Below are 72089 nucleotides of genomic sequence, written 5' to 3' on the forward strand. Positions count from 1 at the left end.
TAGGACACCCCCCCCTGCCAAGCCCCCTTACCCGCTTGCCGACCAGCCGCAGTCATTTTATCGCGGCAGGCTGGCACGATCCAGCGAGCCGTTGTAGCTATACGTTGGCTCCTTTAAGCGAGATAGCAGGCGCGCACCTGCTGCACTGCTGGGGTGCCGATGCTCGTGCCTGGCGGTCGCGATGACCGTCGGCCACGAGCGATCACGAGCACGAGAGGCAGAACAGGGACGCGTGTGGGTAAACACACAAATCCCTGTTCTGTTCTGTGAGGAGAGACAGATTGTGAGTTCCTAATAGCTAGGAATCATGATCTGTCACTTCCTCTAGTCAGTCCCCTCCCCCTACAGTTAGAACCAGGGCTGGTGCAAGGATTTTTTACACTCTAGGCAAAACCTCATTTTGCCGCCCCCCTTGGCTCCAACCCCTTAGCCCTGCCCATGTATACCCCACCTTTTAAATGAAGTGCCCATCAAATGCAGCCCACCAGCGCCCATCAAATGCAGCCTCACCAGCGCCCATCAAATGCAGCCTCACCAGCGCCCATCAAATGCAGCCTCACCAGCGCCCATCAAATGCAGCCCACCAGCGCCCATCAAATGCAGCCTCACCAGCGCCCATCAAATGCAGCCTCACCAGCGCCCATCAAATGCAGCCTTGCCAGCGCCCATTAAATGCAGCCTCACCAGCGCCCATCAAATGCAGCCTTACCAGCGCCCATCAATGCAGCCTTGCCAGCGCCCATTAAATGCAGCCTCACCAGCGCCCATCAATGCAGCCTACCAGCGCCCATCAATGCAGCCTTGCCAGCGCCCATTAAATGCAGCCTACCATCAACCATCAATGCAGCCTACCAGCACCCATCAATGAATGTTTGCTTGCTTCCATTCATTCGGGAGTCGGGACACAGACACAGCCCCCTGCTGCCGCTGTGCCTCTGCCACTATGTGCAAATGGAGGGGCGGTTGCCCGCTGATGCTGAGACTTAGTTGCTTGCTGCAGAGAGAAGAGAGTAGGAACACCAGTGGCCGGGCGCCCTAGGCAGCAGTGCGCCCTAGGCAGCTGCCTAGTTTGCCTAGTGGTAGCACCGGCCCTGGTTAGAACACACACAGGGAACACAGTTAACACAGTTGATCGCCCCCTAGTGTTAACCCCTTCCCTGCCAGTGCCTTTTTTACAGTAATCAGTGCATTTTTGTAGCACTGATCGCTGTATAAATGTCAATGGTCCCAAAAATGTGTCAAAAGTGTCTGATGTGTCCGCCGTAATGTCGCAGTCCCGATAAAAATCGCAGATTGCTGCCATTACTAGTAAAAAAAATTAATAAATAAATAAAAATGCTATAAATCTATCTCCTATATCAGTGATGGCGAACCTTGGCAGTGGCACCCCATATGTTTTGGATCTACATTTCCCAATCATGCTCATGCACTTTGCAGTGTAATTGAGCATCATGGGAAATGTAGTTCCAAAACATCTGGGGTGCCAAGGTTCGCCATCACTGCCCTATATTGTAGACGCTATAACTTTTGTGCAAACCAATCGATATACGCTTATTGCGATTTTTTTTTTTTAACCAAAAATATGTAGAAGAATACATATCGGCCTAAACTGAGAAAAAAATGCTTTTTTTAAAAAAATGGGGATATTTATTATAGCAAAAAAGTGCACAATATTGTGTTTTTTTTTCAAAATTGTCGGTCTTTTTTTGTTTATAGCGCAAAAAATAAAAACTGCAGAGATGATCAAATACCACCAAAAGAAAACTCTATTTATTTGTGGGAAATATAATGATGTGACGCAGTGAAAAAATCGCAAAAAATGGCCCAGTCATTCAGCAGTCAAATCTTCTGGGGCTGAAGTGGTTAAAGGAGAAATATACAAAAAATAAAAGATCAGTTAAACCCACAAGGGCTTTTTTTACCACTACTATTTTTCCTTTATATTGGCTTCTGAAATTTACAAATGCGGCAATTCAGAAATTGGATAAAAGATTTAGCGCTGGGAAACAGTTTTTGAAAGATAAAACGTTCATATTATATACAAATATATAGATCAGACCAAAATGAGGGACAAATGAGGAGGAAAGAGGGACAGAGGGACATTGCTCCAAATCAGGGACAGTCCCTCGAAATCAGAGACAGTTGGGAGCTATGCTGTTTACTCTGCTTAGGCTGCACTTTTTGGGCCCCGTTCACACCTATGTGCTGCAGTGCATGAGAACAAGCTATTTTCTGGCACCCCAAACGCATCAAACAAATAACACCACAATGTATGGAAACTTATTGGCATGCGATGTAATGCAACACAATAAAAAAAAAAATTGGCTGCACTGTTTTTGTGCGAGTCTCGTTCATAGGACAGCTCATTGAAATGAATGGGCTGCCCTAAGCGCCACACAATTAAACGTGCAAAAAGACGAGGGCACTGTTGCACCTGCATAGGTGGGATCGGAGCCTTAAGGCCCCTACACACGATACGAAAATGGGATGGAAAAATTCCTAGGACGAGCTGTCTGCTGATTATCGGATCGTTAGTACAACAGCCGATTTCGCTTTTTCGGCAGACAAAAGCTGGTATCGCAGACTATAAATTTTTTGTCAGATGTGAACTCAACGTCCAATTTTGCATTTGGTTACTACGGTTTTCGCATGCATAAAATCGTAAGAGCAAGTCTACGCATGCTCAGAAACAAAAGAATACATACAAAACTATTCAACACATTACGTCCCTTCTGACGTTGTATTCTTGTATTCATCGTGCGAAAATTTTCGTATTGTGAGTAACCTCTTCACTTTCGACATGAGACTAGCATGCCACAAAAAACGGACGTTCGGTCGTCCGAAAAATCTATGCGTGTGAGGCTTAAGTGTGAGTTTGGAACAGTTTATGAGTACGCTCACATACTTGAGGCATATGGAAAGGTTCATTTTAACTAAGCTTGCAGGTGTAGAAACTGTCCAGCAGAGGGCAACAAAGTCTTCAAATGTTTTCTCCAGCAAACCCATATTTGAAGGAAAATCAGCGATTTAAAGCGGGGGTTCACCCACACCGCCAAAAAAAAAAAAAAATTAAAAGCCAGCAGCTACAAATACTGTAGCTGCTGACTTTTAATACATACCCACACACCTGTCCCAGGGTCCAGCGATGTCGGCAGGCGACGCCGAGAACCCGCTCGGTTCTCGGCAGCTGCCGCCGCCATCCTAGGTGAGGGAATCAGGAAGTGAAGCGTTGGGGCTTCACTTCCCGGTTCCCTACTGCGCATGCGCGAGTCGCGCTGCGCGTCCCTAGTGGTCCCCGCTCTCTCCTGGGAGCTGTGTGTTCCCAGCAGACAGCGCGGTCGGGACGGGAAGAGGCATAGACTCCTATGGGAGTCTATGCCGGAAGTGGGTGCAAATACCTGTCTTAGACAAGTATCTGCACCCCCCTCCCCCCTGAAAGGTGCCAAATGTGACACCGGAGGGGGGGAGGGTTCCGAAAAGCGGAAGTTCCATTTTTGTGTGAAACTCCGCTTTAAACACAATTTCTTCTGACTTTACTAAATGATCAAAATCCTGAGCCTTGTTATTTAGTTTAAAGTAAACTAGAACTATTTGCAAGCCAATCCAGAGATGTAGGCAGTTGAATTTGTATTCCAATCTTGCCCTTTCCTATAAATATTCAGTCTGGCACTGCTTCCACCCACCTACTGTCAGGATCAGCGGCGGCCAGTCCATAAGGGACGCAGGGGCGCCCCCCCTAATTTCTATGCGTCAGCCCCTAATCTCAATGGCCGGTGCCGGACGCATGGATTTCTATGCTTTTTTTTTTTTTTTTAAGCACATGATTAGAGCCTGAGCCCTAATTGGCTTCAAAAAAGGGTGGGCTCGGGGTACAGAGCCCACCCACTTGTGACATTAGCGAATCAAAATTCGCTATTGTCTTCCTGCTTCTCCTCCCGGCCAATCAGGACAGGAAGCGGCTCCTCAGACCGGATTGGCCGGAAAAAAAAGTGACCGGATTGGACGGGAGGAGAAGCTGGGGAAGCCGCCTGCGAACTGGATGGGGTAAGTGCGGGGCTGGCAGACAGGCGGGCAGGTGGTTTGATTGCCGTCCACCCCCCAAAAAATGGAGCACCAGAAACTACCCAAATGACCCTGATCAAAAGTTTACATACCCTGATAAAATGCACACAAGTTGACACAAAGGGGTTTGAATGGCTAATAAGGGTAACCATCCTCACCTGTGATCTGTTTGCTTCTAATTAGTGTGGGTGTATAAAAGGTCAATGAGTTTCTGGAATCCTGACAGACCCTTGCATCTTTCATCCAGTGCTGCACTGACGTCTCTGGATTCTGAGTCATGGGGAAAGCAAAAGAATTGTCAAAGGATCTGCGGGAAAAGTTAGTTGAACTGTATAAAACAGGAAAGGGATATAAAAAGATATCCAAGGAATTGAGAATGCCAATCAGCAGTGTTCAAACTCTAATCAAGAAGTAGAAAATTAGGGATTCTGTTGAAACCAAACCACGGTCAGGTAGACCAACTAAAATTTTAGCCACAACTGCCAGCAAAATTGTTCGGGATGCAAAGAAAAACCCACAAATAACTTCAGGTGAAATACAGGACTCTCTGAAAACATGTGGTGTGGCTGTTTCAAAATGCACAATAAGGAGGCACTTGAAAAAAGATGGGCTGCATGGTCAAGTCGCCAGAAGAAAGCCATTACTACGCAAATGCCACATAGTATCCCGCTTACAATATGCCAAACAGCATAGAGACAAGCCTCAAACCTGGCACAAAGACATTTGAAGTGATGAGACCAAAATTGAGCTTTTTGGCCACAATCATAAACACTACATTTGGAGAGGAGTCAACAAGGCCTATGATGAAAGGTACAACATTCCTACTGTGAAACATGGAGATGGATCGCTGATGTTTTGGGATATGTGAGCTACAAAAGCACAGGAAATTTGGTCAAAATTGATGGCAAGATGAATGCAGTATGTTATCAAAAAATACTGGAGGAACATTTGAATTCATCAGCCAGGAAGCTGCGCATGGGACATACTTGGACATTCCAACATGACAATGTTCCAAAACACAAGGCCAATCATTGGCTACAGCAGAATAAAGTGAAAATTCTGGAGTGGCCATCTCAGTCTCCTAACCTCAATATCATTGAGCCACTCTGGGGAGATCTCAAACGTGCAGTTCATGCAAGACAGCCCAAGAATTTACAGGAACTGGAGGCTTTTTGCCAAGAGGAATGGGCAGCTTTACCATCTGAGAAGATAAAGAGCCTCATCCACAAATACCACAAAAGACTTCAAGCTTTCATTGATGTCAAAGGGGGCAATACACGGTATTAAGAACTGGAGTATGTAAACTTTTGATCAGGGTCATTTGGGTAGTTTCTGTTGCGATGATGATTTAAAAAGAGTAAACACAGTTGATTGATAATAAATGGCTTCAGGCAAATAATAACCATGAGTGAAAGAAATGTTTTTGTGTTATCATTCATAACACATTCATTCAATGTAAGCCCATACAGGGGCGTGCATGTAGCTGCATAAGTGTTTTGTGCATCCAATCCCATTGATGTCAATTGAAACTGTTTAGAGTTTGCATGCTCTCTGTCTCTTCTTGTGTGTGTTTCCTCCAGGTACTTCCATTTTCTTCCTACATAGTAAAGTCATGATGGTAGATTATTTCGCTTCTGTCTAAATTGGCGCTAGTATGATGGCCTCACATGGCCTGACAGAGGGTCAGGGGTCCTGCAGCCTCACAGGACAGTCAGAGGGTAATGAAAACTCCTCCTTCAAGCTTTAACCAGACACTGATAGAAGTCACAAGACTGCTATATACTGCTGATGAGAAAAGGTATTTAGCAGTTTATATTTACTAAACTATTGCATTTCCATGTTCTGTATACTGTGGGAGACCAGATATAGTGAATGCAGGCTTCTGGGTTTAGTAACACTGTAACCACCCTGGCGGTATGATTATGTCAGATTTTTGCGTCTCAAAGAGCTACAATTGTTTTGCAGAGAAATTTGGCGTTTTATATTGTAGGCCTGTAATTCTTAGTAATTACACACTTAAATCTGTCCAAACAAGAGTCTAGTAGACATCTTGGGTATGATTAATTTTGAAACACGAAATCATAAATTATAATATAATAAATAAATATAATTATAAAAAATAATAATATAATAATAAAATGAATTTCCCCATGATTCACTATCGCTCAATTCTGCAAGTGTTCTAATTTACTATCGCTGTTTTCTAGCTGGTCTAAAAACGCTTTTGACGTAAAGGGACACTTTTTAGTTGCTATGGACAATCTCCAGTTTCCAGGCAGAAAGAACAGTATATATAATATAAAACTGCATGCAGGGCATTGGACAAACCACTAGGAACAAAAGGGATGTGAAATGATTTCATACAGTAATGTAATCTGTAAGATTACAGTGTACTGTATGTGTTATGAACTTTTTACTTTTTGAGTTTGCCGCTGGGCTCCGCCCCCGTGCATCACGACACTCGCAGGGAACGGAGCCCGGCACACACAGGCATCGGGCGGAGGACACTGCCCACGGACACTGCGGGGGGACATCGCAGGATCCAGGGGACAAGGTAAATAACCTGGACCAGGATCCTGAGATGCGATCCCGAGTGTGGCTCGGGGTTACCGCTAATGGTACTGAAATTTAACCCCGAGCCACACTCGGGAAAACCGCCAGGCAGGTTAAGTGTCATAACGACTTCAGTATTTTATTAATATAAAAATAAAAAAGTGATCCTTTAAAAGATTTAATTATTTAATTTAATAAATCAGATATCTACAAATTATAAACTTGTGTGAACAACAGAAAAAATATTTTGAACGGAAAAGTCCTAAAAAGTTCTGAATTTCCTGATCAGAAGGTGGTGGCCCGGAGGGCGGGGTTAGTCTGCTGGCGGGAGAGATCGCACGGAGAGAGAATCTATTCTGACACTGACACACAGGCGGGGGTGGTGATCTGGAGCTTGGGACTCGTCTACAGCGGAGCCTATGCATTGCTGCTGTGTCCGGGTGTCGGGAGAACAAACCCGGGCACAGCTGTCAAAGTTCGGGCTGTCCGGGTCATTCCTGTACAGGTGGCAACCCTATTGGTGGCTTCTCATGCGTGAGTTGAGGTGTAAAATCCAACGAAGTGTTGTCTTCATCCCAACTGTAATCTTCCATCGGGTGCACTCCGAGACCGTATGTTTCTGGAAAAGAATCAGAAAATAGGGTTAACTGAAATCAGAAAATACGAGGGCGGGTATGTGTCTGAATGAAACGTATACCGGGGGATGTCTTTAAAAATGCTTCTAGGTAATAATGTCATGGGGCCTTAAAGGTGAGGGCAGATAAAAAAGATGTACATGGACACAGGGTTACTTGAATAGGATGAGATGGGAACAAATATATCAGAAAGTCAAACAACTACTTAAAGTGGAACTTTACCCATAACAACTTGATAAAAAAAGAATGTTCTTTAGCAAGGAACATGCATTCTACATTAATAATTATGCTACCAAAATAAGTGTGTGCTGCAAATTGCCTCCAACATCTTTCTGGAGGCTGCCATTTTTCTGAAGTCCAGAGCATCCGAGCAGCAGTGAAGCATAAAGCGAATCTAAACCCACGGATTTAACGGTTTCAAAAAACAGTTACATTCCTGGAATGCCGGGATTGCTAACTGTCACATTTGCTTGTGTTCTCAACCAAACTGTCAAACCATTAAATGGCTGGTGTCATAACTGATTACATGTGCAGTACCATGACAGTTGCAGAACAAACACTCCTTGGCTGTAAAGGATAGGAGGGTTTAATTCCACTTTAAGGCTGTCAGCAGATCGAACTCTACAAACTCAGCAGCGCCTACAAATTCTGAGCATGTGCAGAGCAGAGGGAGACAGTGTATTACTGGATTTTCAACAGTATAGACACTTATTTGTAATGTTTTACATAGCTATACCTGCAAAAGGAGCCAGCCTCAAGTGCTCTAGAGAGACTTAATTTTCTGACTAAAGTTCCACCCACCCCAACAGCTCAATCAAGTCCCATCAGAACATTGGAATTTGCCTCTAATCCTGTAATACAGACGCCTTGAGTAGCCTCTTAGAATCAGTTCTATGCTCCAGCTCTCTCTGCAAAGCACATTTCATTTCTGTCTCTAGATCACCCCTAGGCTTTCTTGGAGCCCAGCTCCAAACTCTGAGTTCCGTCTCCCCACTTCCCCAGGAGACCCCCCCTAAAATGAGTATTTTATGCTTTTTTTAGTTAGTTTTTGCTGATGTCCCTAGGCAGGTTCAATAACTTGAAGGGTTCTCTTCCTCTTCAGATCTCTCAACAGTTGGTGGTCCCCAAAGTTGCAGAGTGTGGTGTAAACTGATGGCACCCTGCACTCACTGTATGTTCTCAGTCTTTCAAGTTAAATGATGCTGCCCACCACTTTACCCGGAAGACTGAGTACACATTGTGGCAGAAAAAAGTACTGTGGGGGGAGGGATGGCAATTCTACATGAACGTGAATTCTACGTGAATATTGCAGCATCAGAAAATTAAGGCCAAAGTTGGGTTTTAAGAGGACCTGCCACCTAATCGCTCAGCATTTAACATGTCTAGCTTCATGTCTTTAGCTTTGCTCAAATCCGACTTCCATCTGTAGCAGCTTTTCTCAACCAGGATTCTGTGTAAACCTAAGGTTCCTCTGGAGGTTGCTGGGGGTTCCTTGAGCAATGAGCAACTTCTGCCTCTTAGATGAGTAACCACTGACAGCAATTACCGTATTTATCGGCGTATAACACGCACTTTTTTCCCCTTAAAATCAGGGGAAAGTCGCAGGTGCGTGTTATACGCCGATACCCTGCGATCCTGAGCTGTCAAAATTTTCGGGACTACGAGTGGAGCCGAAAGTAAACGAGAGCCGCCGGAAAGAGCCGAGGACCGGCTCTGTGTATTTCGGCGCCGGCGGCGCCATTTTCAAATCGTGGTCGGTGATTTTGAAGCACAGGGAGCAGGGACCGTTGATCGAAGGCTGCACTGGGGCAAGGCTGCACTGGGGAAGGCTGCACTGACAAGGCTGCACTGGGGAAGGCTGCACTGGGGAAGGCTGCACTGACAAGGCTGCACTGGGGAAGGCTGCACTGGGGAAGGCTGCACTGACAAGGCTGCACTGGGGAAGGCTGCACTGACAAGGCTGCACTGGGGAAGGTTGCACTGGGGAAGGCTGCACTGACAAGGCTGCACTGACATGGCTGCACTGGGGCAAGGCTGCACTGAGAAGGCTGCAATGATGGGCATTTAAATGTAAGTTTTTTTCCCTTCAACTTCCCTCCTAAAAGTTTTTTTTTCCTTAAAATTCCCTCCTAAATTGGGGTGCGTGTTATACGCCGATAAATACGGTATCTTTGTAGCTATCTGTTAGGTGTAATTCTTCCTAATGACCACAGAGGGAAGGAGCATTCTTCACAGTGACCTTCACACTAATGTTCTGTAGGCTACCGATATAAAATTATTAGCAGGGCTTCCTGAACTCAGAAAGGTTTTTCAAGGATTCCTCTATGTTAAAGAGGTTGAGAAAGGCTGATCTTTAGCAGTGAAAAAAAATCTCCCTCTCCTGCCCTTTGTGATGCCTGCTGGAGTTTTTTCTAATATTTTTTACTTTTCCACTCCAGGGACATGGAGTAAACAACTAAATAATAACAACTTCAACCTAACATTTACAATGACATGGAATAGGTCTTCCCTAACCTTTTTGGATGTCACCGTCCATAAGGATGAAATAGGTCGTATCAGCAATAGTGTCTATAGAAAACCAACATCTGGCAACACTATTTTACATGGCAGTAGCTTTCATCCCAAAGCACTTACAGCATGTATCCCTTATAGTCAGTACTTAAGGATACGCAGAAATTGTACCGACAATGCTATATTCAAAAATGAGGCTCATCTGCTGAGAGAGAGACTGCTTCGACGTGGGTACTCTAAAACCTGTTTTAAAAGGGCCTATAACAGAGCTTTATTAAGAATGAGGAACGACCTATTATATAATCCATCTCAATAATAACTAGGTTTTCTAACCAACATGAAACTTTCAAAAAGATTACCAGCAAGTACTGGCATGTCCTCACCATGGACCCAACTATAGGTCCATTTGTCAGCAAAAATCCTTAATTTACTTATAAACGGGCCAGATCCTTGAAAAACCATTTGGTCTCTAGCGAATTCAACAACCTAGGACGGTGAGACCCATGCAAATACCCAGGTACCTTTACCTGTGGTGGCTGCAACTACTGTCGCTATAACACCTCCCGAAATGTGATACTCCCCAATGGAGAATGTCACTTACCCAAACTCCACGCCAACTGCCAGACAACTGGCGTGGTCTTCCTCCTCCTGTGTGACTGTTCTTGTTTTTATGTTGGCAAGACGATCCAGCAGTTCTGGCGTCGCGCCTACCGACATATTGTGTCAATGAAAACGTGCAATCCCAGTCTTCCACTGGGCAGGCACGTTACAGAATTACATGATGGGGTCACCCCGAAAATATCCTTCCTTATTTTGGATAGGATGCATCCTGGAATTTGAGGTCGTGATACAAATAAACTACTTTTACAGTCAGAACAGAGGTGGATATTTCGCTTAAATGCGACTAAACCACCCGGCCTGAATGGAACTATGTCTTTTAGGCCCTTTTTTTTTCCTCAGGAGGTTCGGAATGGGAACCCCTTGAATAACATGGCCTCCATCTGACCAAATGTAACTTTTTTGTTGGGCCCCTTGCCTTTCGCTAAACTGTGCAGTATACATATTTTCCTATTCTTTTCTAATGTCTTCTCAGCTATTTTGTTCTTGATCATATGCTATGCATGTAATACTATGTATGCAATTTCAGACCCCTTTTTTGTTTTATTGTACTGTCAGTATATAATTTTATATGACTGTTATGATCCTGTGTTGTTCTTCCATCCAGGTATCCGGGTGATCGATCCGTTGCACCTGCTGAGAGGCCAGGAATTCCCCAGGTGGGTGGGATTGCTTCCTATCACATCCTCTCTCCCCGCCGTCATCGCAGCTTCCACTTGGCGCAGGGGGGGCCGCGGCATGCCTTGTTTGACATGCCCGGCCTCCTCTACTTCCGGCAGTCTGTTGGCATGGTTCCCATGGCGGCGGACACGCCGGGTCTGCGCCGCAAGACCTTGATGCGGGGTGACAACGCCGTGACGTCATGTTGGCCCCGCCTCCCACGGAGCAGCGTGACGCATTCACGCCATGTGACACCCCTCTCAGGACGCCACTCTTCCTCAATCAATCAGGTGGCGTGTCAGAGTTGGCGCCGCTGCACTCGGGGGGGCACCGCTCCATTGGGAACACACTTGTATTTGACACCTCCCCCCTAGTCCAATTGGCCTATCATTGGGCCACTTCAGACATGCCTCATGTACTTAAAAACAGCCGCCACCCAGCATCCTTCTGCTTGCAGCCTACCACAGACACTCTGAGGCACTAGATGCATCCAAGTAAGTTATTCCCTGACCAGCTGCTGTTACTATTAGGTCCACCTGTATGGGCTTACTATGAGAACTGGAACCAACACTTGATACCTTCTTGTGTCTCACTTTTTCAGACCCTTAAGTCCTCTCTGATACACCGGAAGGAGGTCTTTGATCTAATCTGCCCTATATTTCATAATGACCAATTAAATCGCCCCTGTTTTTGGTTCTGTGGATATACAACTGAGAGCTGGCATTCTGGGTAGGTACTACTTTACCTGCAGATACCACCTCTCACATTTGTGCATGCCTCTTAATGTACACAGTAGAGTTTACTAGCTAATTCGACCACTATAGACTTTTTTATATTTTTTATATAGTCTAATTTTTCCTTATATATATTTTTTTCAGTGACTGAGAAGGCTCGTCGACCATTTCTTTTGAATTGGCCCTGTCTTACCCCCGTTGGAGGTGCCTTTTGTGGAACTGCTTTGACGGTTGGGGACTCTGTTCGCTCTTTGGGGCCTCCTTCTGCTGCTCTGGTCCCTTTCTGTTTTTCTCCGTTTCCCCGCCTTTTCCTTGTCCCAGCTTTCTTCGTTGCCCCTCTCTTGGCCTCTTTGGGGCTGCAGCTGATTTATCCCCCTTTGGATGCCTTGGATGTTCTTGGAAATCTCCTTATCAACACACATAATGTGTAATTTGATTACCATATATCTGATCCTTTAGGGTTGATATTGGAAGTACAGTAAATTGTCCAATGCATTGTATATGTTTACAAATGTTGTCCTTTTTCTTTCCCGACCACAGATGTAAACTTTTGTAGTGACCAAATTTATTACCCCTGAATAAGAGGTTGACCCCCAAATACCTCGAAACGTTGGGTTTTGTCTATTGTTTGTTATTATACAATAGAGTTGGTCTATGTTACATATTTTCATATCCATGAATGTGCATCTATTTTAGATGCTTATTGGGTTATGTCATAGGTATCATGTTTTATCCTTTTTCTACAATAAATACATTTTTTTAACTATAATTTTACTACTTTATATATTAGTACCCATTTGTCAGTGACCCAATTTAAAGTCCCTCTAGAGGACACACTCTTTTCTGAGTTCTTTTCTCCTGTTAAATCCATGGGTTTAGTTCTGCTTAAAGCTCAGTATTGAGTGTGATGCATAATTCAGGTAGTATAACAATTTATAATTATTGAAACAACACTGTAACTGTTTTTAAAACCTGCACACACTTCACATTTCCTACAGTTATAAGTAAACAAAATTACCTCGTTCTCCATCATGGTAGATAACTTGCTGAAGTATTCCACTACCGGTTGTCTTTGATCGTTGGAACTGTTTTCAGGAACCTACCAACATATAATTATAAGATAATAAATTAACAATAACTAAAAGGTATGCAGTTACAAGAGATATCACATGATATAGGGCAGGAGTCTTTTGTATTGTAATCAAAGTCATTTCACTTACAGGTTTTTATGTTACTAATGCAAGAACCTGATATAATTCTCCAGAGCTCCTCCCATCCTCTGGAACTCTCTACCTCAAGCTGCTCGGCTATCTACTACTCTTGCTACCTTTTGGTGATCCCTGAAAACGCATCTCTTCAGGGAAGTCTATCCCACCCCCACCTAACAACTGAACTTTTATCTTTTCCATCATTTCATCCCTCACAGTTATAACCTTTTGTGCCACTTTCCCCACCCTATTAGATTATAAAGAAAAGAGGAATTAGGAGCAAGGATCCCTGAAAGCCATCTCCAGTTTTCCTGGAGCCATCCCCAGTTTGATAAAGGAAGAAACACAGAGGTATCCTCCTTGTTTTTACTTCCCACCGGCTGCCCACCATTGGAACCTATTGACAGTACTGACGTCTATTAACTACATTGAGACAACAGATATTCACCTATTCAAGCACAAATTTTGGCACAAGTTGGCCTATGATGTTCTATGGAACAAAGCCTATGTGGCCCAAATCCATCTATCAAGGGAGTGGTAACAGCTGGTCGTAAGATGATCAATATGATTGAACCTGTTTATGTTTCTGCTTTTATATTTTGAGAGCTTGGCTGTAGTTCTCTTCTTGAAGAAGCGGGCAACAACCTGTGAAATGCATCTGGGTTGAAGTCACAGCAAGCTACCCATCACCTGGCTATAGTCGAGTTGATCAGGAAATTTATATAGATTACTACAATAATTTTTTTATAAGTCTGTGTCTATAATAATTATGTGTCTTAGCGAACTCATCCAGGGCTGACATCCCTGTCTGCCCCTGGTCCGACCACCACATAGTAGCCACCACTCTTTCTAGAATAGGCCTTAAGCCTACAACATATACCTAGAGGCTTAACGACTCCTTATTGACAAACCCCTCCACCGTTGACACTCTTATCTCACAACTCAATGACTATTTCACGGAAAACCAGCTCCCAGACACCTCACCATGTACACTCTGGATGGCCGATAAAGCTGTCATGTGGGGTCACCTTATCAACATAGCCTCCAAAATTAGTAGGGCCAAAATTATGGAGCTTTGCTCTCTCACAAAAACACTAGACAAGCTATATAACCGGTATAACCAATCCCCCTCCCCGGATCTCCTACAGCAAATAACTGACAAGAAACAGGCCCTGGATCTCCTGCTTTCAGATAGGACAGAGAAAGCCCTGAGATGGTCTAAAGCCAAATTCATGCTATACAGTAACTCTGCATCAACAATGTTTGCACAGAAACTTAACCAGGCCATGAAACCATCCCACTTTTATAAGCTACCCAACCAAACCGGGGTCTTAGGCCCCTTTCACACGATCAGACCATTCAGGTCCGCCTGTCAGTTTTGACGGCGGACCTGAACGGGCGATCCATGTTAGCCTATGGAGAAACGGAGTCCGCCTCGTGTGAAAGGGGCCTAAGTTTCACATCCAAATGATGTAATGAAAATATTTGTTGATTACTATAAAAATTTATTTGCAGTGTCACAACCCACTAGTGACCCATCAACTAACTTGTGGTTTTCAAACCTAACATTACCCACTCTATCCTCCCAGCAGCTAGAGGTTTTAAATGCTTCTTGCACTGAGACAGAAATTATAGCCATAATTAAGTCACTCAAAACTTCTACCGCACCAGGCCCACATGGTTACTCCACTTCATATTACAAAAAATTCTCACATATCCTATCTCCCAAATTAGCGACCCTTTATAACCATATTCTGAAAGGCAACAACTTCCCTGCTGAGTGGCATCCTTGGCCGGTTTGTCTTGTGCGGCGATGATCTCTCCCATGCGCGGTCACGCTCATGTAAGTTTGTGGGACAAATGTATGGATATGTGTGGGGGTTTTCACATTTTCTGCAAGTTTCGCACGCATTTTTTCAGATAACCACCCATGTTCCTATTTTTCATCTTTTTAGATAACCAATACGGTTTTGCTCCTGACGAGTGACTTTAAGGTCCCGAAACGCGTAGAGCTAACAACTACCGTTACAACAGTGCATTCATGAATCTACCACGGCCGTGTCTCTTTACCAAGTATATTTCCTCCTTTTTCCCAAAGTGATGCTTTAATGCATCCATTTCTGTTTTCCAGTATCATTTACACTGCAATTAATCACGCTCTGAAGTGACCCGTGCAACTGTAAAATACTGACATATATTTCCTAACAGAGTCATTATGTATGTTTTTAGATTATTTTTCCTACTTATCTTATCTTTACTATTATTTCTAATGGCGCTTAAATGCGCAAGCTACTTTTATGAGTATTCCCTGCAATGCAATTAATCATGTTATTACGTGACCCGTGTACTTGTAAAATACTGTTTTAAACCTTGGTTGGACAATGCATTTATATGTGATATGTAATTTGAGGTATTGATATACAATTTATGTACTGAACTGTATACCCCCAACCTATGTTTTATGAAATGACTCAATTAATAAACCATTTTCTAAATTCATTTCTTTAATGCATCCGTGTGCTTCACTCAAAGTCCCGCCCCTCAACCCCTTTATACATACATATATGGGATGGAGGATGGGATCTGTACGGCCCCCTTCCTCACCCAAAGTCCCACCTTCTGTTATTTTCTTTATTTTTTGTTTTCCCTGCTGAAATGTTATTGGCTAACATGTTCCTCATCCCCAAACCTCACAAGGATCATTCCCTTCCCCAAAACTTCCGTCCAATTTCAGTCATTAACAATGACGTGAAGATCTTTGGCAGACTGCTAGCAGACAGACTGGCCTCAGTCATAACTACCCTGATCTCCCCAGACAAAACTGGGTTTATTCCAGGACGACAGATAACAGACAATATTCGCCTTGTCACTAACATTATACAAGATGCCAATTTGCACTCTAAACAAACACTTCTCCTGAGCCTCGACAGCGTTTGACAGCGTCAGCTGGTCCTACCTTGATCGTTTATTATCTAGATTTGGGATTACGGGCGAATTCTTACAAGGATTTCACGCCTTATACAGAGACCCCCAAACTCGTATAAAATTACCAGGGAATAATTCTCAATTTTTTTCACTACAGAAAGGCACTAGGCAGGGTTGCCCTTTATCCCCCTTGCTATTTGCCCTGGCTATTGAGCCCTTTTCCCGTGCCGTCTCAGAGCGTGAACATCAAAGGTTATCATAAAGGCCCCAGAGAATTTAAACTTAGCCTTTATGCGGACGATGTCCTCTTGTTCCTAACGAACCCACTGATAGCTTTACTCAATCTAATCTCTCTGCTGGACTCATTCTCTGAGATCTCGGAACTGAGTGTTAATTTAGCTAAATGTTCAGCCATGCCAATAAATATACCAAATGATCTTGCAAGCTCCCTACAGAGCCACTTTCTATTCGCTTGGTGCACTCAAACATTTCGCTGCCTTGGCATACAACTCACCCCCACATTTCAGACGCTATTCCATGCAAATTATCTCCCTATAGTTTCCAACGTCAGATCCCTGCTAAAAATTTGGGATAAATACCATATTTCATTCCTCGGCAGGGTCACAGCCAATGGCAATCTTACCAAATTTATTATTTTTTTTAGATCCCTCCCAATTTATGTCTTTAAGTCTTATATCGATTCCATCCAAAGAGATGTTAACAAATTCATATGGCACCATAAAAAACCGAGGTTCCACAAAACATTACTATACAGACCCCAACCTATTGGAGGTCTGGGCCTCCCAGACCTGTGGCGATACTATTTATCGGCCAGATTAGCACAAACCGCACAATGGCATGCCCCAACTGCCGATATACCATGGCTCATCTTCGAAGCTCATGCTATCCTCCCCTTCCACCTTCCACGGTTATTATGGTCTAATTCAATCAAACCTCGTCAACTCGCCCCTCTAAACACAATTGTACATCATTCAGTATACCTCTGGTCACTATATGAAAAAAGTTCCATCTAGCCTCACTCCTCTCTCCCCTATACTCTTATCTAGGAGACCCTGGTTTCCCTCCAGCATTTCATGACAGAAGTAGATTCCTCCAAAGGTGCACGGCTGGAGTAACGATGTTCCAATCCTTCAAGGAAGGTCGGCACTTTAAAACCTTTCTCCAGTTACAAGTAGAACACGATTTGCCCACCTCCGAACATTATAGATACACACAAATTAAGCACTTCTATTATAGGCACCCTGGATTCCCGTACACATTCCACACAGTATGAACACATTTGTGTACACTCCTCCAGGGATAAGGGGGTTATTTCTAAGCTCTACTGCTTACTCAATGAATTTTCCTTGAAGGAGAAAACTAAACCAATGCTTAAATGGGAGAGGGACACCTGTTGTACTTTTGAGCCACATGAATGGGAGGAGATGCTAATCAATATGTACAAAAACAACAGGTCACACTCAACCCGTGAAACAGCTGTCAAACTACATACAAGGTGGTACATGACACCCTTAAAAATCCATTCAATCTACCGTACGGTGTCTCCTCTGTGTTTCCGGGGCTGTGGTGAGCTTGGCTCACTAACCCATATTTTCTGGAGTTGCAAATCCCTCAAGCCCATCTGGCAAAAAGCTGCCTCAAAGGCATCCACTATTGCAGGTCGCTTAATCACTCTCACAATACAGATGTGCCTATGTTTCATTCCTATTCCAGACATACCTACGCCCTGTGAAAAACTAATTCATACACTTTTTATTGCCATATACTGGGTAATAGCACTAAATTGGCGTTCTTCAGCCCTTCCCTGGTCACAAGTGTTAACCAGAATGGAAGCAATCAAATTATCCGAACGCATCCACCACACGCTGTATGATATTATGAATATTCATAATAATAAATGGAAACACTGGGATACTGTATTTTTCTGACCTAGAACTGTTCTTAAATACTATTCTATCAGAGGTTTGATTTGTTGTCATAAAAACAAAAGGGTTAAAGCATATGCAATTGAAGTGGCTCCTTTTTCTATTGCTTGACTTCATCATCTCACTATGTCTAAAACTACTATACCTTATTCTAAATAGTGGACTTTGTCTGACACATTGATTGTATGTTTATGATCTTTCAATAAAAACTTTTGTAATCAAAAAAATAATTGTGTCTTTTTGCACTGCTTACATTATTTTAAATTTTGTAGAAATACATTTTTTTCGGTATTTTACTCAAGTGGTACAGTTAAAGTCCTCTATCTAGTTTCTAGGGATTTTTATTATAAGCTCTTATGTGCAGGGCCCTCTTAAACCTCTTGTATTTTATTGTATTGTAACTGTATTGTCTTCTTTTAGATTGTAAAGCTGTTTGGCAATATATAAATCCTGTATAGTAATAATAATAAGAAAAAATGATTATGTTAAATAATATGTTATTTATTCAATTTCATTACCATATTAATATTAAGGGGTTCATTTATAGATGTTTTTACACAACTTTCACTCGAGTTTCACATATTTTCTAATCATTTGGAAAGGGTTTCTGAATATTTGTGTTTTTTGATCCAGTCGGGTATTCCTTGTATTCCTCATGCTTTGGCTTTAGACCTTTTGAGTTTCCTTTTGATGTCTTTTTTCTGTTGCTTGGAAACGGTGAGTTGGCACACACTGCCATTCTTATCAAAGACCCTTATGAAGGTATGCCCAGAGCTAAGAAGAAAGGAAATAGGCAGAGGGCATACATGACTGGGTGGAAGGGGAACCAGGCAGAAGGGTAATATATTAAGTTTTGTGGTCAGTACTGACACTTACCTGATTGGTCAAGTAGATGAGGTGGTTGGGAGGAGCAAGAGAGTAAAGGGAGTATAGTGCTAGGAACGAGTGGTTTAGGTTCACTTGTGAGAAGAAATCGTCAGAAGAACGTCCCTCCCGCCCTATTTTTTTGGGTAGTACTGTTATACCTCTTTTGTTTTTCTTTGGCTGTTTGGGGTCCTTGACAGGGGTCTAAACCTGGTGTTATTGGTAAAATGGTGGGGATTCATCTTTGGTATGGCGTCCTCTAGTACAGTTCAATTCAAAGTGACCGGGTAGTGGTAAGACTGGTAGGTGTCTGAGGTCAGATGACCTGGTTCTACCATCCCAGGTCATCTCTTCAGACCCAGGGACCAATTGTCCCCATCCACTCACAGCTTTCCAGTAAGTGTGCCAACCAGCACCAACAAGCTGTGCTCAAATGACACTGTGAAGCACTGGAGGCCAACTTCTTAAGTCTGTATCTTGACCCATAGGATTAACACTCAACTTAGTCAAGCTTGGACCAATGTAAGTATATATGTGCCATATCTGGCCAATCCCTGGAAAAAATAGGAAATCGCTGAAGTAGGCACCACTACTACCGTGATGACTGTTGTTAGCTTCTGGGTTCCATGCCAAGCAGCTGCCCTGCTGCTTGGTAAACACAAGAGGCTACTCATTTGGTACAGGCGCCATCCAGAGGACAGTTTGCATTTTCTCAATTAACCTCTTCCCGACCGTCCCATGCAGATATACTGTGGCAGGGCGGCTGCTCTGCCCCAGATCACGTACTAGGTATGTGATCTGCCACTTCCTGGTCTGGGGCGTGTACGTGTGGTGCTGGGGACCCACTCCTTCTCAGAGCTGGGCTCAGCCCTTCCTTCTCTGAGCTGGCCGCTCAGCTGTCGGCTGCTTGCCAGCTCCCATCTCTCTCCAAAGTTACCCAGCTGTTGTTGATTCTGCTCGTCAGTCCTGCCTACTTAAAGTCGTCCAGCTCACTTGATCTCTGCCTTCGCCCTTGTCAACATCACAGACTTTCTCCTGCGTTCCTGTTTAAGACTTGCTGGGCTGACGTTCCTTGTGGCTCCTGATCCTGCTTGCTGTACTACTACGTTTATCTCTGTCTCTCTGACATTTGCTTGGCTGACTACCCGATGCGATTACTTAACTCTGGCTTGTTTTGACTACGCTTACTCTGTATACCTTATTATTTTTATTATTAAACAAGTGTGATTTCATTTTACTTCTGTCTCGGTCTGATTCATGGTTCCTGATACTCCTGTTATGATTGGACACAGCAGGAGCCAATCAGCGGGTCCAGCGGCTGCGATGTTCGCCGGGACACGCCGATTGTTTGGGAGACAGGCAGAACGGTGGTCTGCCTATGTAAACAAGGCTGACCGCTGTTCTATGATAAGGGAAGGCAGTGACCTCTGCCTTTCCACAATATAACCATCCCCACACAGTTGAAAAGCACTCCCAGGAAACACGTTTAACCCTTTGATCGCCCTGATGTTAACCCCTTCTCTGCCAGTGTCATTAGTGCATATTTTATAGCACTGATCACTGTATTAGTGTCACTGGTCCCCAAAAAGTGTCAAAAGTGTCAGTTAGGTGTCTGATATCGCCACCATTACTAGTAAAAACAAAAATGAAACAAAAAAAAATCCAACGATTTGTAGACGCTACAACTTTTGCGCAAACCAATCAATATATGCTTATTGGGATTTTCTTTTACCAAAAATGTGTAGCAGAATATATATTGGCCTAAATTGATGAAGAAAATAGATTTTTTACATTTTTTTTATTGGGTATGTTTCATAGCAGAAAGCAAAAAATATTTTTTTTTCAAAATTGACGGTCTTTTTTTGTTTATAGTGCAAAAAATAAAACCTGCAGAGGTGATCAAATACCACCAAAATAAAGCTCTATTTATGGGAAAAAAGGACACATTTAATGTTGGTGTAGTGTCGCACGACCACGCAATTGTCAGTTAAAATAACGCAGTGGGTTATCGCTAAAAATGGCCTGGTCGTGAAGGGGAGTAAACCTTCCGGAGCTGAAGTAATTAAAACAAAGTGTTCTCTAAATTGGACGAGGCAGAGATCATGATGTCACCACCCTGCCTCCCCACCTAGTCTAATCAAAGAAGACTTTGCATTCAGTGTCTACTACAGTGATTTTCAGAGTCTCTAAGGATCCCATAGGTATGGTACGTGCATACTAATATTGGTCCAATATGGACCAATGTAACTATGCAAAAAAAAAAAAAAAAGCTGTATTAGAACTTCAGTTTTTATGTAAAACCTTTACTATGTGGATTCTCTTCAATATGAATAAGGATATACAACCATATACCCAATGTTAAACAGTTCTCCAACTGGTGCCCTCGCGACCTCTTGCATTTTTAATATACATATTTAATATACACCTATTTACACATATTTAATATACACCTCCTCCTACATATACAAGTCAGTGGCGGCCGGTAATGCAGGGTGCAGGGGCGCTGCCCCCCTCCATGTGTCCAGCCCCCTAATCTACATGCGGAGCACTGGATGCATGGTTTCCAATTGGGTTTTTTTGTTTTTTTTTAGAAGCACGTGATTAGAGCCAGAGGCACTCTGTGCCCCGAGCACACCCAGTTGTGTGACAATAGTGAATTAATATCCGCTATTGCCTTCCTGATTCTCCTCCCAACCAATCAGGAAGTGGGTCCTGAGACCCGTCACCCGATTGGCCGAGAGGAGAAGCGATCCTATTGGCCACCGAGGAGGAGGAGGGAGGAGGCGCAGAAGAAGCCACCATGAAGTAGCAGGAGGTAGAGATGGGGCCAGCCGCCCGGTGAAAGCGCTACCCGCAACCTAGATGGGGTAAGTGTGGGGCTGCTGACCGACCAACTGGGGGGGCTGCCTGTGACCCGAGCGACGGGGGGTGGAATGTTTGCCCCCCCCAAAAAAAAAAAAATATGCCACCAGCCACCACTGTTACAGGGTATATATCCCGAACCTTCTAACCTAGGTCTGCAGAGTGGCAAAAGCACTCCCATGCGAACAATTAGGACGGACCGTCCCTTAAAAAGCCCTACACATTGCAAGTTCAAAATCAATTCACTCTCACACTAGTAATGAATTTGTAAGTTTGCTTTTCTTTTCTTTAGATCAAGGATGGACTAATTATTTAAATATAAATGAAGATGTAGAAAACAATTTCTCCATGTAAGAAGCAGTGTTGGTAGACTTACGCATTTGGCCAGTTTCATGGAGAAAGTTTTTAACATTTCAACCATCACCAGACATTCTTTCACTATATAGCCGAGTTCTTCGTGGTACTTTACAAGAAAGTCTTTCATTTGAGACACAGCTTCGTCATTGACAATAGTCACATTCTCGCCCTGAAAATAGAACATACAACAATAAAATTTAATGTATTCCTTGCTATGTGGTGGAGGGGCAGGGTTTATTGATTTAGTTTTTTTTTTCTTTTTAAGGTAAAAATATAGGGGAACGTTTATTTATTCATTTAATAGTTTTTATGACTTTTATTAAATTGTGTTTACTGAAAACTATTCTTTTTTTACATATTTTCAATTTTCAATCATAAACTAACAATTGGACAAGTCTAGCATGGGAGCATGTCCATACATATGGATTACAGAAAAAAAAAAAATATAACTTCTACAGTTCCATAAAACAAATTGAGGAGCTCAAGCAGAAAATGGGTGCATGTGAATGCTACATATTAAATTTACAGGACATTTCAGTCTCCCAATCCAACAACAAAACACCTCAAGTGAGGAATTATCATGATCTTGTGGGTATGATTATTATATTTAGTTGTATATGGAAACAAGGGGGAAAATGGAAAAAAACTGGAAGGGAAGAAGTACAATAAGGAGAGAGAAAAAAAAAGGGGGGGGCGGTGATTGGAAATTCCAGACACAAGCCAAAGGGGACGTTGCGCCCATCTCTTAACTAGAAGCAAGTCACAGCATCAACAATGTTTGCCAGGACTTTTCCAGTTTTTTTCATTCGCTGTATCACATAACTCACATTGGCTTATTTCCCAAAGGAGTAGAGTATGTTCTCTTTGTAAAATGAATTTTTACGTAGCTTAGTGAATGTAGTAAAAATTCACTTTGCACTTTCACGCAATCGTTTTTAACCACTCGTTTGCTGGGGCAATTTTTTTAATTTTTGCAAACGTGTTAAAATGAGAACCTTTTTCTGGAAATTACTTTACCCCCCCCCCCCACCCCCACCAATTTTTTTTATTTTTTTGAAAGCAGAGACCCTGGGAACTAAAATGGTGGTAGTTACAAATTTTTTTTGTACTCTGAGACCTATGTTATAGAGCATACACAAGGCCACAGAATATGATGTAATGTGTAAGGTGGAGGAACCACCGTATGGTATGGTAGATAAACCACAAATACTAAAGTAAATAAGGTACAGATTACATCAGGAATTGATAAATGGCCTTGAAGATACAAGAGGTGTATTCCTCGTGTATATTGTATGTATGATGGACCACGAATACTGTACAATGTTCAAAGAGATGCCGAGGTCTTTTTTATCTGTACTGTGAAAAACTTTAATAAAAATCATTGAAATAAAAAATATAAAAGATGGTGTGGGGTTGCTTCAAGTAAATAGATACCAAACATGCCAAGCCTTAAAATTGCGCATACCCAATTTGTCCATAGGCAACATTTGGAAAGCTTTTCCAACTTGTCACTTTAGAGTTAGCCATGAATTACGGTCCTAGAATTATTGCTCTCACTTGTTAGAGGCCATACTCACATAGCTTGAAAAAGGGGGTGGTACCCCGAAATGCATTTGTTTTTCCTACTGGGTGACGTCAGGAGGCTTCCCCTGGGTCTCCACATACCAGAGTTTGATCTGTGGAGGTGCCGTTTGACAGCTGCAATTCTCCTGCTTGTTCACAGAGCCAGCTCCGATCTGATTTTTGTAGCAGAGTGGCGTCCCCATGAAAGGATATTTCATGTGTGCCCATCTTCTCCCACTAATGTGAGTGGCCATTTTGTTGCTTTTGTCATCATTAAAGGACACTAATACTCCACTTAGCTGAGCCCTCTATGTCTTTTTTTCTTAATACTCACATGGCGCCATGTATGTTTAGATGCACATGCTTGCTCTATGCTTTGCGTTTGAAATGGGGTGTGTATGGGGGTGATAGGGGTGTTAAAAAATGTTTCTAGTTATTTTCATTTATTTTATACGTTTATTAGTCACGTTTCTTTCATTATTTCACTTTATTGCAATCACAAGGGGGCTTAAAAGCCTGCCATGTGATCACAGGGGTAGGTGACAGGCCATCTTTATGGAGATATTAGGGATCTATTAGGCCCTCAATGTCTCCCCTGCCCTCCACTCCAGGTAATCAAGTACAGAGTATGTTTGATTAGCTGGTGCAGTAGCTGAAGAATGACATCTGTGAACCCAGAAGTAATGTAATACACGTTGCTCCTGGATGCATTAGTCAAACAGGGGAACGGAGAATGAATGTATCCCAGTCACCTCCTGCTTTCATTGTAGGAGTCATGTACTGCAGTCCGGGGCTCCAGGGGGAATTGGAGAGCCCAGGAACCACTTTTCCGAGTGCAGGGAGGGGGACCAGGGCCGCCATCAGAGGGGTACAGGCTACACTGTATCCTGGCCTAGGCCGACAAGGCCCAGGCTGAGGGCAGCAAACCTTCCTCACTGTGCTATATGTTTTCTGCTGCACCATTGGCATGGTTATATCTTCTTAGTCCTCTCCATAAAATTATCAGAAATTTGTGCTTAAAGTAGAACTATAGGTAACGCTTTTTTTTCTCATTTTGGATAGAATCAGGGAGGGTTATAGCCCCTGTCAGTTTATTTTTTACCATCCCTGTCCCATTGCAGAGATTTCCCTTCACTTCCTGCCCCATAGCCAAACAGGAAGAGAGAGGAAATCTATGCAAATTAAGCAAATCCATTGCCCCCCCCCCGGCCCTCAGAATCAGTGTCCCCACTCAAAAATTTCAGGGCGGGTCTTAAACAGCAAGGGGTGTGGCCTTGACAGGAAGGGGTGGCACAAAACCTAAATACACTACTGGGTACAGGCAGTACTCAAGTGAGGGGCCCGAGCGTCCCAAGGGGCCCGGCTGGCCAGGGCCCGCTCCACCTACAGCAGCACATGAAATCTACGACCTTTTGTGCCGCCGCTAGCCTCCACGGCGGCCAGCTGCTATAGAGAAAGAATTCTCCCTTCACTACCCCCATAGCGCGGACACAGTCTGGAGACAGACTTGAGTTCCAGAGCTGCAGAGATCCCGACCTCATGGGGGACAGGGGACCAATCATCAGCCGGCATCCAGGGGGGGCGGAGACACAGAGCCTGCAGTCCAGAGCCAGCAAAGACACACAGGAGGAGGCGGCTCGTAGATCTTCTTCAGCGGTAAGCCTAAGTGTTGTGAAGCTGAGTTCCTGTCTCTTTGACACAGATTACAAGCAGGCAGCAGTTTACACACAGTGCTGGTCCTCAGCTCTGGCTCCAAACGCATTTTATTTTTTATTTACAGACATCCCTCATCTGCATAGGCAGTTTGATGGTAACGGTGAACTATGCCTTAGGCCCCTTTCACACTAGGGCGCTTTACCGTTGCATTTGCGGGGGGTATTCGCCCGCTAGCGGGGTGCTTTTAACCCCCGCTAGGGGCTGAAAAAGGGTTAAAACCACCCGCAAGGTGCTGCCGCAGCAGCGCTTTGTCGGCGGTATAGCTGCGGTGCCCATCGATTTCAATAGGCAGGAGCGGTGGAGGAGCGGTATATGCACCGCTCCTTCACCGCTCCAAAGATGCTTCTAGCAGGACTTTTTTTACCGTCCTGCCAGCGCATCGCTCCAGTGTGAAAGCCCCTCAGGGTTAGTTATATTTGAAAGCCCTTTGTCAGCTTTAAAAACTCACCCCTCAGGGATTTCACATTGGAGAGACAGCAGCGGCTCTTTCGGGGCGCTTTGCAGGTGCTATTTTTAGCGTTATAGCGCCTGCAAAGTGGGGGGTCGTTAGCAGTAAAGCGCTGCTAATTTTAGCAGCGCTTTACCACTGTTATGGCGGCGCTTTTAGCACCCGCTAGCGGCTGAGGAAAGTGTTAAAAGCGCCCGCAAAGCGCCACTGCCAAAGCGCCACTGCCAAAGCGCTTTCCAGGTGCATCGGCAGCGGTGCCAATTGATTTCAATGATGAGCGGTGGATACAACGCTCCCGCATCGCCCGAAAGATGCTGCTTGCAGGACTTTTTCTAATGTCCTACAAGTGCACCGCTCCAGTGTGAAAGGGGTCTTGAGCTCTGGACTCTGGGTAATGTTGGTGGTCAGGATGGGGGGGATGGGGGTCCAGGCCTAAAGCTGTGTAAGGGGCCCCAAAATTTCTGATGGTTGCCCTGAGGGGGACACTTCTTCAGAGCCCGTATAAGTGATCTGCCTGGGTCATTTATATCTGAAAGCCCTTTGTCAGCTTTAAAAACTCACCCCAAGCTCATGGCTGCAGCAGCAGGTGTGAACTTGCTTTAACCCCTTGTATATGGGGCCATTTATAAAGCTTCACTCATTCAGTAGGATAAGTGAAAATTACCCTGCAAAGTGAATATGCATTACTCTCTTTGTAAATCAACCACATATATATAATTGTAGGTGCGCCCTCTAGTGGCTGTTTGACAGCCAGGCAGCTTGGGTAATGTGCTTGCCGAATTACTAGGAAAATTAATTGCTTGTACTCTGAGCTGATTATCTTTTTTTACCTCAGAGAATGCACCCTGCCAGCCAGTTGTAATTTTTTTTTTTTTTTACAGTATCTCACAAAAGTGAGTACACCCCTCACATTTTTGTAAATATTTTATTATATCTTTTCATGTGACAACACTGAAGAAATGACACTTTGCTACAATGTAAAGTAGTGAGTGTACAGCTTGTATAACAGTGTAAATTTGCTGTCCCCTCAAAATAACTCAACACACAGCCATTAATGTCTAAACCGCTGGTAACAAAAGTGAGTACACCCCTAAGTGAAAATGTCCAAATTGTGCCCAATTAGCCATTTTCCCTCCCGGGTGTCATGTGACTTGTTAGTGTTACAAGGTCTCAGGTGTGAATGGGGAGCAGGTGTGTTAAATTTGGGGTTATCACTCTCACTCTCTCATACTGGTCACTGGAAGTTCAACATGGCACTTTATGGCAAAGAACTCGCTCAGGATCTGAAAAAAAGGATTGTTGCTCTACATAAAGATGGCCTAGACCAAGGGTCTTCAAACTATGGCCCTCCAGTTGTTCAAGAATTCCCATCATGCCTAGCCATGTCTGTGAATGTTAGCGTTTTACAATGCCTCATGGGATGTGTAGTTCCGCAACAGCTGGAGGGCCGTAGTTTGAGGATCCCTGGCCTAGACTATAAGAAGATTGCCAAGACCCTGAAACTGAGCTGCAGCACGGTGGCCAAGACCATACAGCTGTTTAACAGGACAGGTTCCACTCAGAACAGGCCTCGCCAGGATCGACCAAAGAAGTTGAGTACACGTGCTCAGCGTCATATCCAGAGGTTGTCTTTGGGAAATAGATGTATGAGTGCTGCCAGCTTTGCTGCAGAGGTTGAAGGGGGGGGGGGGGGGGGGGTGTCAGCCTGTCAGTGCTCAGACCATACGCTGCACACTGCATCAAATTGATCTGCATGGCTGTCGTCCCAGAAGGAAGCCTCTTCTAAAGATGATGCACAAGAAAGCCCACAAACAGTTTGCTGAAGACAAGCAGACTAAGGACATGGATTACTGGAACCATGTCCTGTGGTCTGATGAGACCAAGATAAACTTATTTGGTTCAGATGGTGTCAAGCGTGTGTGGCAGCAACCAGGTGAGGAGTACAAAGACAAGTGTGTCTTGCCTACAGTCAAGCATGATGGTGGGAGTGTCATGGTCTGGGGCCGCATGAGTGCTGCCGGAACTGGGGAGCTACAGTTCATTGAGGGAACCATGAATGCCAACATGTACTGTGACATACTGAAGCAGAGCATGATCCCCTCCCTTCAGAGACTGGGCCACAGGGCAGTATTCCAACACAATAACGACCCCAAACACACCTCCAAGACGACCACTGCCTTGCTAAAGAAGCTGAAAGGTAAAGGTGATGGACTGGCCAAGCATGTCTCCAGACATAAACCCTATTGATCATCTGTGGGGCATCCTCAAACGGAAGGTGGAGGAACACAAGGTCTCTAACATCCACCAGCTCTGTGATGTCATCATGGAGGAGTGGAAGAGGACTCCAGTGGAAACCTGTGAAGCTCTGGTGAACTCCATGCCCAAGAGGGTTAAGGCAGTGCTGGAAAATATTGGTGGCCACACAAATTATTGACATTTTGGGCCCAATTTGGACATTTTTACTTAGGGGTGTACTCACTTTTGTTGCCGAAGGTTTAGACATTAATGGCTGTGTGTTGAGTTATTTTGAGGGGACAGCAAATTTACACTGTTATACAAGCTGTACACTCACTACTTTACATTGTAGCAAAGGGGTTGATTTACTAAAGGGAAAAAGACTGTGCACTTTGCAAAGTGCAGTTGCCCTCTGCAAGAACAGTTGCTCCAGAGCTTAGTAAATGAGGAGAAGCTCTGCTGACTTCCACCATCCAATCATGTGCAAGCAAAAATGCTGTTTTTTTAATTTTCCTTGCACAGGATTGGGTACTCTTTGCAAAGTCAAGCCTTACCTCATTTACTAAGCTCTGGAGCAATTGCACTTGCAGAGGGCATTCGTCCAATTAGTGTTTTATAAATAGACCAATTGGAGACATATAGAGATTGATTTACTAAAGGCAAATAGACTGTGCACTTTGCAGTTACATTTGCTCCAGAGCTTAGTAAGTGAGGCAAAGCTCTGCTGACCTCCATCATCCAATCATGTGCAAACAAAAAATGTTTTCTTTATTTTCCTTGCATGTTCTTTGCAAAGTGAATCTTTACCTCATTTACTAAGCTTTGGCGCAACTCCACTTTGCAAAGTACACAGTCTATTTGCCTTTATTAAATCAACGCTATAGTATACACACTGAACCATATCTTAATTAATATAACTGTAAATGAAACACAACTCACTGAAACATCGAGCATTTCTTTCCTGGGAAGTTCTGGTGCAGTGCAGTTATGGGATGGTGAAGATTTGCTGCCAGGGCACTAAAAATAGAGAGACATGAAATTGCAGGTGATTATTAACCATTCACTCCATTATTTAACCACTTCAGGGGATTTACCCCCTTAATGACCAGGCCATTTTTTGCGATACGGCACTGCGTCGCTTTAACTGACAATTGCGCGTGTGACATTGCACCCAAACAAACTTGAGGTCCTTTTTTTCCCACAAATAGAGCTTTCTTTTGGTGGTATTTGATCACCCCTGCAGTTTTTATTTTTTGCACTATAAACAAGAAAAAAGCGACAATTTTGAAAAAAAATAAAAGTTTTTCCTTTTTACTATAATAAATACCCCCCCCCCCCCAAAAAAAAAAAGTCTTCATCAGTTTAGGCCGATATATATTCTTCTACATATTTTTGGTACAAAAATCACAATAAGCGTATATTGATTGGTTTACGCAAAAGTTATAGCGTCTACAAAATAGGGAATATATTTATGGCATTTTTATTATAATTTAATTTTTTCTAGTAATGGCGGTGATCAGCAATTTTTAGCGGGACTACGACATTGCGGTGGACAGATCGGACATGTTTGACACTTTTTTGGGACAAAAGTGATAACAGGGATATTGTTACAGTGATCACAGCTAAAAATATCCACTGATTACTGTATAAATTACACTGTCAGGGAAGGGGTTAACACTAGGGGGCGATCAAGGGGTTAAGTGTTCCCTGGGAGGTGTTTCTAACTGTGGGGGGAGGGGACTGACAGGGAGTAGAGAAAGATCGCTGTTCCTGATCACTAGGAACAGATGATCTCTCTCTACTCCCCTGACAGTATGGGGATCTGTTTATTTACATTGACAGATCCCTGTTCTGGCTCTCTGTGGAGAGATCGTGGGTGGCCGGGCGGGCATCAGCTCCAGCGACGCGCCACTGGTGTGCGTGATTGTTATAGCCATTAGGGACCGCCGTACTGGTGCGGGTGATTTGCGCAGCCAACCTGCCACAGTATAACTGCGGCTGCTGGGCAGCAAGTTGTTAAAGTGTGTCTAAAAACAAAAAATAAAATTATTGCTTTGCAGTCCTTAGATGTAGTGGCTGTGTTCGTTTTTTTTGTTTGTTTTTTAGGATTTTTACCCTTTACTTTCACCTAGTAATCTTGCGTATAACACAGTTCAGGGTTTGCTCTTCTAAAGGCAAATAGGCTCAAGTTGCATAGGAAGCAGCAGCGTCTCCAGCTTTCATATTTAGGGGGGGCACGTGGGGAGACGGGGACAAAAGTAGGGGGGCAACTGTAAAATGCTATTTTATATATATATATAAATATATATATATCCTGGGGCCCTTTACTACAATCCCACAACGGCCCTTTCACGTGTTCTGCAGTGAGCTCCCTTCCTACTGTATTGGGGCCCCCCCAGGGTGACAGAAAACAAGAGATATATGTCACCAGCATACCAAGAAAATATCAGGATCCAAAGCAGGGGGAGAACTATCAGGGTTGCAAAGGTTGTCTTGCCACCGGGCCCTGGTGTTCTGCCACTGTGGGGTTCCCCAGCCTCCTCTTGCTGTCCTGCCCCTGCTATTGACAGCGCTGGTCTGGCATCTCTTGGAATTTACAGGCTGGTTCTCCTGTCCTAAGGATGGGAGAAATCAGTCTGTTTTTTCAGTAGCTGAGAGTCCTGGTGGAGTCCTTCCTGCAACTCGCTCTTCTCCCTGCCAATGAGGATGCAGGGGAAGGAGCAGATTGGGCAGCCGTGGTTGTGTGAGCACTCGCATTATGCAGTGTCAGCGAGCAGAGGGAGTGGGGAGAAATCAACTGCAGGAGCTGACTGGGGATGCTCTCCTTCTTAGACATTGCCTTTTTGTAAAAAAAAAAAAAAAAGTTCTAATTTCTAATTGGGGGGGGGGGGGGGGGGCACATGGTGGGGCACAGCGTAATGTTGGGGGGTCAGGGCCCCCTCTGGCCCCCCCTAGGGACGCCATTGAGGAAGTTGTACTTTGCAAGGGAATTTTCCCCATAACTTAGTGAATGCAGTAAAGTTTAATTTTGCAAAGAATACCCAATGACATGGAAGGAATATTTTAAAAAAATACATACTTTTGCTTGCACATAATTGGGTGATGGAAGTCGGCAGAGCTTTACCTCATTCACTAAGATATGGGGAAAATTCCATTGCCAAGTGTAACCTTCTTTTGCAACGTGCGCAGCCTTTAGTAAATACGCACTTCTATCTGTGGACTTGGGACCGGCATGGTTAGTGGCACTGCGTCGCTTTTTCTGACAATTGCACGCTTGTGCAACATTGTACCCAAGCAACATTCATCCTTTTTTTCCCCACAAATAGAGCTTTCTTTTGGTGGTATTTGATCACGTCTGCGTTTTTTATTTTTTGCGCTATAAGCAAAAGAAGAGCAACAATTTTGAAAAAAACACAGTGGGGTTGATTTACTAAAGGCAAATCCACTTTGCACTACAAGTGCACTTGGAAGTGCAGTCACTTTAGATCTGAATCATGTACAAGCTATAATGCTGTTTTTTATTTTCCTTGCATGTCCCCCTCAGATCTACAGCGACTGTACTTCCAAGTGCACTTGTAGTGCAAAGCGGATTTGTCTTTAGTAAAGCAACCCCTATATCTTTTACTTTTTGCTATTCTTCTACATATTTTTGGTAATAAAAATCGCAATAAGCGTATATTGATCGGTTTGCGCAAAAGTTATAGCGTCTACAAAATAGGGGATAGATTTATGGCATTTTTATTATTATTTATTTTTTACTAGTAATGGCGGCAAGCTGTGATTTTTATCGGGACTGCGATATTGCGCCGGACAAATTGGACACTTTTGACACATTTTTGGGACCATTGACAATTATACAGCGATCAGTTCTATAAAAATGCACTGATTACTGTATAAATGTCACTGGTAGGGAAGAGATTAACACTAGGGGGCGATCAAGGATTAACTGTGTTCCCTCACTGTGTTCTAACTGAAGGGGGATGGGACTTACTAGGGGAGATGACAGATCATTGTTCATACTTAGTATGAACACACGTTCAGTCTCTTCTCCGCTGAAAGAACAGTGATCTGTGTGTTTACACACACAGATCCCAGTTCTCGCTCTGTCACAAGCAATCGCGGGTGCCTGGCGGTCATCGCGCCCGCCGGGCACTCGCATCGGCTCCGGAAGCGAGCTGCAGCCACACGAGTGCCCCCTAGTGGCCACAATGGGAAGAGACAAAAGGTAACGTCGATTTGCCCAGCTGAGCCAAAATGCGGCAGTAAAACTGCGGTGGCTAGTGGGCAAGTGGTTAAGGAAGCACTACTCTTTGGGAGGTGTGTGCCTGGTGGTCCCTTCGAGTGGGCTTGCCTCGGATTTGGGTCCATGTCCTCCCCAAAACACACAGATTTGGGTCCTTTGTGCCCAAACCAGCAATAACTGCTTTAGACTGTGAGACTCAGTGCAGATGTTAATATGATCAGCTCAAACCAACCTAATACTGGGGTCTCCTGCTCTAGGCGGTTATTTAAGTATTTATTGTTAGGTATATCTCTCCCATTGTGTGCCTCCCAGGTGTGCATTTCCATTGTTAATTGAGTCACCTATTGTTTCTGTCTGTCTGATCATCTCTCTGAGATCTGATTAATATTGTGTCCACTTTACCTTGTTATCAAACCATTGTGGGATGTTATGTGTTTATGCCAAGGATAATGTGTAATGTACTTTGTGTATCCAGGGTTGTGGGATGGGTACCTTGGCTTGTTAAGGTGGCTTGTTGTTAATTATTTCATGTTAATTAGATCACTGTCAGCTATTAGTTGCTAGATGCAGATTAGCATACTGTTTATGTTGAATATTCCTTAGCTATGTCATCTATATTTCTGTTTACAGTTTGTACAGTTAGGGTAATGTGATCAAACTCTTATCTGATCTTTCTTGGTATATATTGTGTGAATTTACAATAAAGAGTTCAAGTTTCAGTATGCACCTAAGCTAGTGTTGTCTACGATCTTGGATGCAATATTCAGTTATAATACCTGGCTCCTGGGTCCAGACTGGAGGAAGCTATATATTTTGACGGAGGCACCCAAGCTGGGTGCTGGATGGTTCCATCACAGATATGCATTACATCACTTCTGGGTTTTACTGTCACTTTCCCTGGCTGCTGTGTGTGGAGAAGAAGCTAATGGAGCGTGATCTGTGACCCATTAGCTTCAATGGAAGGCAGATGAGACATCAGAAGTCTAAAAGACTCCTGGTATCTTATGAAAGAGAACCTGCCTGAGCAAAATAACACAGAACTCTTGGTCTCCTATGTAATAAAAATAATGTTTAAAAAAAAAATAAAATGTGTACAAAAAAAAGTTACACCCAAGCATTAAGGGCGGAACTTCAGTAATTTTTTTCATATTTTCGATCTATTAAATCTTCTGCCCTTGTTGTTTTAACTTTGGATAGTAAAACATTTTTTTACTGCCAGTAAATACCTTATACAGCCCACTTCCTTTTTCTTGTCTGGTAAAAAGCCTAGGTTTATGACATCATGCACAGCTCCCTCTCTCTCTCTCTTGTGAGAGTTTGCCAGGAAGGGAGGGGGATGAGTCATAAGAGAGCCAATGAGAGCTGCAGAGCTGGAGGTGTGTGTCTGTGTAAATCCAGGAAGTGAACAGGCAGCAGCTTCAGCTGCCCACAGTTAAAATGGCGGTAGCCAGACTTCGTGGAGGGAGATTTCTGCAGCATATTTGGCAAGTACAGAATCACAGTATATATAAAATAATATGCAAAGTGGTTGGAGGGAAGCTTCAGAATGGCAAAGATGTTTTTATTCCAAATTATGTGAGCAGACTGCAGTTCCTCTTTAATACTCCCCCCCCACCCCCCCAAAAAATGTTTTGAGTTTCTCCTACGAACACACATATACGAATGTAATCATGCCTACACATGAAACGCAATACCTCTACGCCCATTTTTCATGGTTAATTCTAAACTGACCTGTAGGGACTTTAAAAGCATTGTCTATGGAAATTTTAGGTTATCAAAGTTTGTCACCCATTCACAGGAGCACGCAATTTTAAGGCTTGGGTACCTATTTACTTGGTGCAACCTCATCTTTTATATTATACCCAAAATTGGATAGCATATTGTGTTTTGTGCCCTAAAATTTTTTACTGACATTTTCTGTTTGATAAACCACTGCACTAATATTGTGTAACATAAAAAAAAATTAAACTGCTACCATTATATTCTCTAGGATCTCTGCTGTCAGTAAATATATAATATCTGGGGGGGGGGGAATTTAAAGCAGAACTTCCGCCCATTTGTCTCCTCCCCTCCTCCGGTGCCACAATTGGCACCTTTCGGGGGGGGGGGGAGAGGGACAGGATACCTGTCTTTGACCGAAGTGACGAAGACGAGCCCCCACCTGGCATGCCTGAGCGGGCCCAATCTCAAAAGGACTTCGTGGAGTCCTGGTTGCCAGAGGAACCCTCTTTTGCGGGTTTTTTAAAAGAGGACTGCCTGGATTTCCAGGATCTTGAAAACTCCCGACCAGGTCTGTAGCTGCGCGCATCCCTAGCGCGATCAGAGTTTTGTCTTCTAGGAAAACTGCGTTTCTGATTTTGTAGACGTCTGTCTTGAGGGAGGAAACCAGACTTCCCACCTGTGGCCCGGGTTATGGCACTATCGAGCTTATTGCAGAACAATGAAGAACCTTCAAACGGAATTCGGCACCAAGCTTGCTTGGAAGCTGGATCCGCCAACCACGGATGGAGCCATAAGGCACGACGAGCTGAAACAGCCGCCAACATAACCCGGGACATCAGGCGGATGACATCAATAGATGCCTCCCCAAGAAAGGCTGATGCCAGCCTGATCTCCTGGATAGGAGAATCTTTCGCTGTTTCGGTAGAGATACCTCTTAGGAACCCATCCACATTATCAGACCAAGATTCCAAAGCTTTGGAGACTGCAGCTATCGCAAGTACTGGCTTACATGCCATTCCTGACGTCAGGTAGATCCTTTTTAAATCTGAATCAATTCGCCTCTCCAAAGGATCTTTAAAAAATACAGTATCTTCTAAGGGAAGCATTACATATCTTGCTAGTCTCATCAGTGCTGCATCCACTAATGGAGCTGATTCAAGGTGATTTACTTCCTCTTCCTTAAAAGATATAGTTTCAAGACCTTTGACTGCATGGAACTTTTCTTGTCCATCTTGCTCCATTCCTCAGAAATGACATCGCCCAGCTCAGAGAGAAAAGGAAAATACTGTTGCTCCTTATTTATATAGATCCGATTCGCTATCTGAAACAGGAGCAGAAGGGTGACTTGGCTGGGAAGACTCCCATGTCTCATGCACAGAACCTTCTCCCACTGGAGAGCATAATGGGTCTGATGGGGAATCACGGGGCTGTTGAGCCTCTCTTTCCTGTAGAGATTTTTTCACAACCCGCCTCACCATAGATTCCAAACGCTGGTCTGCACCATCCCTCTCATCTGCAGCTTTAGAGAAGCAGTGATCACAGAGAGATTTGTCTGTTGGAACAGGCATCCTGCATCCCCAGCATGATTTTCCTGATCTCTCTCTCTAGAGTGAGATGAAGGGGGGTGAGAAGGATTTTTATTGCGCTGTTCAGATCTGGAAGGAGATCTATGATGGCTAGACCTGGAGGAAGATTGCCGGTGGTGTGATTTTGATGATCCACTTCCTTTATGGGAACTACGGTGTGGATCAGACCTAGGAGGGCTGTGAGGAAAGAAACACAGAGAAGATAGAGAAAGAAATCAGCTAGTGTCCTAAAATCCTACTCTCAATCCTTGTACAGGCAGAAAAGCATAACTGCAAACATACCTGCTACAAGGGGGCTGGCCACTAGGGGGCACTGAGGAGTCCATGGTGTCAACACAATAGGAAGCTGCAGAGATAGATTCACACATTCAGCTGGCTGACAACAGACCTCCACCCCCAGACAATAGAGATTGTCTTACCTTGAATCGCCAAGATAGTTGCCCCGGGAAGTCGCCGTATCCCTCACGATCATTCCCGGGGCTCTGTAAGCTTTCCTCAGCTTTTAAAAGTGGCGCCCGTGACGTCATCGCCGTCGTCAGACACGAGACGCTCGTGCGCATGCGCGAACCAAGCCTCAACTTCGTATCGGGTCCGCGCATGCGCAGCGCGCACGCCGGTACCCGGAAGTAACAGAGAGAGCGGCTGCTGGAACGCATGGAGCGTCAGCGCCGATTAGGACACCAGTAAAGCAGGGGAACAAACAGAGGTAAACAACACATAAACACTGCTGCCATAAGCAAATGAATAAGAACTTACCCCTCCACCTACGATCACCTGGGCCGAGAAACCGCCATCCATACACACACACACCGGACTTGGCAGCAGATAATGGTCGCCTGAAACATTAGGCAAACAGACCGTGCGCACATAGATGAACTGATCCAATCTTCAGCGCTACTCTGCTATACACTCCATACCCTGCTTAACAGTCAGGGCCTATCGGAGGAATCTTTGGCACTCGGCTGAATCGATCGTAGGGAGGTTTATCTTCAGGTAGGAGAACCAACACCTGGTCCTACGGAGGAGGACAAAAAAGGAACATGGATAGCAGCCTAGAGCAAAGATTTATGGGAGAGGGGTCCTATTGGGTAGTTATGGAGGCGGAGCCTACCCACACGTATGCTGCCATGGAGCCTGTCAGGAAATAATTTTTTTAAACATTTTTTTTTTTGCACAAAAGAATGAAAAAAAAAAAACGTGCTAGGAGAGAAATAGTTAATCACTGAAACTTATGGAGCAGGAACGTTTTTTACCTATATATTCTGAAAATTCAGAACTCTCAAAAGAAGAAAAAAAAATGTGCACCACTCAGAACCCTCAAGAAAAATGCACACCAATCATGTTTTGGATATAGAGCTGTAAAAAAAATTGTATTGCTACTACAAGAGGGAGGGTATGAGCTCAGTCAACATAAAATCAGGCTTAGACAGGTGAGCTGCCACTGAGGTCTAAACAAATATGGTTCATATAAAAAAAAATGACTGAAAGTGAAATTGTATAAAATTATTTGAACTGGTCATTATGCAATTATGTATTATAAAAAAAAAAAAAATCTAAAAATATACAGGGTGCTGCTAAAATCTGAGTATGGCTTTCCCTTCTCATATTAAAATCCACCAATTATTATTACAAAATTCAGGTATCATCATCAGTGGCGAGCGGTCATAAGGGGTGCAGGGGCACCGCCCTCCTAGTTTGCATAATCTAATCAAGAATCGTTCTATTGCCCCGTACACACGGTCGGACTTTGTTTGGACATTCCGACAACAAAATCCTAGGATTTTTTCCGAAGGATACAGTAATTGGTGTCGGGGGAACTTATCTGGGCTCATTGCTCAAGGAACCCCTAGCAACCTCTGGAGGAATCCTGGTTGAGAAATACTGATCTAAAGTGTAAAGCGTTAAGACATTACATCTTGTGCTAAACAACCAGGACTAAAAAAGAGAGTGACAGTAATAGAAACCTTGTAACAAATCCATCCAGCAACTTAGTTTCCTACAGTGCCTTGCAAAAGTATTCACCCCCTTGGCATTTTTCATGTTTTGTTGCCTCACAACCTGGAATTAACATGGATTGTTTGAGGGTTTGCATCATTTAATTTACAGAACATGCCCACAACTTTGAAGATTTTTTTTTTTTATTATTGTGAAGCAAACAACAAATAGGACAAAATTACAGAAAAAAGTAAATGTGCATAACTATTCACCCCCCTAAAGTCAATACTTTGTAGAGCCACCTTTTGTGGCTATCACAGCTCCAATTCGCTTTGGATTAGTCTTTATGAGCTTGCCACATCTTACCACTGGGATTTTTGCCCATTCCTCCTTGCAAAATTTCTCCAGCTCCTTCGAGTTGGATGCTTTGCGCTTGTGAACAGCAACCTTTAAGTCTGACCACAGATTTTCTATTGGATTGAGGTCTGGGCTTTGACTTGGCCATTCCAACACATTTGCATGTTTCCCCTTAAACCACTCAAGTGTTGCTTTAGCAGTGTGTTTGGGGTCATTGTCCTGCCGGAAGGTGAACCTCCGTCCTAGCCTCAAATCATACACAGAGTGGTACAGGTTTTGCTCAAGAATATTCCTATATTTAGCACCATCCATCTTTCCCTCAACTCTAACCAGTTTCCCAGTCCCGACTGCTGAAAAACATCCCCACAGCATGATGCTGCCACCACCATGTTTCACAGTGGGGATGGTGTTCTTTGGCGATGTGATGTGCTGGGTTTGCACCAGACATAGCGTTTTCTTTGATGGCCAAAAAGTTCAATTTTAGTCTCATCAGACCAGAGCACCTTCCTCCATACATTTTGGGAGTCTCCCACATGCCTTTTCGCAAACTCAAAACGTGCCATTTTGTTTTTTGCTGAAAGTAATGGCTTTCTTCTGGCCACTCTGCCATAAAGCCCAACTCTATGGAGCATACGGCTTATTGTCGTCCTATGTACAGATACTCCAGTCTCTGCTGTGGAACTCTGCAGCTCCTCCAGGGTTACCTTAGGTCTCTGTGCTGCCTCTCTGATTAATGCCCTCCTTGCCCGGTCCGTGAGTTTTGGTGTGCGGCCGTCTCTTGGCAGGTTTGCTGTTGTGCCACGTTCTTTCCATTTGGTTATGATAGATTTGATGGTGCTCCTAGGGATCATCAAAGATTTGGATATTTTTTTATAACCTAACCCTGACTTGTACTTCTCGACAACATTGTCCCTTACTTGTTTGGAGAGTTCCTTGGTCTTCATGTCAGTGTTTGGTTAGTGGTGCCTCTTGCTTAGGTGTTGCAGCCTCTGGGGCCTTTCAAAAAGGTGTGTATATGTAATGACAGATCATGTGACACTTAGATTGCACACAGGTGGACATCATTTCACTAATTATTTGACTTCTGAAGGTAATTGGTTGCACCAGAGCTTTTTATGGGCTTCATAACAAAGGGGGTGAATACTTACGCACATGCCTATTATCAAATTTTTTATTTCTGAAAAATAGTTTTACGTATATGTTTTTCTAATTTTATTTCACCAACTTAGACTATCGTGTTCTGATCCATCACATATAATTAACAGATTAAAAAAAACATTGAACTAAAGGCTGTAATGTAGCAAAATAGGTAAAAAGCCAAGGAGGGTGAACACTTTTGCAAGGCACTGCATGTCTGGAGTGCACAGCTAATGATGACACGCTAAATAATCAGTAAGAGAGAAGGCCAGCAGGTCATTTTAAAATAGTAATATACAAATGCACAAAACAAACCATGATACATAGACATTTCAGGGCCCTGGTGGACCACTGTTTTAAAAAAAGTGGTCCACTATTACAAAATTACTTCAATAAAATTGTGTTATTGCTATAGTATACTATTGGTGGTAATAGAAATCTGACGGAGGTCCTAACCCTCATTAAAACTCTTAAAAAAAAAACCAAAAAAAAAAACGTTTTGGCTTTAGATACACTTCAAAAGACACAAGGCCAACTAGTTCAACCACCCCCTGGTCACCTATGTAAAAGTGCCAAATATGCTTGAAATCCAGTTCTTCCAAATACCTCCTGTACATTATTAGGTATCCTTTGCAAAGTGAATTTTAACATAGCTTCGCCTCAGAGTGTACATGCTCTGCTCTTTTAGTAAATCAACACCATAACATTTACTTGACTCAAAAAAAAAAAAAAAAAAAAAAAAAGAAAGAAAGATAGCTTTACATTTTTTTAGTCTTGATCATGAGAAATAAAAAATGAAATACAGTAAAACCTTGGATTGAGAGTAACTTGGTCTGTCAGTGTTTTATAAGACGTGCAATTTTTTTTATATAAATTTATTTAAATTTTTAAACGAGCGAGGTCTTACAATACGAGTGATCCGACGTGTGAGACTCCAAGTCACGTGACATGTAATCCCATTTTAGAGAGAGCTGTCTTAATTAGCACTACTAAAGTCGCTCTGACTTTAGAAACGGTTCCTGTACTACTTCAAGGCGACTTCTATCTGACTTGTGCCCATAGACTTTAATGGAAGTTGCCGCCAAGTCGGATCCTCATCCTAATTGAGGTGATTTGGATCCGACATTACAGGAAGTTTCCCTGAAGTTGCTTCAAAGTCACACTGAAGTCGCGCCGAAGTTGCCTGGTAAAGTAGCACTTAGGCCTCTTTCACACTTGTATGACTTTTCCTGCGACTTTGGACATCAAAGTTGCATAACAAGTCATACCCCATGATTCCCAATGATACCCATTCATATCTGTGCACAAACTTCAAAGTAGTCCCTGTACTACTTTGGTCCGACTTTGATGTTTACACAGGCGTTCCCTGAAATTGCGTCAAAATTGTGGCCGCAAAATCGTGGTAAAATCATGCGACTTTCAAGTTGCGGCAGTGGGAAGGGGCCTTATTGTAGCAATATGGTTACATTTATGGACTAGTGACTGAAGGACTAATGGCAGGAATACACGATAAGAAAATTGGGCGAAAATTTCAGTTCGGCCAATTTTCTACTCGTTGATGCCCAGCAAATAATACCCGATATTGCTATTGTAAAAGAAAAAGAACGAATGAAAAAATTAAAAAATTGTGTCGTATCGTTTGCGAATGACTGATATTCTATTCATTGGTGTGAAGGTCGTCCGTAAAACATCTCTTAAACATTATCACGCATGAGCGGAACTAGTAGACGACCCCACGCTGTTTCGTTGGTCGGCGGTTGAGCGATCGGTCGATTTTCTAACCGTGTATTCCTGCTATAAGGCTGCATTCACACTACAGCGTTTTTGAATCGCGGGCATATTTGCTGCGAATCTGTCCGCGATTTGACAGCGCTGATGTGTGAATGACAAGTTGCAGGACTTGAGATGCCATTCATTTGAATGACACCTCAAATCGTGGTGCGGGTCTGACGCGATTGTCGCGCGATAATTTGCATTGCAATCGCGGCAATCCGCATCGCGGGAAGCATGTCGCCCCAAAGTAACTCCTGAACTTTTTTTGGGCGACATGCTTCCTGCGATGCGGATTATCGCGTGACATTCGCGGCAGACCCGCACCGCGATTTCAGGTGTCATTTAAAAGAATGGCATCTCAAATGCGAGTCCCACGATTTGTCATTCACACATCGGCGCTGTCAATCGCAGACAGATTTGCGGCAAATCTGCCCGCGATTCAAAAACGCTATAGTGTGAATGCAGCCTTATAGCACGAATACACGGTTAGAGAATCGACTGATCGCTCGACCAACGATACAGCATTCAAATTGCTGAAGTGTAAATGCAGCCTTAAGAAGAAAAAATGGTTGTGGAACGAATCATCTGAGTTTTTTATTATATCTTATGGGCAAATTCCCTTTGATATACGAGTGCTTTGGATTACAAGCACGTTTCCAGAACGAATTCTGCTCGCAATCCAAGCTTTTACTGTATAATGAAAATATATAAAATTAAATATACCGGATACAAAATTGCTATACCTATTCTATACATGAAAAGTGTTGGGAGTTATAATGTGCTCGGTACTGAATCAGTTTTAAAACAAAGATCATTGGAGTTGATTTACTAAAGGAGTAGAGGCTGTTATAGCAAAGTGAATGTGAGTAAGTAAAGTGAAAATGTGTTCACACCAAATCATGTGCTAAAGAGTTAAAAAAAAAGGAGTTTTTCAAGTAAATGTTACTTCTTTTAGTAAATCAAAATCTATGTATCAGGTCTCAGGGTTGGAACCTTCCTACATACCAGAGTAAAATGATCTAAGTGTACTCCAACCTCTGACACGACTCCAAAAGTGACTGGCTGCCTCAACTCACGCCACATAATGTTATGTACCCGCAGCTTCTGTCATTTGTCAGTTGATGGGCTGATGATAAGTGCGGTGACTCCCTATTTCCTTACAAAAAGGGCAGCAGGCTGAAAGACAGAAGCTGCATTTCTGCAGCTAAGAAGAGTGAAGGCCACGGAGGTGAACCCAACACCAGAGAACGATCTTCGGTGAAGCATTACCTGACCGGGGAAGAGTACTGGAGGAATGAGCACTGCTCTAGATAGGACATGAGAAGGATAAAGTTCGGGGTGAATTTTCTCGGGGAAGAGTACTGATACATCAGACACATTCAGCACTTATAGAAGGCAAAGTACAGGGTGAGTTCCTTTAAACAGATTCATTGGGGTTTATTTACTAAAGCTGGAGAGTGCAAATCCAGGCTCACTTCTATAGAAACCAATCAGCTTCCAGGTTTTATTGTCAAAGCCTAATTGAACAATCTGAAGTTAGAAGCTGATGGGCTAACATGCACAGCTGCACCAGATTCTGAGTGCACTAGTTTTAGTAAATCTCCTCCAGTGACCACCAACTAGTAGCGGAGCTCTGACACCAACCAAACTGGTTCAGCTGAACAGGGCAACATACGGCAAGCCGCTACTAAGTTTCCTGAAATTCCAGATTTTAGACCCTCGCCTTTGGCCTTCTAATCTTAATACCCTAATAACACAATATCTTCATTTCCATTCGCTTAGCCACAGCAAGAAAATGGAAATGCACCCAACCTCCAACCATGGCTGCCACCTCATCCCTTTAAACCGGAACACATATTAATTACACAGCTTCTGTGGCTGATTAAGGTGGTAATTAAACTCACTCGGTGCCTTATCTGCATTTATTAGCCTCAGAACCTGTGTAATTCAATGGTGTTCGGGTTTAAAAGGATGAGGTGGCAACTCTACCTCCAACATTGGTTGAAGTTATTCGCATACTGAATGAAAACTGCCTGCTTGAATATGCCTATGCCAAGGCAAATGTAAAAATCGAATTTTTCACAAAGAATTGGAAATCGTGGCTTCTACACCTGAAAGGTCCTGGTGAGCTTATATTGACCAACCTTTCCTAAAGCTCCTCTCAAACACATTATTTTACACCTGTGGTCTTGTTCATGCTGGGTTCTCACCTAAACTCTGATTCCTTTGCACTTACCACTGTATATTCCACTTAGCTACAGTTTGAAATGAAATACTGTTTTACATTTGTTATCATATGTACGAAAACTTTATAAGCTCAACACTAAACGTGATTTTTCGCTTTTCTCTAAGATTTCGCTAGACCTAGTTACATTTTGATGAGATTTGAAAACTCAAATTTACATAATGCCTCTATAATTTCTTATATGCAATCAGATATGCTGTTCATTTCCTTGCATTTTGTAATGCTATTAAAACTCAATAAAAATGCTTAAGTTTGAAAAAAAAGAAAAAAAATTTCCTGAAATTTCAGATTTTATAATTCTATGTTTTTTTTTCATAGTAAATTGGTTTAGACAAGTATAGTAGTATTTAAAGTTAGAGCTTTAAAGCATAATTACAAAAAAAAAAACATAAAGGCTGAATGACCTAGTACAAAATATAACTGAACATTTAAGGTGAGTATCATAAGCAAGATAATAGGTACACATAGAAAAAAAAAAAAAGCTGAAAAGGTCTGACTGATCTTTTCCTCAATTAACAATTTCTAATTGTAAAAAAATAAATAAAACAAGAAACAAAAAAAAGCTGAAATAAATTTAACTTTTCTTGACCCCATTCAAAGCTAGAAAATAATAATAGTAATAAAACAAGGTATAAATCTAAGGTGAGTAAGTTTTTGCCCAAAATAAGCAAGATAATAGGTGCAGACTAAAATAAAAAACAGAAAATAATTTTAACTTTTCTTTACCCCCAAACCTAGAACAATTTGATAATCTTGGCAACACTAAATGTACCCTTCTTGGCTTCCAAAAAGTTTGCCAGCATCATCAAAAATAAAAAATATAAACTATTTTTTATAATGTCGCCATAATTGTAGTAGTAGTGGTAGTCATAGTAGTAATATTCTATCCTTTCTTTTTGTCTGCATCATGAGCGATTATGCAGAGATATTTGTAACTGTATTTGTCCCACCAAAAAGGTAAAAGTTAAATACACATATACATTTGTATTTGTAAAGCGATGCACAAACTGTTGGCGCTATATAAATCCTGTATAATAATAATAATTTAAAAAGAACCAAACCCACTAGAATACTGCTCAAAGTGCATAACCCAAATTACAAAAAAAAAACTAATTACATTTTTTATAGCATATTGTTTTATGTGTATGGGGTAGTCGAGTATAGTAAAGTTAGAGGGGATCACTTTATGGCATTATTACACAAAGTACAGTACATAGCATCAAGGCCTTTCTATTATGAGCTGAATGATCTAGTACAAAATATAACTGTACATTTAAGGTGAGTATCAAGGGTCCTGCCCTGAATAAGCAAGATACCAGGTACAGATAGAAATGAAAAGCTAAATAAAAAACATTTTCTAATTGTTAAGAAAAAACAAGCTGAAATTAATTTTAACTTTTCTTGACCCCCATTCAAAGCCAGAAAATAATTGTCTGGAGTAAGACTGCATAATAACAGCAAAATAAAAAAAAAAAAAATAAAAAAAAAAAAAAAAAGTGAATGTTTCAAGGGTCCTGCCCTGAATAAGCAAGATAATATTATTATGTTCTGAAGCCTAACCCCAGACAATTATTTTCTAGCTTTGAGTGGGGTCAAGAAAAGTTAAAATTACTTTCAGCTTGTTTTTTTTTGTCTTTACAATTAGAAAATGTTTTTTCATTTAGCTTTTTATTTCTATCTGTACCTATCTACCTAATTATCTGTACCTAATTATCTTGCTTATACAGGGCAGGACCCTTGAAACCTTCAGCTTGTTTTTTTTTTTTTTTTCTATTAGAAAATGTTTTTTATTTAGCTTTTTATTTCTAATTGTAAAAACAAGCTGAACGTTTCAAGGGTCCTGCCCTGAATAAGCAATATAATAGGTAGAGATAGAAATAAAAAGCTAAATAAAATACATATTCTAATTATAAAAAAAAAAAACAAAAAAAAACAAGCTGAAAGTAATTTTAACTTTTTTTGACCCCATTCAATGCTAGAAAATAATTGCCTGGAGTTAGACTTTAAAACATAATAAAAGCAAAATTGAAACAAAAGAAAAAAACAAGCTGCAGGTTTCAAGGATCCTGCCCTGAATAAGCAAGATAATAGGTACAGATAGAAATAAAAATCTAAATAAAAAACATTTTCTAATTGTAAAAACCCCCCCCCCCCAAAAAAAAAAAAACAAGCTGAAAGTAATTTTAACTTTTCTTGACCCCATTTAAAGCTACAAAATAATTGTCTGGAGTAAGCCCCGGTTCACACAGCGCGACTGCCTCAGGTGACCTGGACACGACAGGGGCGGCGACTTGCAAAACGACTTCTATATAGAAGTCTATGCAAGTCGCCTCAAGTCGCCCCCAAAGTAGTACAGGAACCTTTTTCTAAGTCGGAGCGACTTGCTTCGCTCCGATTAGAACGGTTCCATTGTACAGAACGGGACGCTACTTGTCAGGCGGCTAGGTCGCCTGACAAGTCCTCCTAGTGTGAACCGACCCTTAGACTTTAAAGCATAATAACAGCAAAATAAAAATAAAAACAAGCTGAAGGTTTCAAGGGTCCTGCCCTGAATAAGCAAGATAATACGTACAGATAGAAATAAAAAGCTAAATAAAAAACATTTTCTAATTGTAAAAACAAAAAAATGAAACAAACAAGCTGAAAGTCATTTTAACTTTTCTTGACCCCATTTAAGCTAGAAAATAATTGTCTGGAGTTAGACTTTAAAGCATAATAACAGTAAGAAAAAAAAAAAATTAAAAAAGAAAAACAAGCTGAAAGTTTCAAGGGTCCTGCCCTGAATTAGCAAGTTAATAGGTACAGAAAGAAATAAAAAGCTAAATCAAAAAAACATTTTCTAATTGTAAAGACAAAAAAAAAAAAACAAGCTGAAAGTAATTTTAACTTTTCTTGACCCCACTCAAAGCTAGAAAATAATTGTCTGGGGTTAGGCTTCAGAACATAATAACAGTAAAATAAAAAATAAAAAATTGGTCCAGCTTATCTATGTACTGTACATACCATACCTGGTTGATGCGCCTGGAAGCTGGAAATCACTGAAGTAGACATTGCTGTTCCAGTGATCTCCTCTTACCTCCGGGTCTAGCAACAAGCAGCTGCATTCTACCGACTGAACACAGGAGCTCAGCCAATCAGCACGGGTGCCTTTCAGAGAATGCTTTGCATGTTTCTGAATGAATGCAAATTGTTCACTGATTGAACAAGGTAGAGAGCATAATTTCACTGCCCCGCCTCGCAACCTTGTCCAGGCAATGCTTTGCATTCATTCAGAAAATGCTAAGCATTTTAGGTATGTATAAAACACCCATACCTATACAGTACCTATGTATACACATTGCTTTCTGTGTCCTCTTTAAAGTGATTTGGCCTCATTTCCTGTCCCCTTGAGGACACAAAAGGTAGTCTGTCGGGTTCCAACTGAGATGAAAAGAGAAAGGAGCATACCATATTCTTGAAAATGCTGTTCATGGTCTTGGCCTCGGCGAGACTAATTGTGCACTCTTTGGTTTCCGGAACTTTTGCTAGAGTCGTCGAACATAAAAATAGCTCAAGAATAATTTGTAATAATTTTGCCATAATTGTAGTAGTAGTATTAGTCGGTAGTAATAGTCGGTAGTAGCAGTAGCCAGCCTTTGATGGTCTGCAATTTCAGCCATGATGCAGAGATATTTATATGGCCCACCAGAAAGGTAGCAGAAAGGTAGCATGAACCACACAGATATAACACTTAGTAACTAAGTTAACTATCATGATGTTTCAAAGTATATAACCCAAATTACAAAAAAATAAATAAAAAATGTTTAATAAATAAGGGGGAGACCATATCCATTCTCAACATCTAAAGATCTCCCCAGCATTGCCCTCCTTGATGGCGCAAAGCTTTTTTACTTTTGTTGGTGGATGATTTTTTTTTACGTATTACTTATCTTATTCTGTAAATAAAAACCGATTAAAAGCGCAAGAGGTACTTTAAAAATATTCTTGAATGATTGACATGTGAACTTAAGATGGGTTGGCAACTGCAGTGTAAGTAGTACTAATGAATGCCGAATAACTGGATTTTTTGTCACACTACCAACATACAAATCTTCACACATACCTAGAGACATAAATAGGTGAAAAGTATCTTGGATATCCGAGAGCTGGGAGGGAGTTCGCTCCCATGGCCGTACCAAAGTAAAATGAACTGAGCATGTTCAAATGACTGGCACGCCCCCCAACTGCAATTGGCTGCCTCACCGCGCACACCCCAAGCTTACATATACATTTTGTAAAAAAAAAAGAAAAAAAAAGCTTACATATACATTGCAATCATTGGTTCTTTTCTTTATGGGTAGGAACATTGTGCCACCGCCTATAAAAGACATGCATGCTATAGACAGACAGTGGCTGCTTATTGCTTTATCTGAACGTAGAGTGAGGACAGATCTGCTGGACTAGAGAGCATGTCATAGAGATACATTTCCTGAAGGGACATATTCTGAATTTTCACTGGATTGAAGAAAAAAGCAACGGGGAGAACATATTTGGCACTACGAGAGACATAACACACAGGAAAAGACGCCCCGATAAGTAACTGCAAATGGAGCTTTGACAACAACCAATTTTTTCAAATGAACAAGATCAATATCATCCAATAAAAGAAGAGCAGAAATGGTAATTCCTCAAGAATGTTATATAAAATACTCTTGAGCGGTAAAAAGCCTAAAAGCAAGTAACAACTTGCTATGACTAAAGAAGAAGAAGAAAAAAAAAAGCTTTTTGGAGGCTACGGGTTCTTCATCACGCATGCCATGGCATAATTGCTCATTGACAATGCATTAATGTTTTAGTCCTTAATTTTCCTAAAAACAATGTTTGTTTGAATTTTATTTTGATGCAGGTAACTGCTATAGGAACCATTTCAATAAAAAAAAATGCATCTAGGATATAAAAAAGAAACCAAAGAAACCATTAAATGTTAAATTAACAATTTTATTATGTATTACCTAAACCAATATTTGTTTTTAAATAATGTAGTTTTATAATGGCCCTGAGTGTGTTTTCATACCTAATATATGTAAACATATCATACTATGTTTTTCAATCAGTAAAAAATATATACATTTCATACAAAATGTTATAAATAATTACCTATTGTTTTGAAATTAATTAAAATTGGATTTTACATTTTTATGAAAAAAACTGCCATTTTTAAAAATAATGATTTATTTTATAAAATAATACCCAACCCCAATTTTTTTTATTTCACAATGTAGTTTTTTAATGACCCTGAGTGTGTTTTCATACCCAATATATGTAAACATGTCATAGTATGATTTCCAATCAATAACAAAATATATACATTAAATACATCATTACGTTTTAGAAATACCTACCTTTGAATTATTTAACTTAGTTTCCAAAACCAAAATATTTTAATGAAAAATAACACACAGGGTATAAAAATGTTTAAATGTTTTATAATTCTTTACTTATTTGTATGAAATTAATAAAATTTAAATTTACATTTTTATGAAAAATGATTTTAAAATTCAAACTCCTATTTTTAAAAATAATGATTTATTCCATATAATAATATCTTAACCTATTTTTTTCTTTAAAAATGTAGTTTTACCAAAACTGGTGCACTTACAATTTTGATGCAGCTGTGCACGGTAAGCAATTGGCTTGTAACTTCAGCTTTTTTGGCAATAAAACCTAGAAGCTGATTGGTTTCTATGCAGAGCTGCTCCAGATTTTGCACTCTCCAGCTTAAGTAAATAACTCCCGAGTTTGTTTTCATATCTAATATATGCAAACATATAATACTGTGATTTTCAATCACTGAAAAATATATACAATAAATACATGATTATGGTTTAGGAATATCTGTCTTTGAATTATTTAACTTACTTTCCTAACCCAAAATATTTAAAGAAAAATAACACACAAGATATAAAAAGGTTTAAATGTTTTATAATTCTTTACTTATTGTTCTGAATATAATTAAAATTGGATTTTAAATTTTTATGAAAAAAAGAAAAGTTTGAACTATTGACTCTATTTTAAAAAATGATGATTTATTTCATAAAATAATACCTGAACCTATTTTTTCTTTAACAATGTAGTTTTATAATGACCCTGAATGTGTTTTCATACCTAATACACATCATAGTATTATTTTAAGTCGATAAAAAATATATACATTGAATAGCGTATTATGTTTTATCTGCCTTTGAATTATTTAACTTAGGTTTCCTAACCCAAAATAATAACCCGATAATAACCCTAACCCAAAAATAACACACAAGGTTTAAAAAATATTTAAATGTTTTATAATTCTTTACTTATTGTTATATTAATTAAAATTGGATTTTCTCATAGCTTGGAAATGGCTTTCTATAACTCCCCCTTTTCATGCTGTGTGGGTTCAGGTGGTTAATGACACCCTTATTAAAAATTGGTCTACAAACACAGAAGTTGCCCAACAAAACCTGTAGTTTTAAGCAGTGGATGTGCATTTTTATTTTCCTCTTTTTTCCAGTTATTATTAAAGACTTTATAATTTTTTAAGGTTTTTTTTGTTTTTTCTTGTTTGTTTTTTAGGTCTATTATTGGGTCTATTATCAAGTCCAATTACTTCTGTTACTGCATTGCTTAAATGGGGCAATAGGTTTGACACAGATTACAGTATCTCTGTAACACTCCATATGTTCATGGCCTTTTGGAGTTGTTAAACTATGTGTGTTGTTTGCAATATACTACATTGTTTCTTAACCAATGTTATTTCAGTGTAACAACAAGAAGACGTGTAGACCTGCTTTTTGTGAAAAAAAGTTCAATAAAAATGATCTGATTTAAAAAAAAATTTGATTCTACATTTTTATCAAAAAAAAGTTTGAATTTTAAACTCCCATTTTTTAAAATATTTATTTACTAAAATAATATTTAAACCTATTTTTTTTTCTTAATCAATGTAGTTTTATAAAGACCTTGAGTGTGTTTTCACACCTAATACATATCATAGTATGATTTTCAATCGATAAAAAAAAATAAATTAAATACACAATTATGTTTTAGGAATGTCTGCCTTTGAGTTGTTTAACTTAGTTTCCTAACCTAAAATATTTATGAAAAATAACACACAAGGTATACAAATGTTTATATTTTAAAATTATGTACATTTATATATAAAAAAAGTTTGAAATTCAAACTCCCAGTTTGGGGAGAGCAAAATCTGGTGCAGCTGTGCAAGGTAGCCAATCAGCTTCCAACTTCAGCCTTTTCAATGTAGCTTTGACAACAAACAAACAAAAAAAGAAAAAAAACAGGTTTTGCACCCTCCAGTTCTAGTAAATCAGCCACATAATGTCTTAACAAAAACTCTAGAAATTCAGGAAATTCTATTCAATAGAACAAACATGTTGCAGGTAGATTGTTCTCCAATGCTATAAAGTTTTGAAGATGAGACTTGGATTTGCAGCCTAATACAGCGAAATCATTGATTTTTTTTCCTCTCTAGGGATGAGCAGAGTGATTTTGATAAAACATGTTTTGCCAAAAAATTTTCAAGTTCGCCATAAGTGATGTGGAAACTCTCAGTTTTGCTCATTTAGCTGCTTAGGAAACACTTGCTTGAAAAGTAAATATTTTTTTTATTCTATGATGAATTTTTTGAAGGTGGGGGTGGGGGATTTGGAGTAGCTGACTTTGTTTCATTAACTTGTTCATTATATTTGTGTTTTTTGTTTATTTAATAGTTACTTGTGTACTAGCTTTCACTTTTTATTTTCTGGCAAAGGAAACAGACCCAAGATAGTTAAAAGAGGCTTCCATAACCCTCAGGAACCATTTACAAACCATCCTGCATTGTGCCCATTTTGGGATAACATTTTTAAAATATAAAGTGCTTTTGCCCAAGAGACAACACCCCAAACGCCCCAAATAGAACAATTATCTATGTTTGCAAAATCTGTTCCAAAAGCCAAGAAGGGGGTTTTCTGTTTCTTCTTAGTGCCTGCCAGGGCAATAATTCCGAGATACTGGAAATCCCAACACTCCTTTAATAACAGAATGGATAACCAAGTTAAACAAGCTTATGAGGATGAAGGAACTATCGGCGCAATTACACGACTGATATTCTAATTTCCAGGACATATGATTCCCTGGATATCCTTTATGAAAGACCCTGACTTTGCATCCTTATTATCCTAGGACTTCTCCATCTGACCCTAAAATTTTTTTTTTTTTCTCTACCTTCCTTTCTTATTCCTTTTTTTTGTGCTCTTTTTCCCCCCCATATTAGTCATGGTTTTTAATGTTTAATTATTTAACTGCTTTCCGACCATGTCCTGCATTTATACGTCGGCAGAAGGGCACGGCTGCGCAAAGTAACGTTACTTTGAATTTCGTGGCGTGCGGGCGTACGCGCACTGCCGACGCGCGAGCTCCGTGACTGTGCCCACGGGACCCACGGACTCGATGTCCGCCGGTGTCCCGCGATCGGGTCACAGAGCTGCAGAATGGGGAGAGGCCAGTGTAAACAAGGCATCTCCCCGTTCTGCCTAGTGACAGGACACTGATCGTCTGCTCCCTCTCATCGGGAGCAGCGATCAGTGTCGTGTCACAGTAGCTCTACGAAACAGAAAGTAGACTGCATTATAAACTTGCTTAAATAGCTAAGGACTGCATACACTGTGTACTACATTCTCGCTTGTCTGGATGCTGGAACTCACTTAAATCTAATTGTACCTAATTCTAACAAACAAACAAAACACATTTTTTTTTCAAATAAAATCTTTTTCTCTTTATTCCATTTAAAACCCCTTGACATCTCTAACTATTCATTATCAACTGCTTCCCTTTTCTTCTCTCAGACAAAGTTCATATTGCCAAAATGTTTGTATCTTTTTTCAAAATGTTTTATTTATATATTCTTATGTTTTATAATTATTATTATTTTTTTTTTTTTGCTTTTGTTTCTTCTGGTCCTTTGGTCTGTTGTGTGTTGTAATTATATTACACATATAAAATTAAAATGCATGAAAATGAATTACTTACCTTACTTGCAAGTTTCTATATTTTACTCTTATTTATTTTATCCAAATGTAAAAGCCAAGCTTTTTACCAGAAACATTTTATTGCACTAAAAACATGGCTAACTGAGGAACAAAATTAGTATTTATTCATTACCACTAAAACTACAAAAATGCATGTTTTCCTTTTTTTTTTTTTTTGTAACCTGGTGGTGCCTTTAATTTACTTAAAAAAGTGTAGATAAAAATGAAGATATATTAGAGAAGTTTAAAAGAATACATTGCTAAATACACAAGTGAAACAAACTGAAAAGTGAGCAATTTACATACAAACTAATATTATTTTAAAATATGTGAAGTGTGTAATTTTTTTTATTGTTTTATTTAAATATTCTTATGTCTATAATTATTTTTTTTCTTTTGTTTTTTTCCTGGTCATTTGGCCTGTTGTGTGCTGTAATTATATTACACATGTAAAATTAAAATGCATGAAAATGATATACTTACCTTACTTGCTTGTCTCTTTATTTTCCTTTTATTTGTATGTAAAAGCCAAGCTTTTTACCAGGAACATTTTATTATAATAAAAACATGGCTAACTGAGGAACAAAATTAGTATTTGTTCATTATCACTAAAACAGCAAAAAATGCATGTTTTCCTTTTTTTACCCCGGTGCCTTTAGTTTATTTAAAAAAAAAAAATGTAGATAAAAATGAATATATTTTGGAGACGTTTGAAGAATTGTTGAGACAAACTGAGACGTAAGCACTTTACATAGAAACTAATATTATTTAAAGTTCCGTTTTAAGTAATTAACCAGTCAGCTCCAGAGCTGTTTTATCTTTACATCTAAGGGTCTCTCTATTTAGCAGTTCCTGTCATATTACATATAATACTGGAGTGATATATATATATTTGGTACTTTCCTGATATTCTATAGGTGGCAGAGTTACACTTTTTTAATATTTACTTTTTTAAAAAAATATTTACAGTTGATAGAAAAAATGTTATATCTGCTAGAAATGTATATGTGTCCAAGAGAATAGAAATATACTAGAGGAAATATTCTTAGAGTGCTTCATTGCGCCACCTTGTGGTGTGTTGACAGGACTGTTAGCAGTACAAACTTTATAAACAGAGGAGTTTATTTACCAAAACTGGAAAGTGCAAAATCTGGTGCAGCTCTGCATAGAAACCAATCAACTTCCAGTTTTTCTGTCAAAGCTTAAAAGGGGTTGTAAACCCTCCTGTTTTTTCACCTTAATGCATCCTGTACATTAAAGTGAAAAAACACCTGGTAGTGACCGGCCCCCCAGCCCCCCGTTTTACTTACCTGAGAACCGTATTTCTCTCGGTGGAGACACGCTCTCCCTCTATGCATGGGGTCCCGGCTCTTGATTGGATAGATTGATAGCAGCGCAGCCATTGACTCCTGCTGCTGTCAATCAAATCCAATGATGCGGGTGCTGGGGGGGTGGGGCCGAGTCCGTCATTCGTGTCTGTGGACGCAAATGCTGGACTCGGGAGAGCACCCACAAGGTAACCCCCCTGGGAGAGCGCTTCTCCTAGGGGTTTTTTTGATGCAGGGAGCCGAGAGAGCCGTCGAGAGACCCCAGAAGAGAATGTTCGGGGCCACTCTATGCAAAACGAGCTGCACAGTGGAGATAAGTATGACATGTTTGTTATTTAAAAAAAAAAAACGACCCTTTACAATCACTTTAAGTGAACAAGCTGAAGTTAGCAGCTAATTGGCTATCATGCACAGCTGCATCAGATTTTGCAGTCAGTAAATCAACCCCTCTGTGTTTTAGAGAAAAGTATTCTACAGATTTATATTTAACAATTCTGATATGAATTGGGTACAAAATCCTCCCTAGGATGTAATGAATCTGTTAATTTGGAATATTTGTCTTAAAGTTGAGGTCCACCCTGAAAAAAAATGCACCAAAAAATACCTAAAAAAATGGAGGAAAAGAAAAAAAAATTTTTTTACTTATGTGAAATGGCTGTTGCTAGGCAGTCTTCCTAATCTGCCTCTTCCTACACCACGGTGATCTTCAGTCTTCTGCTCCCCGCATTGTCTTCTGGGGAATGGGACGCGGTGTGTTATGGGAACTGTGTGTGTCCCACAACACATCGCGTCCCATTCACAAAGCATCGCGCCGCTCGTGCATGCGCAGTAGGAAACTGGCAATGAAGCCGCAAGGCTCCACTGCCTGTTTCCCTTACCTAGGATGGCGGTGCCGGGACCCAAGAGCCGAGGGACGGGTCGGCCTCGGGCGGCCGACATCACGGGCAACTAGGACAGGTAAGTACTTATTTAAAGTCAGCAGCTACAGTGTTTGTAGCTGCTGACTTTTAAAAAAAAATTTTTATGACGGTATCCCGCTTTAACCGAAATAACTGAATGTTATTTCTAAAAGCAAATGCTTGTCAGCAATGAAATTAAACATACTTCATAAACTATTCTAAAAGCTGCATCTCTAATGTGAATCTAATTACATTGTACAATATAACATTTCTGTACACAAATCATCTGCTACTTAATGGTTAAAAAAAAAATCCACTTTTTTCCAGAAGTAACTACCCTGTGATTTTTAGCTCATCCTAATAAACTCCTCCCTCTTCCTTCTCTCCTTAATTTTTATTGCCACATTTTTAAAATATGTTTTATACTGACAAATATTGACAAATATTAAAGAACATTGTATATTGCTTGCAATAAAAAACTGCCAAATTTTAATAAATATATTTATATTGCGTAAATGAAAAATTTTGTTTCTATTTTTTTTGTCTTTTATTTTTATTTAAATTAAATTGCACATGCAAAATGTAAAATTATATATTTAATAATGTATGTATTTGTTTAATTTGTAAGTAATTTCATTTGAATTTCATTTATGTCATTTGTATGTAAACTTGCTGTGCTTGTTATTTGAAATAATGTCAGGATAATCGATCATAAATATATTTTTGCCTTTAAAAATATATCAAAAGTTATATTCTTGGAAAACATTTCTACCAAAAATAATTAAAATGCTCCATTCTGCCACCTCATGGTGTGTTGGAGGTACTGCTGTAAGGAGAACAAAGGTTATGTGTTCAATTATTTTTATCCAATTAAGTAAACGATACAAGACAATCAAAAACACAGGTAGTATTCCTAAAATAAGCAAAAGAAAAAACATTAAGAAGCCCAAAGGGTTTCATATACACCACAATATAAATATATATATATATATATATATATATATATATATATATATATATATACTGTATCTATATAGATATAGATACAGTATATATATATATATATATATATATATATATATATATATATATATATATACAGTATCTATATCTATATATATATATATATCTATATATATATATATATATACACAATCAATTGGTGGGTTACCTTCCTTTCTTTAAGTTCTGTGGTGTCAAAGCACGGTCAGGGTGGACTCCCAATCCTCCACCGATAATTACTTAGAAGAAAGAGACGGGTCCAATGCTTCAATGCAATTCTTCTTTACTTCCAGATTTTTCAAAAATCAATACAGACAGTGCAGGCGTGCAAGCCACTGTACAGTATTGAGCATCACTGCTCTTCATCAGGCTTTTCTGGCTGTGTGTGATACACTGATAGAAAATCGTGCGTTTATCCAAACCCCAAGATGTACCACACAGGTGTAAGACCCAATTACCTTAATTAGTTGCAAGACATGAAGCTAAAATTAACCCCATCCCACTATATATATAAACCATTGATTGATGAATACCAAAAACCAACCGAAACAATTAAATATATACAATTACTATATACATATAGAAGGAATATTCCTGCCTAAACTTGAAACAATATCAATCAATTCTTATCTGCATTTTATCATCATATTAAAATGTTTCCAACGGGTTATTCTCCAGCATACTTCCCCTGTTTTCAATCTGACAATTCTTTGTTTCAATTTCATTCCAAAGTATTTTACAGAGTGCGAACATTCAAAGTGACGGAACATATCCATTGAATCTAAAGGAACAACTACATATACGCATATATATTTGATTATTAAATATACACATGTATATATTCAAAACACCCCTATCATGTACATTATAAAAATAAGTATAGGTCATAGTCTCTGTTCCACCACAGAACAAAATTCTGTCATCCCCTCTTTTATCACGAAAAACCTCCTCCAACACCATAAAGCGTAGTTCTGACTCTTTATGTCCCTTCTCCAAAAAATGTCTTGATACCGGTAAACCGGGCTGTAAATGTTAATCGTGCTGCAATGTTGGGCTATTCGATCCTAGATTTTTTTGGGTGGTCTCACCAACATATATGAGGCTGCAAGGACATATGAGGATATATACCACATATGAAGACTGGCAAGTATGGAAACCATTGATCATTATTTTCTCCCTACTACTAGGGTCAATAGGAGGTTGCATTGGATGCAGTTTAAACAGGGAAAGAATCCCTTTCTTTTTTTGCCAAGGAATGTCAGTTTAGTTTCCTGGATATTACCCCTAAATTCTGATCGTACCAATGAGTCCCTCAATGTTTTATTTCGCCGATAGGCTCTCATGGGGATCTGTTGAAACTCATCTATTTGAGGGTAGGATCGCTTCAAAAGGGACCAATGTTTTTTCACAATATTGAAGATTTTTTCGCTATAACTGTGAAACTGAAATACAAAGGGTATCCTCGGTTTCACCTGTTTATGTTTTCTGGAACCACAAATTACATCTGCTTGCTGAATCTTATTAAATTCCTGTTGGATAAGTCTCTCTGGGTATCCTCACTCTCTAAACCTCTGACACATTTCCCTTAGTCTGGTGTTCCTAATCGTGTCATTACTGACATTACGTACAACCCTAAGCAGTTGACTCCTCATGATAGATTTAAAAACATGGGGAGGATGATAACTATCAAATAATAGAAGTTGATTAGTATCAGTGGGTTTAGTATACAGATCAGTCTCAATCTGGCCATGATCAACATAGATCCTTGTGTCCAAGAAAGGAACAGAATCACCAGCAATATGCATTTTGAATTGGATATTTGGAGAAAACCCATTCAGAACCTCATCAAACATTTTCAAGGATTCAATGTTGCCCCGCCATATCGCAAAGATGTCATCTATATAGCGCTACCAGGTGGCGCAATACCTCTGAAAAATGTCATTGATGAAAATGTATCTATGTTCAAATTCATTCATAAATGAGCACGAGTGTGGCGGGGCAACATTGGAGCCCATCGCAACTCCATTTAACTGTACATAGAACTGTTCTTTAAACAGGAAATAGTTGTTATGCAGCACGACATAAAATAACTTTTCAAAAAGTAGGATCTGAGCTTCAGAGTATTCTTGACAATTTCTTTTTTTTTTTTATTCTTTATTTTTCAAAATTCTCATACACCAGGTAATAAAGAGAGAACAAACTCAGAAAAACAGAAAACGAAGGAATTATAAAATGTTACAAACGTCATGCACCCCCATCCTACATTATGACAGTATCCGTTACTATAAAACTGTCATACGGAGAACTCCCTCATCTCCTCCCTCTCCACCCCTACAAAACCCTACCCTTTGTCCCCCCACCCACCCCACCCTGGTCCCCACTACCCCCTCTCTACAACCTTTTCACTTCGCTATACTCCTTCGTTTGTTTGAACTTTTTCCACTTTTCCCACCTTTTGTTGAAGTCCTCCCTACCTCCCTCTTCACTGTGCCTAAGCCCTTCCAACCCATATATCTCCTCGACTTTCTCAAACCAATCTCTTATACTTGGGCCATCCACTTCCTTCCAATTTTTCGGGGTCAAGCTTTAAGCAGCGTTAATCAGGTGTATCACCGTTGATTTTTTATATTCTTTTAGTGGGATATCTACCCCTGTGGAATAGACATACCCAGGGATCCTCGGGCACCTCTATCCCAGTGATCGCCTTAATATATTTTATTATTTCCTGCCAATATGCTTTTATTTTACGGCAACTCCACCAAATATGGGCCATGGTCCCAGTTTGTTTACAACCCCTCCAACATTCCATTGTTCTCCCTTTTTGGTATTTTGCTATTCTATCCGGGGTTCTGTACCACCTAGTTATGCACTTATAATTCATTTAAGCTACTCTGATGTTTACTGACGACTCATGTACCAGTCTCATCATTTTTCCCACCCCTTGATTCATTCCCCGCTGTCCTAATTCCCTCTCCCAACTTTTAATGAACAGCGGGACCTCCCCCTCTTTTCCTTCATTAAGGATTTTATATATCCTTGAAATACCTCCCCGTACTGTTTCCATATCACACAAACGCTCCAGAGCTGTCAAATCTTCCCCGCTCCTCACCGGCTGTGGAAGGGATGATACGAAGTGTTTAAGTTGGAAGTACCGGCATTCATTAATTTCAAATAAATCTTTTTTCAATTTTAATTCATGCAGTGAGTGAATTTTTCCCTTTTGTATTACTGTATATACTCGAGTATAAGTTGAGTTTTTCAGCACATTTTTTTGTGCTGAAAGTGCCCCCCTCGACTTATACTCGAGTCAAGCACTTTTCTGCAGCAAAAAATGTCATTTTCCGAACCGAATCTGGGGCCCCGTATCTCAGGGCCACTTGGTGCTTAGGTGCCCCAAATTTGGTGTGCAAACCCAGTGGAACTGGTGCCACAACATATCCAAATTTGGGGTTCCTAGCATCAAGTGGCCCCGAGATATGGGGCCCCAAAATCGGTTCGGAAAATGTTATTCTATGCTGCAGAAGTCCTTGACATTTTCTGAACTGATTTTTGGGGCCCTGTATCTCGGGGCCACTTGGTGCTAGAAATCCCAGCTTTGGATATTTTATGTTGCTAGTTCCACTGGCACACCAAATTTGGGGTTCCTAGCACTAAGTGGCCCTGAGATACGGGGCCCCAAAGTTGGTCAACTGTGTCCATCTGCAGCAATGTCTTTTCAGGACCCTTTGGGTTCAGAGACCCAAAATTTTGGCTGCAGCTAGGGGACATCTAGGAACCCTTAACTACCGAGTTTGAAGTTCAGGGGACCTATGGCTGCAAATGGGCACAGTGAGGCATGCAAATGGGCATTGTTGACCCTCTTTTCCACTTACAGTAGCTGTGCATTTCTCACCCTCGTCTTATACTCGGGTCACGAAGTTTTTCCCATTTTTTTGTGGTAAATTAGGGCCTCGACTTATACTTGGATCGACTTATACTCGAGTATATACGGTATGTGTCGCAATTGTGCACTGTCTTTTTTTATCCATTTCCCTCCCATCGAATCCTTGCCTGGTTCAAAATAGTTATTATTTTTTAGTGATATTAATGGGGAATTATATTCCCATTTACTTTGCTTGTGCAACATATCCCATACCCTTAATACATTATGTGTCAATTTGTGTGTATTACCTCCTAGTGCTCTATAACGTGGTGGTGTCCAAATATTCCTCCCTAAGTTTGTGTCTGCCATTGTGTGCTCTATTTTTACCCACCTTTTCTCACTCTTCATCTTGACCCATTCAACCAAGCGTGATAAAAGGACAGCTTCGTAATACTTTTTGAAATCTGGCACATCTAATCCGCCCTGTGCTTTCGCTTTCAGAAGAGTAGAGAGGGCTATTCTGGGTTTCCTATTATGCCAGATTAATCTCGTCATTAAAGTTTTAATAATTCTAAAGTACGCTGGGGGTATATAAACAGGGAGCATCTGAAACTTATACAATATTTTGGGTAAAATAACCATTTTTAGTGCATTGATCCTCCCAATCCAAGACAGGGGTTGTGCTGCTATTGGCCTTAATTCTATTTTTAGTTCCTCCAACAATGAAATATAGTTTGCCTGATAAATTTTCCCAAGCAATGCTGTCAATTTTATCCCATGGTACTTAATTTCCATCTTCTTCCATGGGAACTGGAATTCCTGCTGTAAACTCTGTTCTTCTTCTGAGTTTATATTTATATTCAAGACCTCCGATTTGCTCGGATTGATCTTAAAATTGGATAATTCCCCATAGTCCTTAAGTGTTTTTAATAGGTTATGCATGGAAAAACGAGGGTTAGAGACATAAAACAAAATATCTTCTGCAAACGCAGCCAACTCATGAGTCTCCCCTCCCACCTCCACGCCCCCTATATCGAAGTTACCCCTCACTGTTGCCAATAGTGGTTTCAGTGCCAGCACAAATAAAAGCGTGGACAACGGACATCCTTGTCTCGTTCCCCTATGCATCCTAAAAGGGCCAGATAATACTCCATTAACCCTTATGGATGCGGTGGGTCTCTCGTAGGACACTTGTATCCAATCCATCATCCTAGTACCTATCCCCATTCCTTCTAAGGTCCCCCTCATGAATCCCCAGTCCACCCTGTTTCTTGACAATTTCTAATCAGTTCAATCACAGCTTCAATGCCTGCCTGATGTGGGATCGATGTATAGAGACTTCAAAATCCAAAATCCAAAATGCAAGCAGGCGAGTGAAATTTTTGAGTGCTATATATATATATATATATATATATATATATATATATATATATTTACAAACATATAAAAAAATATAAAATACAAGGTTTATCTCCTAGAAGCATATCCTTACATCCATATACAGTGGGGACGGAAAGTATTCAGACCCCCTTAAATTTCACTCTTTGTTATATTGCAGCCATTTGCTAAAATCATTTAAGTTCATTTTTTTTCCACATTAATGTACACACAGCACCCCATATTGACAGAAAAACACAGAATTGCTGACATTTTTGCAGATTTATTAAAAAAGAAAAACTGAAATATCACATGGTCCTAAGTATTCAGACCCTTTGCTCAGTATTTAGTAGAAGCGCCCTTTTGATCTAATAAATGAGTCTTTTTGGGAAAGATGCAACAAGTTTTTCACACCTGGATTTGGGGATCCTCTGCCATTCCTCCTTGCAGATCCTCTCCAGTTCTGTCAGGTTGGATGGTAAACGTTGGTGGGCAGCCATTTTTAGGTCTCTCCAGAGATGCTCAATTGGGTTTAAGTCAGGGCCTTGGCTGGGCCATTCAAGAACAGTCACGGAGTTGTTGTGAAGCCACTCCTTCGTTATTTTAGGTGTGTGCTTAGGGCCATTGTCTTGTTGGAAGGTAAGCCTTCGGCTCACTCTGAGGTCCTAAGCACTCTGGAGAAGGTTTTCGTCCAGGATATCCCTGTACTTGGCCGCATTCACCTTTCCCTCAATTGCAACCAGTCGTCATGTCCCTGCAGCTGAAAAACACCCCCACAGCATGATGCTGCCACCACCATGCTTCACTGTTGGGACTGTATTGGACAGGTGATGAGCAGTGCCTGTTTTTCTCCACACATACTGCTTAAAATTAAGGCCAAAAAGTTCTATCTTGGTCTCATCAGACCAGAGAATCTTATTTCTCACCATCTTGGAGTCCTTCAGGTGTTTTTTTAGCAAACTCCATGCAGGCTTTCATGTCTTGCACTGAGGAGAGGCTTCCGTGGGGCCACTCTGCCATAAAGCCCCGACTGGTGGAGGGCTACAGTGATGGTTGACTTTCTACAACTTCCTCCCATCTTCCGACTGCATCTCTGGAGCTCAGCCACAGTGATCTTTGGGTTCTTCTTTACCTCTCTCACCAAGGCTCCAGGTTGACCGGACGGCCACCTCTAGGAAAGGTTCTGGTCGTCCCGAACGTCTTCCATTTAAGGATTATGGAGGCCACTGTGCTCTTAGGAACCTTAAGTGCAGCAGAATTTTTTTTGTAACCTTGGCCAGATCTGTGCCTTGCCACAATTCTGTCTCTGAGCTCTTCAGGCCGTTCCTTTGACCTCATGATTCTCATTTGCTCTGGCATGCACTGTGAGCTGTAAGGTCTTATATAGACAGGTGTGTGGCTTTCCTAATCAAGTCCAAACAGTATAATCAAACACAGCCGGACTCAAATGAAGGTGTAGAACCATGTTAAGGATGATCAGAAGAAATGGACAGCACCTAAATATATGAGTGTCACAGCAAAGGGTCTGAATACTTAGGACCGTGTGATATTTCAGTTTTTCTTTTTTAATAAATCTGCAAAAATATCAACAATTCTGTGTTTTTCTGTCAATATGGGGTGCTGTGTGTACATTAATGAGGAGAAAAATGAACTTAAATGATTTTAGCAAATGGCTGCAATATAACAAAGAGTGAAAAATTTAAGGGGGTCTAAATACTTTCCGTCCCCACTTTATATCACACTTCTTCCCCAAAAACCACAAAAAAAAAGGAAGCAAGAGACAAGTGGGAGATGGGGGAAACCCTCTTCAAAACATAAGTACCTTTTCTGATCTTCCTCCCAACCATGGTCTAGTAGGGTCTACCTGGCCCCTCCACCTAGCCCCTGACTCATTGACTTGAATATAAAAAAACTAAAATAAGTATACAGTACTGTGCAAAAGTTTTAGGCAAGTGTGAAAAAATGCTGTAAATTAAAAATGCTTTCAGCTTTCAGAAATAGAAATGTTAATAGTTTATTTTTATCAATTAACAAAATGGAAGTAAAAAGTGAAAGTAAATGAACAGAAGAGAAATCCAAATCAAATCAATATTTGGTGTAATCAGGGCTTTTTTTCAGCTGGAACTTGGTGGAACTCAGTTCCGCCACCTCTGGCTCAGGCTCTCTGCTTCCTGTTCACCTCTATCACTTTTAAACATAGAAGACTGGCTTCTGTGTTTACAAGTGACAGTTTGTCTCCCAATGGCTCCCACTGAGTGCAAGATGGTAGCAAGGGGGATGCAGGTGCTCAGGGTACAGTGCAGATGCCGACACCCCCACTTGATGATCTCCCCACATCCTGCCCCTTTAAGACCCTCCCATTGTTAATGGAATTTGACCACACCCACAATTTGATGCGCTTTGGAGGGGGGTAACATGGGAACAAGGTGCTGTGGGGGGGACCCCCAAAGCACCCTCAACATGTTGAGGGCATGCGGCCTGGTATGGTTTAGGAGGGGGGCGCTTACTCGACCCCCCTATCCTGACCTGTCAGGTTGCATGCTCAGAGAAGTGTCTGGTATGGATTTAGGGGGGACCCCCACGCCATTTTTTTTAAATTGTGGGGTTTCCCTTAAAATCCATACCAGACCTGAAGGGCCTAGTATGGATTTTGGGGGGGACCCCCACGCCATTTTTAAAAAATTTTGGCGTGGGGTTCCCCTTAACCACTTCAATACACTGTGTTATCTACACTGCCTGCAATGACTGTGTATATAGTCTCCACTGAATATCTAATCTACACTGAATGCAGAGTATATACAGTATATACTAGACTGTATATACATATATATATATTAAATACACTGCCTGCACGCCACTAACCTGCCTGCCTAATCTAGCTCAATCTATCTCCGTCCATACACTATACACGCCCGCTATGTAAGCAGCCTGTGGGCAGCTGATTTTAATATATTTTTTGTGTTTATTGAGGTTATTTAGGTTTAGTGTGGCAGCTCACAGGGTTTCACCTATTGGTTTCATGGATCATAGAAAATTGTAAGCGAAATATTGAGTTCTGAACTTTCTTGAGAGACTGTATAAGAGATTTCATGTTGAGGGTGGGTTTGACAAAAATAATCTTCTATGTGATGCCTTAGTTCATTTGAAGTATCTTAATGTGTTGAGAAAACATCACTGGCAAGAAGTCTTATGCTATATGAAAGACTTTGAGTATATGCAAAGCTATTCTTCTAATCGTTTTTTTAACCCCCTAGTGACCGAGGGTCAAACAAATATTAAAGTGTTACCAAACCCAGTAATATGAAAATAGTTCATCTGCCCCCCCACAGCTATTTTACTGCTCCTCCTCTTTGGTTACAATCAGCCAATAACATTCATCATCATCATTATTTTTATTTATCTTTCCTCCCCTACGTCGAATCTTTCCTCCCCTACGTCGAATCTTTCCTCCCCTACGTCGAATCTTTCCTCCCCTACGTCGAATCTTTTCTCTCTACGTCGAATCTTTTCTCTCTGTGTAGAATAATCTTGGACTAATAGAGCTAAGGTTAGGCACATTCGACCACAGGTTTGATGGACAGATTGTTACTGTCATCATCATGTCGAATCTCCTATCTATATCGAACTGTTGTAGCAACGAAAATGAAAATAAAGCATTTGTTTATGTCGGATCTTTCGTTTTTCGGACTCTGCACTTTCGTTATCGTTTGTTAAAACGATAACGAAAATACCTGAAATTCGGACGAAAATGCATTCGGACGAAAACAAATGCACATGTCTACTGCATATCCAGACTGATTATACTGTTGTGGGTTTAGTAACACATTAATGTCTAAACACAATTTGCAACTTTGACGTGTAAGTTTTTACTACATATCATTGCTACTACTTTGTGCGTCCAGATGGCTTGTTTTTTTTCAGGACAAATTGGACAAGTCGGACTCGAGTCACCTGATTGAGGACTTGCGACTTGCTTGACAAAATTAAATAAATGACTCGACTTGACTTTGACTTGCCACTAATGACTTGCGACTTGACTTTGACTTGGGCTTTTTGACTTGCAATGACTTGCAATGACTTGGCACCACCAGTGCTGTGTCTTGGCCTAGGCAAAAGCCGCCCCCCCACAAAAGAAAGCTCCCCCGAGTCCCGGCTTCTGCCCGCACAAATACAGCTTGCTAACATTGTGGGCGGGGATCGCATAGGTGTCCGCGAGCGGCGCTTGCAGTGTTCGCGGCCGCCGCAGACTTTTTTTTTATTTGATGATGACTGCGCTGCAGTCTCTCCTCATAGGCTGTACAGGTCTCTGTATTCCGTCCGGCCAGGCCGCGGCGCCGCCCCCTTCCTGCTGCGGAGTGATCTCTGAGGGAAGGGCTGGGCTTCTGTGCAAGTGTGCAGAGCCAGCAGCGTGAGTCGCGGGCTTCACGGTGGGGGAGGAAGAAGGAACTGGAAGTTGCCCAAGGAGCCAGCCAAGCCTAGCCGACTGACTGAATCTGAGTGGAGTCCAGTCCAGCAGCCATAGAGTAAGTCATGGCAGACTATTATTCTTCTACTGAGGGGGCACTGGAGCAGGGACAGTCACACGACTCAGGGAGGAACTGGTCTGAGAATGGGGGTCAGTGCAGTGGTCGTTGCAGCACAGAAGAAAAAGCACAGAGCCCGGAGCCAAGGAGGAGGAAACAGATTTGCAGGTTTGTTTGATGCAGTGCCAAGCAAATGCTTCCCTGAAAACTTCCCTGAAAACTTTGCAGGGAAGCATTAGCTTGCTTGGCACTGCATCAAACAGACCTGCAGCTTCTGCAAATCTGCACTAGTGATGTAGCAGCTAGCAGGGCCCTGGCCAGTGGCCTGTACTGATGATTGCAGGATGCAGATATGATTGCAGATGCAATCAATCATCAATATCATTGCACATGCTAAAACTATGAAACCTAGGTAGGTACAAACCTTCTTTCCTTGTTTTCTCCTCCTCCTCGGCTCTGTGCTTTTTTTCTCCTGCGCTGCGATGGCCACTGCACTGACCCTCAGTCCCAGACCAGTTCCTCCCTGAGTCCTTCACTAATTAACTATTACTTGTGCGAAGTACAAAGTGCTCAACGTGAATATTACATATAAATCATATTGCTGAATTAAGTTCTCCATGCGTACTACAAACTCATTAAACAGTCCACATCCAGTGAAAGTTCATGTACTGCAGTGCTCCATGCATGCTGAAATCAATGCAAACTTTAGCACTGGTCACTGTATTGGTGTCACTGGTGCCCAAAAAGTGTCACTATGAGTCACTAATGTAATATTCTAATCTGGAATGATAAACGTGTCACTGTTTTAAACAAGGTTAGGTTAGGACCGTATATATATAATACATTAAAAATAGTTCTGTAAGTACTAGTGTACTAAGCAGCAACACTTTATTTTCTGGCAGTGCCCGGGCCATCCCGACAGCAAACTCTGGATCCACCCCTGACAGATCAACGCACAAGGCAGCTATAATGGAGGGAGCGATTCCAAAAATAATTAAATTTGGATTTAAGGATTATGTTTTAGATGTTGGTGAAAAGAAGAGAACGGCGATATGCAAGGTCTGCAACTCAAAAATAAGAGACACGTCCACCACAACATCCAACTTCATCCGTCACTACAAAACCCACAAAGAAAAGTAGGTACAGTAACGTCACGTGTATGTATATATATATATATGTATGCAAATTAGGCCTACATCCCACTTTAGGTGGGAGCAGAGTGTATTGTTGTTCAAATCAATAAATCACATAGCTAACTTTTTTTTCTATCTCTCTTCTGTTTACTCTATAGATATGAAGAGTACATCCACACCAAAGGGACTTTTGATGATACCCAGCCTCAAATCTCACAATTCATCACACAGGGGACTGTGCAGCTATACCACTGCAACCACCAGCAGCAAAAGGCAATTACAAACTCAATCCTGTCAGACCTCATTATAAACTGCAACATGCCACTGTCCATCATTGAACATCAAAGCTTTCGTCGCTTTTTGTCAACAGTAGACAACAAATACTCTCCAGTAAGTAGAAGAACAATTACTGGCAAGCTTGACAATCTGGTGGCAGATAGGAAAATGAAGCTGAAAAATGAACTCAAAGTGGTAGATCATCTGTCAGTGACTGTAGATATATGGTCAGACCGCAGGATGAGAGGCTTTCTTGGAGTCACAGTGCACTGGATCAACATTGAGGATGACCGTCTTCAGTTAAAATCACAGTTGCTTGCGTGCAACCGCTTCAAAGGTCCCCATACAGGGGAAAGAATTTGTGAGGAATTTGAGCATATATGTGAAGAGTACAAGATTAAAAAAAAGGTAGACCACATCATCTGTGACAACGCCGCAAACATGAAAAAAGCATTCACTACGTTTTCCAGGACAGCTAGATGAAGACGATGACCTTGATGATTCAGACATTTGCAATGACCTGTCAGTGGAAGAACAGGAGATGTTTGACAATTATTTGAGTGCAAAAACCCAGACTAGACTTCAATGTTTTGCACACACGCTTCAATTGGTAATAGGTGATGGACTTAAAGAGACTAAATTAGTCAATGCAGCTCTCGCCAAAGCTTCCAGGTTGAGCTCCTTGTTACACACAAGCACCTCTTTCAAGGAAAAATTTGAGGAGGAGTTTGGACAGCGTGGAATCCCTGCCTCTGTTACCACACGCTGGAATTCCACACTGAGGCAATTGAAATCAGTGGTCAGCTGTGACCAGCTGAAACTGACTAGAATGCTTGAAGAAGGGGGACACAAAGAGACTGTATTCACAGCTAGAGAGTGGAATCAGATTAAGGAACTCGTGGATGTCCTTCAACTTTTTGGAGAAGCCACAGACCTCTCACAGGGAGAAAAACTTGTGACAATAAGTGCTGTTGTACCCTGTATCCTTTCTCTGAATCACCACTTGGAAAATCATAAAGAGAGCGTGCGCTACCTTGGTGGCTTGATCCGTAGCCTGCAAGAATCACTCCAAAGACGATTCGAAGGGATCTTTGTCAATGTGAGGATGGCAGATGAACAGAATGATGTAGCAACCTTACCCTTCTCTGACCCTCTATACCTAAAAGCTGCTCTGCTGGATCCTTCATTTGGCACCATGTGGTTGACCCATGATGTTTTGGCTACCGAAAATGTCAAGGAGGCTGTGTCTGCAATGATAAAAAGTATGTTATGTTTTTGGTAATAACCCGTTTGCAGTAATAACACCTGAGTGCATTGAGTCACTCTTTTATGCTTGTGTTTTTCAGACTTGATTCTCAAAGAGGACTGCAAGCCCACCCCAACAACCACCGATGAAGACGAGCAAATGCCAGTGGCAGAGTCAGAGAGTCAATCTGGGCTGTTCACAGCATACCGCAAAAAACAGAAGAGAGATTCATGTTCCAGTCCCCAAATTCAGCTGAACCAGTATTTAGACATTTGTGATGGACAGAGCTGCCTTCAGTTTTGGGCCATGAACAGGCACATGCTCCCCTCTTTGTTCAGGGTAGCGGTAAGAGTAATGTCAGTCCCTGCATCAAGCGCACCTGTTGAACGTGTGTTCAGCCATGGTGGGGTGATAATGCGACCCCATCGCTCACAACTGAGTGAGAAAGTACTTTCAAATTTAATTTTTTGCAAATGCAATGCATTTTAGGTGGCTATTCTGAGAAGTGAGAATACTATTTTTTGCAAATGCAATGCATTTTAAGTGGCTATTCTAATAACTAAGAAAAAAGGAATAGAAGTAGATAGGCGCTGTTTCCAAGCCTGGTGAATTCAAATGTGTTATTCCCTTAGTGTATGGAGTGGGAAAGATTGTAAAGATATTGCCTATAGTATTCAGTGAATGTTTATCCCGTGGAATTACTATAAAGGTCCTGGATGTGCATAAGTCAAGTTGGTTGTCTGACTTAATAAAGTGCAGTGTGTGCTCTAAAAAAGATATAACTTAATCCGTATAAATATAATATATCCATATATAAATGAACCCTATTTTTAAATTAAAAATATTTGTGCAAAATTATGTGATCCATAACGTAATCGATAATGTACATATGTAGTGAACAAACAAATATATATAATCAAGTGCTTTCAGTGCTGCTACAAAAAAAACCCCTGGATTCTGATGGATATTCCAATGAGTAAACCTTTCAGTGCGTGCCTTAATCCGTGTTCTAATAGTGATTGATTGCACTCACCAGATCCTAGCAGCACTGAAAGCACTTGATTATATATATTTGTTTGTTCACTTCATATGTACATTATCGATTTACGTTATGGATCACATAATTTTGCACAAATATTTTTAATTTAAAAATAGGGTTCATTTATATATGGATATATTATATTTATACGGATTAAGTTATATCTTTTTTAGAGCACACACTGCACTTTATTAAGTCAGACAACCAACTTGACTTATGCACATCCAGGACCTTTATAACACATTTGAATTCACCAGGCTTGGAAACAGCGCTATCTACTTCTATTCCTTTTATCTTACTCCACCTAGTGGAAGTAATCGGTAGTGGCAGCAGTTCCAACAACATTCTTTAATTTTTAAATTTTTATTCCATTGCATGCATCCCATTGCGCGGGTGTTTCTCCCTCTTTTTTCTATTCTAATAACTAAGCTCAAAGTTTGAACTTGACACAATGCCAAATTGCCAATATCTGGACACTTGAAGAATGGTGATGGGAATACTATTATTCTTCTCATCACCATTCAAGTGTCCAGATATTGGCATTATGTCAAGTTCAAACTTTGAGCTTAGTTATTTCCCCCCTCGGCAAGGACTACATTTTTTTCAGGCTTGTTGGCCATTTAATTGCTGAGTGTTCTGCTCCTTGTCTGCTGTTTGGGCATTCAAAGTGTTTCTTTAATATGCCAAGAAAAAAACACTAAGCAGTTTTGTTAATGTTGAAAATAAAACAAAACCTTTCCTGAAAACTGACTTTTAACTCATTTAAAGGATGGGAATGGGGTAGATCAGTATTTTGACTTAATTTGTGACTTGACCAAAATAAATGACTTGACTTGCTTGACTTCTAGCAGGGACTCGACTTGACTTGCTTGCTTTTCGCCACAGTGACTTGGGACTTGCTAGTGACTTGAAGGTTAAGACTTAAGACTTGATTGTGACTTGCACATGTGTGACTTACCCCCATGTCTGCGAGAAACAATATTGCACTTTTTTTTATCCTACCTAAAAAAGACACTGACACTAATACTAATTTAAAAAATGTTTTTTTTTTTTTTTAAATTGCCCAAAATATACTGACCATAACATTTGATCCTGCCATTTGGCCATGGCCTTGAGCTTTGACCCTTACCTGACCCAAACACTAACCCTGGCACTGACCTAGATCAAACCTTGATCTAATTATTTTTTCTTTCATTTCTATTTATTTATTTTTTTCTAGACGCTTTTGTTTATTTTGATTTTTGGTATCCTAACGTGTTGATAAAACATCACCGGCTCATTCTAAGAGCCCTTTCACACTGGGGCGGGGGCGGCGTCGGCGGTAAAACGCCGCTATTATTAGCGGCGTTTTACCGTCGGTATTCGGCCGCTAGTGGGCGGTTTTACCCCCCGCTAGCGGGCGAGAAAGGGTTAAATACCACCGCAAAGCGCCTCTGCAGAGGCGCTTTGCCGGCGGTATAGCTGCGCCGTCCCATTGATTTCAATGGGTAGGAACGGTAAAGGAGCGGTATACACTCCGCTCCTTCACCGCTCCGAAGATGCTGCTAGCAGGACTTTTTTTACCGTCCTGCCAGCGCATCGCTCCAGTGTGAAAGCCCTCGGGGCTTTCACACTGGAATGAAAGCAGCGGCACTTTCAGGTCGGTTTGCAGGCGCTATTATTAGCGCAATAGCGCCTGCACACCATCCCAGTGTGAAAGGGCTCTAAGTACATTCATGTCTGTCTGCAACAGATTCACAGTGTGCAATAAGGTTTATGCTATATGAAAGACTAAGGCCCCTTTCACACTTATACAACTTCAAAGTCGTGCGATTTTGCCGCGGTTTCGCGGCCGCTATTTTGCTGCGATTTTGCCGCGATTTGGGAGCAGTACGACTTTGCCACAACTTTGGCATTAACCATTCTCGTCTTGTGCTTACAAAGTAGTGCTGAAATCGTGTCTATATTACTCAGGTACGATTTGCATGCTACTTGAGGGTTTAACATTGAGGTCTATGGAGTAGAAATCGTATGGAAGTTGGACCAAAGTAGTGCAGGGACTACTTTGAAGTCGGCACGACTTAAAGTCGTGCCAATATGAATGGTAGTCATTGAAAATCATGGAGAATGACTTGTCATACGATTTTGCAGTACAAAATCGTGGGACAAGTCGTACAAGTGTGAAAGGGCCCTAAAGCCTCATACACACGATCGGATTTTCCAACGAGAAATTTGTGAGGACAGGCTGTTGGCGGTAAATCCGACCGTGTGTACGCTCCGTCAGACAATTGTTGTCGGATTTTCCGTGGACAAATGTTGGATGGCAGGTTTTAAAATTTTCCGCAGACAAATATGTGTTGTCGAATTTTCCGATCGTGTGTACACAAGTCCCTCGGACAAAAGTCCAAAGTACAAACATGCATGCTCGGAAGCAGAAGCGGTCGGTCTTGTAAACTAGCGTTCGTAATGGAGAATTAACATTCGTGACGTGGCAAATTATGAAATCTGGAAATAAAGCGCACAATTCTCTTCTTCTTTAATGGGATAATAATGAAGCTGCTTTGCTGGTGATACTGATGGAGTTATTGCAAACTAATTTTCAAAGGCTTTTTTTTTCTAGTGATATCAAGAATAATATTAATATGTTTTTTTTTTTTATTTGGGCAAGTTACCACAACACCATTATCCTGTAGTTTTTAAGATCAAAGATACAACTATGTTGGTGTCCCTTGTTAATTTTACATTGTATTTTTTTTAAATGTAACTGCCTAAGACCAAAATGTCATTTGAAGTAAAACACATAGCCAAGTATTATTCTACACAATTTTTTTATTGTGCATTAAAAAAATAAAACAAATAAAATTAGACATATTATCTGCCAATAGAACTTAACCAAAAAGTGCATTCTATGCATCCAAAAATATAGAAAATATAACAAATCAAATCATTATTCAACCAAAAAAATAATGTGAAAGCAATAACTTCAAGGCAAATAATAAATAACACGTTATCTCCTCTGACTCCGCAACATGTCTGGTTGACGAACGGCCGTTCAGAAACGAACTGAAAAGTGAGAAATGAAAAGCGGGAAAAGAAAAGCGCGAATCAACACTCACCAAACTTCTACTAACACGAAATTAACAGAAGGGGCCCAAAGGGTGGGGCTAAAGAGCTGAAAAAAACACGTAGTACGTCATTACGTTCGTAATTGTTGGCCAACAATTGTGTGGCTGTGTGTATGCAAGACAAGTTTGGGCCAACACCCTTTGGCCAAAATTCCACGGTTTTGTTGGCCAACAATCCAATCGTGCGTACGAGGCTTTAGAGTATATGCAAAGCTATTCTTCTAATCTGTTATTTTCATCGTTCTCCCTGCAAGCAGGGAAAGATACAATGTCTCTCTCTCCATTCAGAGAAAAAGAAAACAGAAAGGGGGCTGCGCAGTGACTGTTAACCATAATAGCCAATCAGAAGCTATCACAGCAA

The sequence above is a fragment of the Aquarana catesbeiana genome, linkage group LG02 (assembly GCF_042186555.1).
Source record: "Aquarana catesbeiana isolate 2022-GZ linkage group LG02, ASM4218655v1, whole genome shotgun sequence".
Taxonomy (NCBI): Eukaryota; Metazoa; Chordata; class Amphibia; order Anura; family Ranidae; genus Aquarana; species Aquarana catesbeiana.